At 53.2% G+C, this 53,387-nt stretch overlaps 2 protein-coding genes across 2 annotated transcripts in view; both read left to right on the top strand.

The window, feature by feature from the left end:
• The window catches only part of DUSP2 (dual specificity phosphatase 2), a 2,237-nt gene extending 280 nt beyond the window's left edge, over window positions 1-1,957 (top strand). The window contains exons 2-5 of the mRNA XM_004686000.2: window positions 2-184; window positions 278-402; window positions 807-1,026; window positions 1,143-1,957. Coding sequence (XP_004686057.1) covers window positions 2-184; window positions 278-402; window positions 807-1,026; window positions 1,143-1,357 — 743 coding nt within the window. The 3' untranslated portion in view covers window positions 1,358-1,957. The remainder of the gene's footprint in view (window position 1; window positions 185-277; window positions 403-806; window positions 1,027-1,142) is intronic.
• Window positions 1,958-21,377: 19,420 nt separating this feature from the next.
• On the top strand, window positions 21,378-23,703 carry ADRA2B (adrenoceptor alpha 2B). Its single transcript, XM_004686125.2, has one exon. The coding sequence runs from the start codon at window positions 21,378-21,380 to the stop codon at window positions 22,731-22,733; it is 1,356 nt and encodes a 451-aa protein (XP_004686182.1). The 3' UTR covers window positions 22,734-23,703.
• The last annotated feature ends 29,684 nt before the right edge of the window (window positions 23,704-53,387 follow it).

Genomic DNA, 53,387 nt, shown 5'->3' with positions numbered 1-53,387 from the left:
TGCTTGCTGCCCGACCGCGCGCTGCGGGCGCGCCTGGCTCGCGGGGAATTGGCGCGGGCAGTAGTGATGGACGAGGACAGCGCCTCGGTGGCCGAGCTGCCGCCCGACGGCCCCGCTCTGGTGCTGCTGGCGGCGCTGCTGCACGAGACGTGCGCTGGGCCCACCGCCGTGTGCTTCCTCCGAGGTGAGCGCCAGCCCACGCCCGCCCCAGCCGCTGCCCGCGCCCTCCCGACCCGGCCCGCCCTCCCATTCACCCGTGTCCTTGCCCCACCTGCAGGAGGCTTCGAAACCTTCCAGACCTGCTGTCCGGATCTGTGCTCTGAGTCCCCCACCCCGGTGATGCCTCCCGCTGGGGTTGAAAACAGCTGCCCCGCGGACTCCAGGGCTCCCTTCTATGACCAGGTGAGTTGAGATCCGAGATCCTTGTCACTGTTCCCCACTCTCCCCTCTCCTAGGCAGGATAGACACTTTGGGGTACCGATTTGCCATTTCTAGATGCCAGGGTTCCACCCTGTGTGTTTGGGGGTGGGGAGGGAGAGGGTGATGAATAGGGGCACACATCTGTGAGTGTGCCTGGCTGCCTGCTTGTATGAGACTCCCGGGTCTGTGTGTGTATCTACAGCATAGTTTGGGGCTTCAGGTGTGTATCTATGACTAGACCTGCTTGTCCTTGGGGGTCCTCCTGGCATTTCTGAATCTGACCACCTCCTGCAGGGGGCCAGACAGCCACATCTCTGTCCCTGCTGGAGCGCAGCCCTCCAGCCCTGAGCTGAAGACCTCATGACCCCTTTCCCCTGCCCCTCCAGGGTGGCCCTGTGGAGATCTTGCCCTACCTGTACCTGGGCAGCTACAGCCACTCCTCAGACCTGCAAGGGCTGCAGGCTTGCGGCATCACTGCGGTCCTCAACGTCTCCGCCAGCTGCCCTAACCACTTTGAGGGCCTTTTCCGCTACAAGAGCATCCCCGTGGAGGACAGCCAGATGGTGGAGATTAGTGCCTGGTTCCAGGAGGCCATAGGCTTCATTGGTAAGAGAGAGCCCGAGCCCCGCCCGGGATTGGGGAAGGCCCCAGGAGCGGGCGCTGGCGCCTGTCCCTCCCCTGCCTACTTTCCCATCTGACTGCCCCCTCCCCCCCCCTTGCAGACTCAGTGAAGAACAGCGGAGGCCGGGTGCTGGTCCACTGCCAGGCAGGCATCTCACGCTCCGCCACCATCTGCCTGGCATACCTGATCCAGAGCCACCGGGTGCGGCTGGATGAGGCCTTTGACTTTGTTAAGCAACGTCGGGGCGTCATCTCCCCCAACTTCAGTTTCATGGGGCAGCTACTGCAATTTGAGACTCAGGTGTTGTGTCACTAAGGCAGAGTGGCACCAGGCTGACACCCCCCCAATGGCCGAGAGAGGCCGCTTATTCCTGGGGACCACTGGGCTCCTCGCGGGTCTGTCTCCTGTCAGAATTTGAAAAGCTCCTAGTGTCCCACGGGGGCACTAGAAATGCAGGGGTGCTAGATTTTCTTCTCTGGTGCTCGTCTGCTAGGGGTTTGAGGGCCGGCCCTCAAACTGGGGGAGAATGAAGGGCACGTCTACTTCCCTCCTGCCCCACCCACTGGCAGAAATGAACTAGACTCTATATCCGTGGTGCCACCACCATGTCGAAGCCCTTGGCAGCCTGAGGGCACCAAGGAACAAGCTGTGACAGCCAGGAGCCCTGTCTGGGGTGGTCCGCCCTGGGGCCTGGAGCCTGAGCCTTGTGCGGGGGAGCTGGAGCTCAGGAAGTGACTGGAACGTCATGCTGCGGACTGTTTGCTTGCGTGTGTATGTACGTGAGCGTCTCACGCTTGTGTTGGCGCTGGAAAGTTATTTGTGTTCAACTGACATTTAACACTCCCTCCCCCTACTTCCTCCCAGCCCTGTGGGCAGGGGTTGGAAACTTAGCACTTTATATTTATACAGAACATTGAGGATGTGTCAATAAAATATTGTTTTAACAAACAACCTCTCAAGCTTCTGGTCTCACGTTAATGTCTAGGAAAACGCTCAGAAGGTTTTCTTAATCAGACTTCACCTTTTCCTTGCCACAGGGCCTGGGGGAAGGAGGGAGGCTCACCCACCCACACCTGCCTCCCACTCCCAGGCCAGGCTTTACTCTCTGGGCCGTGGCATTCTCTCATGTCTCTCAGATGCACAATGTCCTCTGTGGCGCCTCCCGGCGCAGGTGTGCCCACTTACAGCCACACCGTACTGGTGCCCACCATCAGGCAGGTGTGCCCTGTGCCCACGCGCCCCAGCACCTCCTGCATTCAAGGCCGCAGATGCTAGCCACAGAGGCCACTGGTGCCAAAGTCTGAGCAATTATTTACCCTACAGTCTGGCCCTCGAGGCTTTTTGCCATACAATCTACACGTTTCCCTTGGCGAATGTGCAGCCATAACCCACAAAAGTGAACAACTCGATTGAACGGCAGGCTCCAGCTAAGCCCAGGAGGAGTGAAAAGAGACAAGATGGCCACGGGCACCAGCAGATGATCCCTCAATTCTGCCGCTGAAGCACTGCTCATTCATGGGGAACCACTCTTCACTCAGAGTCTGCTGTCACACGCCAGGAGCCAGTGGCCTCTTGCTGTGGTCAGCCACAAGCCAGGTCCTGCATCCCCCAGGATGCACTCACTCAGACTGGCGACCCATGCTGTGCCCTTTTGGGGGAGATCACGAAATCCCCAGGGGTACTCTGCCTTCACTCCCCACTCGGCCTTCATAGCCACCACGGCGACACTTTGCACATGTGCTTGCCTGGGGACCTCTGGATCGTCAACTCCACGTGCGACCTCTCTGGTCCCCTCTCCGGCTGTGGTCCCCACCACAAGCCACGTTCCCCACCCCTCCCCAACAACAGGTCCCTCAGCACCTCACACTAATTCGGAAGTGAACGGGGCGTCACCAACAGGTGGTTTCAAGAGGCTCGTCTGCCTTCTTTAACGTCCTTTAATGTCCGTTCAGGGCCCCCGACCTTGGCTCCAGCTGTTTCCCTCATCTAAGTTGGCTTTTGGATGCATCCGCCTGGCTGCAGAGGACCACGCGGGGGTCTCCTCCCTCCGTGGGCCCGGGCTGCTCTTCTGCCTGCCCCTTCCTCTACTCTGGGTGCTGCCTGTGGCTCTGGGGGTGCTGGGCAGTGCACAGGCTGCATTAGGCCACCAAGGACTGCTGGCTACCCCCGACTTTTCATCTCCTGGAGTGCACAAATGACCCCTTCCATCCCCAGGGTCCCGTGTCCCAGCGTTCCCCAGTCTTCTGGCGGGATTGCTAGTCCAATCACGTCAGCACTGGGCGAGCTCTGAATGATGACTCGTGGTCCTCTTTCTTTCCCGGTGAGCCTGCCGCCTCAGGAGTAGTGGGCTGGCCCCCCAGGCCATCTTCTCCTCCTTGTCCTGCAGCTCCCGGGCCTTGCCCACCTCCTGTGCTCCTGCAGCATCTTTGGCTCTTCTCGCAGCTCCTGGACTTTGACGCCCCTAGCTGCCATGGCGCCTCCGGCGCTGTGCTCAAGCGTTACAGAGCTGTGAGGGCCCCTCTCCCAGACCTGCCTCCGTGCTGGCCCCGGTCCACCCAGTGCCTTCCCTTCCCACTGTGTGCAGAGTCCTCTGTTCACTGGCACTGGGGTCTCGCCCACGTAGGCCACTGACGGGGAGGTGCCCCCACAGAGGCCGTTCTCAGTGCCTCCCCAGGTCTTCAGAGGGCTCCACACCTGTCTGGGTCCCATCATTCTGCTGACTCATGCCAGATGTCCAGGCAGGAAGACACAGAACAGGTTCTCCACGGTCTGGGCAGACGGGTAAAGGACAGTCCTGGGGCCCTCAGTGGCTCTTTCAGGCTTTTAATGATCTGTCTATTGTAGTGCAGTCACCAGGCGCAGGGCAGGTGGGGGGCGCGGAGGCTGGCAGACCTCCCAGCCCCCAGAGAACCTTTACCCTCTCTCTGCCACTCTCTGCTGCTCGTTGTCCTCGGACATCCATATGTGCTCAGTGTCCGGTCTCAGGTGCGCCCACTTATGCATACCCACACGATACTTCTGGTGCTCACCATCAGGCATGCGTTCCTCCCCATGTTTTCAAGCGTCTCCTGCATTCTAGGCCACAGGTGGTAGCCACAGAGACCAATGGTGCAAAGCCTGAGCCATCTTGGCTTACAATCGACAACCATCCAAGCTATTTTTAAGCATTTGGTTCAATAATGTCAAGTACATTTATGTCAAATGCAATGACACTCCAGAACTCCATCCTGCAAAACTGAAACTCTGGGCCCTTTAAACAGCCCATCACTGCCCCTTGCCCAAACCCTGGCACCATTCCATTCTACTTTCTTTGTCTATGATTTTGACTATTCATATAAGTGGAATCACACAGTAACACACTACTATCTTGTTGTGACTGGCTTATCTCATTTAGCGGAATATCGTCAAGACAGGTGCTTTTCTTTCTTTTTTTAAAAATAGGTTTTATTTTTGTGTAGAAGAGCTGGGGTATAGGCCAGGGGTGGGGTAGTGAAAGGATTTACCAGTGACAGAATGGGGAGCAGAGTAGGTGGATTTACTGAAATACACTGCTGAGGGGAGCAATGGGGGAGACTGGCGAGGTCTGCAGTGCCATGTGGGTCAGCTCTCTGGCCGGGGATCCAACTCAGGCCACTGCAGTGATAGGCTAGAGCATTGAGAGTTAACCCCTAGGCCACCAGGGAGGCCCCAAATGCTTCTCTTAATGAACTGTCATACCCATGTTTCTCTTCCTAATACTGATTACTGTTATATTTTCTGAGCACTCATCTGAAGGGTCAGTTGGGTGCAGACTGCTTATGCTATGTTACTACATCCTGAGCAGCAGGGCATCAACCTTTACCACACTCTCCCCGTCATTCTCTTTGGAAGAGTGCTGGATTCCAGGCCTGGCAGAGGCTGAGGGGCTCTTGTGGCCCTAACCAGTGACCTTGGCTCTTAGTGGGCATTACTGGTGGTGGTGATGGCCCCAAATATTCCACCTTCAGGATTTAAAACCAGGGGACTCTTGGTAGTGAAGCTCTGAAGACATGCCCTCTTGAGAGGTGGACAGGTACAGAGGATGAAGAACAAGGGTGAGCAGCTTCAATTTCTGAAACTGAAGGGACTGATTTTGCGGGATATTTGTCAGGGGTGGTGTCCCTGAGAAGGTGCAGGAATCCCAGAGCTCCTTTCTGCACATGGCAGGCTGCTCTGGGCTGCTGGCTACATGGGGCCTTTGGTTTGTGAACTTCTACTGATATGTCTACTTTTTGGTATATAAGCTAAACGAAACTAAAATATTTATAATAAAGAAACAAAAGCTTATAAAAATGCAGTGACCTGTTCCTTACCATAGGTAGACTGGGGCCTTTGCAGCAGCTCAGCAGGGTTAGGGGCAGGAAAGGGGTCGCCCCAGGTTGGAGGATGTGGTCCCTCCCAGCATGTTGCCTCAGCTCCTTTCTGCAATGTTTCTCTGCCCCCTGGTGGTGGAGGGGGCCTCAGAAGAGGTACATGCCCAAGTGGGATCCCCACAAGGTGCCTTGTGCCTGGCCCTTTGCACCCTCTTGCCCACTCTGGCCACCGCAAGAAGGATCCCAAAAGTACCCAGAGGTTCAGGCCCAGATTTTGTGGAAGGCAGGGAAAGGTAGGTAGGGCTGTTGGGTGGTGGCCTCAGGTACAATTGGTTGACCCAGGGCTCAGGTGGTGCCGGAGGAAGCTGCTAATTAAGGGGAGGGGGTGGTGCTAAGTCTACAATTGGGCTACCTAGTTCTGCTAAGGCTTAGTGGTTGTGCAGGGCCTCACCACAGACAGCACGGACATGGGAGGCCTCTGGTCTTGGGTGCTGGGTCTGCCCTTTTCCAGGTAAGGGAGCTGCCCTGCCCTCTTGCAGCCTTTAGAGTGCTGGGGAGACGCTGGAGCCTGCAGGGATATGAATTGACCAGAAGCTCAGAGAATGAGCATTCTTCAGGGGTGTTTTTAGAAGTTAGCTCCTGGAGGCCCATGGGAAGGCCTCCTGAACACCCTCAGAGCAGGGTCTGGCCAGGCAGGATACGGCACAGGTCTACTCCGGATGTCCTTGTTCTGGCAGGGGCAGGAAACTGTAACTACTCTGACCTGGTCCTGCCAGTTTTCTCCAGGCTGAGCCCACTTTCCCCAATTCTGGATTAAGAAAGGGGGCCCTGGGGCTGGGCCTGAGGCTCGTCTGCACCCTGCCATCAGCACTGGACCCTGAGGTCTGGCCTCCCAATTCCTCTTCATGCTCCCTCTCTTTCCTCATAGACCTCCCCAGATGCTCAGAGCACTGCGCTGCCTTCCGGAGCCCAGCGTTAGTCCTGCCAAGGGAGCTTCTTCCTCTAGTGTTAGACTGTCTAGGACTTGACACCAGCTGGAACTGCAGGGCGAGGCCAGGCGCTCTCAGGACTCCATGTTGGAGACCTTTGTGGAGAGCCTGGGTCTTGTGGTCTGACACCACCCTCCCCTTCTTCCTATCATCTTGAATCACCAGTGGGGGCCCTTTGGGTATCGTGTGTACCCCTGTCTGGGGTGGTTGCTCCTAGCAGTGCCATTAGCCTCCAGGTGCATCTTGGGACAGTGACATCCCTGCAATTAACCAAGGTGAGGGCACTCTGTCTTCTCTTTGGGGCGCAGGACTACGAAATTGTAGTGGTTTTCACCAGAACCTCCCTGAACACTCAGAGAGGCATAAATCGGGAGATACACCCGCTTAGCAGGCTCTAGGTGAATAGTTCTGTGGGCAACTTCTTCAGCCTTTCCCCTAGTCTTCTCTCCTAAGTTCCTTTATAAGAAGTGTGTGCGTGGTGGGGGAGGGAATATAGGTTTTAAAAATTGGGCTGATGATGAATATAGGTTTTTAAAATATGGGTCTCTGCTGCTCCCTTAGTCATTAGTGGATTTGGAAAACGCTTCAGCCGCCTCGTGCAGGAAGTCCCGCAGGTGTGAGGGTCTGGGGTACAGGAGCAAAGAAGCATGAAGCCCCAGGTCTCATCTGCTGATCTCAGTTGAAGAATGAGCACATAGCTAGACACCCTGGGGCTAAGCTAGTGGTTGGAGCCATCACATGCTGAAGTGTTGGGGGCGAACAGCAGGGACCTTGCCCTGAGGGTGATGGGAATTTGTTGGTGGAGTGTGTGTGTGTGTGTGTGTGTGTGTGTGTGTGTGTGTGTGTGGACACAGGTGCCTACACCTCTGGCTGATTCCCTCTCTTTCTGAGCCAAGACGTGGGGCTGCTGAGCTTGAGCAGAGCGGTATGCCGCCTCTTGGTCACTGTGACTGGCCCGGAGGAAGCCAGACCAGCCAGCTTGCCTGGCGCTAATGGCCCTATGTCAGGGATGGCACTCAGCTGGGGTCGCTAGTGGCCGCCAACCTCTGCAGCCCACCGTAGCACTGTTAATACCTGCCCAGGTGCTTCCGCTAGGGAGTGCGTGCTTTCCTGGCTGCTGGGAGTGTTGCCGACCAAGGCCTCACAGCTGAGGCCCCTGGCTGTAAAGGAGCTGCAGTGCAGAGGGCCGGGGCCTTTCCCCCTGCCTGGCTTGGCCTGCAGTGTCTCATACGGGGTCTGGGGCTCCCAGCGTTGAGGTAGGACAGGTCTGAGGTGCCATCTGGGGGTCCAGAGCTCGGAGGGCTGAGGCAGCATATGGGTTGAGCTCCAGTTCTTCTCTAATGTTCTCCTCTAGAAGTTACTGGCCGGTGACTCCTGGTTGGGGCCCTGCTTCTAGGACCCTCCAGGTGCCAGGGCTCTAAGGTTCCCCAGGGGCCTGATATCTTAGTAAAGAGGCTGTGGAGAAGGGCTGCAGCTGTGAGAGAAACAGATGGGAAGGGGAACAGGGTGAGAGGTGGTCAGTGGGGAGAAGGTGCACAGGAGCCATTACGCAGCCTCCTCCTATGGCGCTTGGGCTGGAATAGGTCACCTGCCACTGAAGGGTCCTGAATGGAACTCAGGTGGGTGACAGCAGGTTGGGGAGTGAGGTGGGATGGGAGAGTCCAGGGAATGTTCTGGGGCAGGGGGCGGATGACTTGGGCTGGCGTGGAGGTTAACGGAGACAGCTGGAGAAAAGGCCGCTTCTTGCCAACAGGGCTTGGAAGAGTTGGAACAGGATTGTCTGGGCTGTGGGAGCCATGGACTGGGCTGGAGCAGGGGAAGGTGGGGATCAGGCCAAGAGCATCACACACATTTGTAGACTGGACAAAGGTGTGAGTGGTTCACCTGAGGCTACACAGCCTGAGTTGGGAGAGACTCTGCTCTAGAGTAAGGGCTCTGAGACGACCCCGGTGGGTTGGCCTGACAGCCAGGCCTGGCTGATCCACGAGGCTGTGCTCTGGGGGTAAACACATCCTCCTTGCTCAACAGGGCTCATCCCAGAGGAAGCCCCAGACAACAGCTGCCTCCTTGAGGGTGACATCTTGGGACTGGTGAGTGGGCTGTGCACACATGTGGCTGCAAGTAACCTTGCAGTGTTAGAGAACTGCAGGGGTGGGGCATGCGAGGGGTCCCTCTATTGCTCATAGTTCAATGAGACCTCTTCTCCCACTGTCAGAGAGAATTCTGTTAGGATGAAGTTAGCCTGAATACTAAGGGAGGGCACCATCTGGACTGGCACAGCAGTAATCGGGGAAGGCATCCTGAAGGGAGGGGGGCTCAGGAGGGTCTCTCTCCTCAGAGCCCCTCCCAGCTATTCTCTACTTCCAAAAGATGGCCCAAGAATGGTGGCATTGTAGAGGTCCCCTTCCTGCTGTCCAGCAAGTACAGTGAATGAGCATGCGTCCCAGCCCGGGGGCCTTGGGGCTTCCTCCTGCCCAGCCCTATTCCTCACTGGGCCTGGGCTCCTCTCTGCACCACACCCCCTCCAGCCCCTCCAAGCCCCCCTCCACCACCACCACTCTGAGAGGCTTCCACCTTTTCTTCCTGAAGGCCCCTTCAACAGAGTTCAAATCCTGGAAACACTGATGGGGAAGACATAGGGAAGGGCTGGCTGATCTACTTTGAGACCAAACTGTCCAGAGGGTAGTGGTCTTTCCAGAGCACAGCTTCTTCCCCAGCACTGTCACACTACACTGTCTTGACATTTTAGGAGAGTGACCTGAAGCTCCTTATTGCCCAGACAGACTTCCAAGGGGCATGAGGACTCTGGGGACTTGGTTGGGGGTTCAACCTGGGTGTTTCCTCCCGATGAGCTTAACCTCAAGGTGATCCTAGAGGCCTCTGCTGAGTGTGAAGGCCTCAGTTGCATCAGGTTTACCCCCTATCAGGGCCAGACAGACTCCCTTCCATCGTCCCCATGTCAACGTAAGTGTTCCTGCATGCATGCGTGAGTATACATGTGTGTGTGTGCCTGTCTGCATGTTTGCATGCATGCTTAAGCCTGCACATGCGGGTTGAGTTCCTCTGCTTTCTTCGGCATCAGCCTGGAATTAACCTAGCCATAGACTGAAATCTACTTCCGGGCCTGCCCACCTGGGTCCGGGGTCCTTCACCCACCTTGAATGGTTTGCCCCATGGGCCTATCAATATTTGGGGCAGAAGGTATAGGAGGTATGGAAGAGGAAGGGATTAAGTGCTCAGTGCTCTTTTATGAAGCCCTCATCCCTGGGAGACTGCTGGGGAGGGAGTGAAGGTTTCATGAGACAGCCCTGGCCTCAGGTCCAGGATCCACAGGGCAGGAGCTGCATGGCTCCAGGCAAGTCGCTTAACTTCGGAGCCCCTTTCTCTCTGAGATGGGGCAATGCCTATTCCTAGCTTGTTAGGGTCTACAGAGGTCAAGCGTATGTAGAGGTCATGCTGGGGTTCCCAGCCTTCATGGCCCATCCCCAGCCACACCTGAGCTAGGGTGTCACCATTTGCTTTGCGTCTCACCTCTGACACTGACAGTTCCCAAGGACAGGGTTAACGGTGTCTTGTGGCCCCTGCTCACTGTGTACCCAACTAGCAGGTGTGCTTAAGCTGTGGTGCCAGACACCACCGTGGGCTGAATTCCAGTGCCCAGTGCTGGACAGCGGGAGGCACAGAGGGTGGACCTGCAGTTCAGTGTGTGTGAAGTAGGCACTGAAGGGTGAGGGCAGAGGAAGCACAGGGAGGCCTCATCATAAAAGGCAGCAGGGAGAGGCCCAGGGTGGTCTGGGGTCCGGTCACTGCCCTGGATGCCAGTTAGCAGCAGCTGAATGTGGCTCATACGATGGGCATCTGGCCCCGGGAGTGGGGGGAGGTGTTTGAGACCAGCTCCAACTGTTGAGGTGTCTGGAGGCAAGACAGGCAGGACCCTAAGTTGGGAAGACATCGGTGAGCGGAGATTCTTAAAAAGGGGAGAAAAGGAGAAAAAGGGGAAAGGGGAGCGAGGAAGACACGGGAGCCGGAGTTGGGTGCAAATCTTCCTGCTCATCTTTTTGCAGGTCTTTATTTATACTGTGTGGCAAGATTTAGTTACAATAATTTATCAAGCAAGTTAATAAGAAATCGGCATAAAAGTTTTAAAGGAAGAGGGGAACAATGTATCCTCTTCCTGCTACTTTATGGCATACTATACTGTACATCGTTGTGATAACTTTCATGTATACAGATGTTTAACCATGACTTTAAAGGATCAGGGTCTGGGAAAGGATGAGCTGTTAGCAAAGGATTTAGGAGTCCTAGGGAAGGAATAAATTGTGTTAGCAGGGTCGTCAGTTATAGTCTAAAGAGAAGCTAATGGCTAACTTAAGGTTAGCAGAGAGTAGCTAGTGTTTGTTTTAGGAAGAGGTTAAATTAAGAAGTCACATAGTTGTGCATTAAGCAAAACCTGTGTTGATAGTGTTCAGAAATTGTCCATGGGTTCTTATGCCCTGAGAGTTATCTAAGAATGGCTTTTTGTCAAAAGACCAAGGAAGCTTTCCAGGAGTCTTGATGCTCTGGGGTCTTATCTCTCCAGGAGCTTGCCTTTTGTCTTCAGTCAAAGGAATTTCCTGCCCAGGAGCAGCTCAGCTTGTACTTTGCCCAGGCCAGGTAGCCAATTTAGAGCTAAGGCAATCCAGTTACAAACTGATGTTGCTACAATATTTTTTGATATTATGATTATACAAAAAAGGGAGGTCATCACATAAGTTAGCAATGGAAATTCTGATTTTTCAGAGCTTTTCCCGAGCTACCGGAATCTGTCAGACGATAGCCCTTACATAGCTTGTGTCAGGAGGTTTAAACCAGGAGTGGAGAGATGTAAAGACAGTTGCTTTGTGAGGGAGGGGAGCAGAGGAGGTAGATGGTTGGGGGTGTGGGAGGAGAAGGAGAGCAGACAGAGGGCTCCCTGCAAACATGGCTTCTGGCGAGGGCACCACTACACTGCTGCTGTGGCGGGAGGTGCCCGAGACGGAGCCCCATGACTGTGGTGCTCCCAGAGAAGGTGCTTTGGGGAGCATGGGGGGCAGCTGGGGACACAGATCGGACTGCAGTGAGGAGCTGTGAGCCGTGACCAGGCTCTGAAAATAGAGGCTATAACCCTTCCTGGTGCTCATGAAATACTTGTGAAAATTACCATAGAAGCTTCAAATTAAAAAAAGTAGTTAATGCAGATATTCTAGTCCTGTGAAGTAAACATTAGAAACTAATCATGAAAAACACCTTCCACTTGGACATTAAGCAAGTATTGTTTTTAGCTCTTAGATTAACTAAATTGCAGGAATTTTTATCTATCTATGCATACAGAACAGGGGTGCAGGTCAGAGGTGCAGGGGCGGTGAGAGGCTTCACCAGAGACAGAGTGGGGAGCAGAACAGGACGACTGATGAAGTACACTGCTGAGGGGAGCAGCGGGCGGGTCAGGAGAGGTCTGCCGCGCCATGTGGGTCACTCTGGGACTGGGAATTAAACTTACACTGAGGCAGCTGCTGCTAGCTTGCAGTGTTGTGTCCTAACCCATTGTGCCACAGGGAATGCCAAAAAATTGCAGGAATTCTAAAAATCAAGCATGTTAGAATAAGTGGTTCATAACTAAAGCAGTGCTAAAAATATGCAGACTTAGATCATGTCGATGAAAATAGAACAAACATTTGATCAAAGTTTTAAAAAAAGGAAATTACTGATAGAAAAAGCAGAAATTAATGAGTCACAAATAGCAATAGTAAATTCAAGTGCTGTTAACAAAAAGCCAGGTTAGAATGCTAACTATCCTCAGGAAAAAATTACTTAAGAACAAAGAAAGATGGGAATGTATTTATATTGAGTTACTACACACAGAACAAACTACTAGACTATCAGCAATAGTAATTAACGGTGGGGAGGTAGAGACTAGGGAAGAGGGAAGGGGTGAGTCTAGGCGGGTATTTGAAGAACTTATTGCCTGTTCAAAATTATAATCTATGTGCTTTTGAAGGGAAGAAATAAGCACTTGGGGGGATGGCATCTCAGGCAGGCGATGGGGTAAGGTGCCTGGAGTGTCATCTGGTCAGTGCTGGTGGCCATCGGGAGGGCATGGGGGTGCTGGTTAGATGATTGCAGGGGTGCAGTGGGGTATGAGGATGGCTATGAAGGTTACAAGAAAAGCTGGAGCATGGATCCTTGCCTCACCCATGCCTGAGGACCCAGGTGGCAGTGAGACGTGGGCTCTCTGGCCTTGGGGAGGTGTGGACTCCACATCCCCTCAAGGTGGGCTTGCTGCTGCAGAGGGTGGAAGAGGTAGTATTTAGATCTAGCTGGATGGAGGAGCAGGCACTTGAGCTCACCAGTAGGGGGTGCCCAAGACGCTCTGAGCAACACTTAACTTCTGGAAGCTGCAAATTATACAAAGATCAGTCTCATACAAAATGAGTGGGCGAGGTGCAGAGAACTTCTAGGAGGCAATGGCGGGCCGGTCACAAGGTCCCTCTGCTTCCATGTCACCTGGTGCAGATTTAGATCCCTCCCAGGCCAGGGTGGTCAGAGCAGGCAGTGAAGACCCTGAGAGATAGGAGACAGGGAACATGGACTAGGGCTTCCTGGGAGCACTGTGGGAGTCAGATGGGGTAGGGGGAGACTCTCCGCCCAGCTTAGGTAAATTCCCAGAAATCCCAAGTCCTGACACTACCACTGCCCTGCCCTGTGCCCCCTTTTTTCCTTTGCCCTCTTCCCCCACCTGCAATTATCTTTTCAGGCTTTGAAATAATAAACATAGTCAAATCTTGGACCAGCAACATGCAGGTCATCAGTGATGCACTAGGGGTGGTGATGACCCCCCCTTCCTTTATCTCCTTCCCTCAGCACTGCCCTGCCAGCCCCTGCTATGATCAGCACCCCAGTCCCTGCCCTGTGGGTTTGACATGCCTTCAGCCCCTGTGGGCTCCCCACATCTGTGCTGTGCTGGGCCCCCAGTGTCTACACTGGCCAGTGATGGAACCTGAGCAGCTTGGCTGTCACCCAGGTCCTTAGGCTTTATGACCGCATGAGTGGCCATGGCCCCGGGGGTGAAGAGGTAGAAGGTGAAGTTGCAAAGGCAAGCAGGTAGAGATCACAGGACATCACAGCTAAGAGGTTGGGAAGAAAGGCATGGACATTTAGGGGCGTGAGGGACTAACTGGAATGCAGGGGGGAAACCCATTAGAGCTGCTGGGCTGGGGTGGTGTCCAGGTGCAGTGTGATGTAGGGTGGTGAGGTGGACCCCCAGACCGGGGTTTGTGGTTCATGTATGTATTGGGGGGCAGGAAGATGGGATGAGGCTACTCAAGGATGTCTCCAAAGTAGGGGCTGCAGTTTGGCAAGGAGAATAGCTTAGAAGCAAAGAGGCTGGGAGCCAAGATGCTGGGGTTTGCAGGTTTGGGGGGGGCCAAGATGCTGGGGTTTGCAGGTTTGGGGGGGATACAGAGTTATCGTTCCTGAATGAGCTGTGAGTGGAGGAGGCTACTATCAGAGAATGGGCTGTTGAGAACTGAGGTTCCTGCAGCAGGAGTTCCAGGCGCAGCCCAGTCGAGGGGTGAGGGTGGGGTGGGGAGGAGTGGGCTGTGAGGTCAGTGAGAGGGAAGAGTCAGTGGAAGAAGCAATGTCAGCTCAGGTTTGGGAGATGGGGCTCATGGAGAAGCTTCAGCGTGTGGGCGGGAGTGACAGGGAAAAGTATGGGATTAGGGCAGGGACTGGGGCGGGCCCCAGGTAATTGTTTGGGCCTAAAATGAACAAGAGTTTTTAGAAGAATAGTGGGCTTCACATGCTAGGGAGTGGCAGTGAGCCAGGAGGGCCCATCACCCTGAGTTAGTGGGCCTGACAGTGCTCAGATGTGTCCACCTCAGGCCCTGGGTTGGGATGTGACTGCAAGCACAGAAGTTCTGGAAGAAGCGTCAAACACATGCAGGATGCAGGGTCGGCTATTGCTGAGCACAGAGCAGCCTCAGGTGGGGCTGGAGGTGAGCACTAAGCTGGCAGGTGGGCTGAGCATGGGAAGAGGCTGTGGGGTGATCCCTGCGGCCAGGCAGGGTAGAATGGGCTGGCTGTGCGCTCCTCTGTCTTAGTAGGAATTGGAAGCTGGGTTGTGAAGAAACTAAGCCATGGCTTAGCAGCTCTCTCATGAACAAAGCTGAAGCCAGACCTGGCTCTGTAGCTGGGTCATCACTTTCCTCCTGTCACTTCTGGGACATGACCTCTTGTCTTTTCTGCTCCAGGGTTCCCAGCCCCCAGCAACAGTGGGGGCCCACTCCTGCCTCTCAAACATATCTGCAGCAGCTTCTGGGGGTATCTGGAGGGGCTTAGATGCATATGTCCATTTCCAGAGGAGGAAGCAGACTTAGGAAAGCAAATGAATCTTTCTGAGGTGGGGTGTCACCGTAGGCTGAGGTTGGCCTTTACTGACCCCTGGACTCTGAGGGGACACTAGGGCATATTCCAGGGCTCTGGACCCTCCACTCTCTAGGGTTTCAGTCTTGAGTCAAGGATTTCTAAGACTGACAAGGGACTGTTTCAGGAATTAATAGGCAAGAATCATGGGGTCAGTGGGGTGTGTGGGGGGGCGGGACACTGTCCATCTTTTTGCTCTCAGACTTGGGAGGAAGGGTGTCTAAGTCTACAGGGGGTGAGCTGGGGCTCTGACAGTGTACCTCACAGATGAAAGCTCCCCTGGGAGACTCCAGAGCAGAGACTATGGGCCAACTCTTAGGCAGTGGTAGACACACTGCTTTTCGGAAGTGACTGTGGCTGCCTCAGTATCTATAGGTCTCTGAGTAACCAGCCCAGGCCTCTGGCACCCAACTAGGTGTGGAGTTTCTCAGCGGCTGTCAGAAACTGGGCCAGCCCTGTGAGACCTGCCAGTTCAGAGGCTGCTCTCTTAAGCCTCCATTAGGATGTGGCTTTTGGAATCAGAATATGGCTTCTTCAGAAAGCTAAGTGGGGAAGGCTGAGCTTGGTGGCTCAAGAGGCTTGAGGGTGATCCCCGTCATGTCCCTCCCCATGAAGCCACCAGTCACTACAGAGCCTGTCCCCAGGTTAGGTCTGGGCCCCATCCTGTTTCACAAGCCCAACCCCATACCAGATGAATAGCCCCTTGGGGGACAGGCTATGTGCTAAGTGTGGGCTCATAGGGTATAAGAAGAGTGAGCCATCCAGCCCATCTGAGGCCTGTTCCCACTCTCCAACCCCAGAGCTATGTGGGCTCACTCCTCAATTTGTTCAGTCATCCAACAGACTTTGTGGAATTAGGTGCCAGTTAGGCTCTGATACAGGCACTGGGAATAGCATGGTGAGCAAGGTATAGACTGAACAGGTAAGTACGGAAGTATCTGACATAAATTATGGGAGTGGGAGGAGAACTACGTTGGGTTGTTGGAATTTCAGCTGAGAGCTAAATGACGGAAGTACGCCACCCTGAGGAAATCTGGGAAAAGAGCCAGTGCAAAGGCCCTGAGGCTGGCGTGAGGAGGAGGTGTAGAGGGGAGGAGTGAGGCAGAGCCAGGCCTGAGGAAGAGAGGCTCTAGGAGGGGAGTGACAAGATCTAAGCTTTAAAAATCCTTCTGGATGTTCTCTGGAAAATGGATTGTAACCAGGGAGAACACTTGGAGGTTCCTGTAATTGTACAAGTACGACCATGCGGGGCAGTGGAAACTTGCAGAAGTGGGGGCTTTTGGAGTTTTGGAGGCTGAGGCAACCACACTTTCAACTGGGTGTGGGGCAGAGGGCACCCCTTAGGGCACTGAGAACTTGGGGAGAGGCAGGCTCTGGGATATGGTAAGTGTGGGCCGCCAGTGGGGAGTCAGGGAGCGTGCGGGTGGCGTGAGGCTGGTTGAGGGCAGGAGCTCTCTGGGGAAGTCATCAGCATCTGGGTGGCAGCTCAAGGTGGCCAGGAAGAGTTCGGAAGAAAAGGCATCCTGGCGAACCGGAGGGCTGCTGCACCAGTCAGGGAGGGAATCTCACCGCAGCATTATTAGCATTCTGTGCCTGACAGTTCTGTGTTGTGGGGACTGTTCTGTTCATTGTGAGAGGCTCAGCAGCAACTCTGGCCTCTGCCCACTAGATGCCAGTAGTACCCTCCTCCCTCCTGCTGTGAATGTCTCCAGACATTGCCAGAGGTTCCTGGGAGGGGCAGGGACAAAAGCCACTCAGTAAGACTCACTGCTTTAGAATTCAGAGGAGACAAGGAGGCCCAGAGGAGGGGGTGAAACCTCCAGGGCCCCAGCGGGGAGGCCCATTGTGAGAAACTGAGCAAGAGGACCCAGAAAAGAGTCTGGCCCTTGGTGGTGTCAGGAATGGTCCACCAGGTGTGGATTGGGAGGAGAAGGGGGTGGACTCCCCAGTGAGGGTTGGGGGGAGAACAGGAGGGATTAGAGACAGTTTGAGAAGATGGTGGCCACGGGTGGGGCTCAGAGAGCTTTCTAGGGATGGGACCAGATGAGCCCTGAGAGTGGGGGAGTGACTGTTGGAGAGGGGGTAACTGCTGGTGTGGATTGGGGGGGAATGCAGAGGACCTGTCCTTTGAGTGGAGTTGGAGCTCAAATGCAGGTGCTTGTGGGGTGAGATCCTGCCGGCTGCTTCCATTTCCCTCTAAACAGGAAGCAAAGTAACAGCTGGGTAGAGGGGTGGAGAATGAGAGGGCAATTGTGGTTCTGAAGGTGGGGGGCACACTAGAAGAGTTTGGGGGTTTGTGGCCATCGAGGCCAGTCGATGTAGTGAGAATTCTCCGGAAAAAGCAGCTGTGTGGTTAGAGGCGGGAGGGAGTGTAACAGGGTGGTCCCTAGGAAAAGGGGAAGTTCCAGGTTCCCTGCCCCACCCAGGAGGGTGGAGCTGAGCAGAGAAAAAGGAGAAAAGAGAAGAAGAGAAGGAAGCTGGATGGAGAGCCAGAAGGAGACCTGAGGAAGCCACATGGAAGCCACATGGAGCAGCGAGCATGTGATTGGGTGGGGCAGGGAACCTGGAACTTCCCCTTTTCCTAGGGATCAGGGGTAGTGGGTGATTTAGGTCTGAGCAGGTGGGGCTGTGTCAGGGTGTGGTGATGGAGGGAGAGGAAGCCGGCTCACACTTGAGAGGGCATGACTCGAGGGGGTCATCCATGGTGGCCTGGTGCTGAGTCCCAGGACCTTGGACAGGCGCTGGGGAAAGCCAGGCTGAAACTGGTTTCGGTCACAGGGGAGGGGCTGCCGGAGCCCTGGCCCAGGAGCCAGGGGTGTCTCTGCTTGCAGGCCTAGAGTAGAAGCGACTCCAGGACTTTCAGATACGCTGACACACCTCTTGCTGTGCTCTCACGGCCAGGGACAGGACAGATGTCGCCCCTTTCTTTGGAGGCGGTATTAAGTCACCTTTCCTGTGGCTTGTTCCTCTTCCCAAGGCCACCCTTCAGGGATACATTTAGTTGAGCACGATCTGGGCAAAAAAGGTTCCTATGTATGTTACACGCTGACATCTGCTGCTCCCATCCCTCACCATCAGCAACCTTGGCCAGGTACTGTGCACAGAGCAGGGATGTTTGCTTAGATCGAGGGGAATGACACAACAAAGCCATCAGACACCATCTCAACAATGACAGTGTGAGTGGCATCATGGAGCCTGGCCAACTGGGTACCTCCCTCTGTCTGAGAGGATGGTGACAAGTGGAGATAGCAGGAACATAGAAAAAGGGTGAGGAGGGTGTCTCTGGCCAAGCAAATAGACCCTAGAAAAGACTGGAAAGTGACAGCTCGAGGCTTGTCCAGAGTCAGCACCTGTCACTGCTGCCCCTCCCTGACAGTGGTGGGAAGGCTGGAGGCAGCTCGAGTGGCAGTTCTGGGGCTGCTCCCTGCCAGCCCAGGTGGAGAAGAATAACAGCAGAGGGGCAGGCCTAGCTTGAGAAGAGCTGAAGGCAGTGCTGCTCAGCCACACGTGGCAGCCACGCAGGGCCAGGTGGAGCAGCTGCTGTGTGTGTGGAGACGGAGAGGTGCAGAAGCCCAGCGTTATGTAGTTATGTAATAGTCCCTGCTGCCCCATGCTGTGCCTGACTTGGGGGTGACACAGAGCCTGTATGGGGCTGAGCTGTATGGTGCCTGTGGACTCTCCTTGGTGAGTGGCCAGCAGGGCCAGGAGCTAGGCTGACCTGGAGCTGCCCTTTCAGGGAAGGTTGGGTAAGAGTGGAGACTTGCAGGGTGGAGAGAAGTATGGGCAGCCCTGGTGCGGCTCTGCCTGGAGTCCTCGCCTTTTTTTTTTTTTTTGAAAGATTTATTTATTTGTGCATACAGAACTGGGGTACAGGCCAGAGGCTCAGGGGCGGCGAGAGGCTTCACCAGAGACAGAGTGGGGAGCAGAACAGGCAGATCAATGAAGTACACTGCTGAGGGGAGCAGCGGCGGGTCAGGAGAGGTCTGCCACGCCATGTGGTCACCTCTGGGGCAGGTGAACTCATGCGGAAGTGGTTTCAGCTTCTCAGTGCAGTGCTTTAACCCGCTGTGCCACCAGGGAGGGCCGGAGGCCTCGCCTTTTAAGGAGACTGAACCAGGAGATAAAAGGCTGGTCCTGTCTGCAACGTCTGGGGAGATGCCCATGGAAACCATGGTGAGAATATGGTTGGAAAAGTGAACAAGTGTCTCCCCGCTCCCAAATGACCATTTGGGACACCAGGATGCTCAAACTCTGAGGCATCTGGGAGCAAGGACAGGCAATGGCTGCATCCCACGCTCCAGTGGTCATACCTCTGTCTTCTGTCCTTCCTCAGGAAGGGGGCTCTGAGCCCTCTCCATGCGGGGCAACCCACAGTTGGGTCCTACCCAGGCCAGCCCAGCCCAGCTGAGTGGGAAAGATGCACCCATAAACTCGGCCTCTGGAGGGAGCAAGGGAGGTTGACTGTCTGCTCTTGACCTACCCCACCAAACACACCAGACAGTGGCACTCTCACCTAATAGAGGGACTGTGGAGGCTGGCAGGAGGCAGGGGCAGCCTGGGATGGGGTGGGGGGAAGCTACCCCTTCCTGCATGGCTTGGGGTGACTGGGGTGCAACCTCTCTGAGCCTGGGTAGGGGTGAGAGATTGCCTGTGGACACTGAGAGCTCACACTTCCCCCTCCTGTGGAGCCAGAGCAGGCAGGATCAAAGGTGCAGCCGCTATACTAGCTGAAGGCCAGTTCTCTGGCGATGGATTGATGCTCATTTACCCAGAGGCTGCCATGCAGAGCTGTGGACTATAAATACATAGCCTGACTCGGGGCTGGGCTTGCAGCATTAGGAGCTCTGGAAGCTGTGAAAACCTCCTTTGAGGCTGCCAGGTTGGTACTGGTGGCGGTGGGGGCAGGAAGAGAATGGGGGGTGAGGGTGGCTAAGGAAAGTTGATGTTTGCAGTTCTGAAGCCAGGATAGAGGTGGACAGGGAGCTAATCTGAACTTCATTTTACTCCTCTTTCCATGCCACTTTCCGTGCTGCATGTATGTGGGGAAGTCAGGACTGGAGCAAGCCAAGGGAGTTACTATACCGGACAGGGAAGATACTGACATTTCTAAGCTGCCCCTAAGACCTGTTTTTTTCCCTTTGAGCTGCGGCTGTCTGAAGACCAGACCTCTGACCAATTCCCACCCCCCACTAGGTTTCTTTGCTTTGCCCAAGGGGTATCATCTTCTAGAGGTAAAGAGGTTGCAATTCGACAGGTACCTCCCAAAACAACCTTGCCAGGGTCTTAGGTCTTAGTTGCGGCTGCTAAGAGGCCAGTTTTCTCTTGCCTCTTTGCCCTTAATGGGGGATTTGAAACAGCTACAGCAGAAACGTAAGCTGAAGTCAAAAGTCCCAGGTTCTGAGCACTCGCCCCCCCCCTCCCCCGCTCCCGTCTCCCAACCCGGCTGGGGAGCCTTTTCAGTGCCCCTTGGATGTGGCTGAAGACAGGACGCAGAGGAGACCGGGATCTCCGGAGCGAGCCGCCTGCATTCGGGCAGCGGCAGGGGGCACTTGCAACCCCAGCAAGCGCAAGCACCTCTGGCCCGACAGAGTCCAGTCTGGTTAGGTTTGGGTGAGAAAGCTTTAGGGGAAGGGGTTGGGCGATTTCCTCCCTCCGGCTTCCCCTCACTCCCCGCCACGCTGCTCCTCTGCTAGGCACCCACCCATCCTCTCCTTGGGGCTCTGGGCGGCAGAAAGATCAGTCCACGCCCACTGCCCAGCCCCGAAGTCCGCAGGGAGAGGTCCAGCCTCTGTGCCTGCAGCCGCACCTGCGCCTCGGTTCAGCTCCCTGGGCACTGCAAGTGTCCCTCCCGCTTCTGCAAGTGTCCTTTCCAGGCTCCCCAAGACCCCAGACGCCTGGCCCCTCTGAGCTCCCGCGGCACGGAGGGTGGGGCGACAGGGGTGGGCCGCAGAGCTGAGACCTAGGACGCGGGGAGGCTGGGCTCGCGCAGCTTCCACGAGGTGCACCTTCCACCCACCCTCAGGTCCGACCGCCCCGCCTCCCTCTCCCTCCTCCAGTTCCCGCCTCCCGCCTCCTTCTCCTCCCTCCTGCCGCCGGGCTCCGCGGCTCCGGCTCCGCACTCTCCTGTCACCGCCGACTGCCTGCGGGCGCGGCTGCCGACTCCGGCTAGCTGGCGGAGCTGGCGCTTCAGCCTGCTCCCAGAACCCGAGGGCGCCCCAGCCTTCCCGCGGGGCTCAGCGTCTCAGCTGGCGTCCCACAGCGGGGCAGCGGAGGCGGGAGGCGCAGCTTTCCCCCATCCAGGGCGGGGCAGGGACTGCGGCGGGACAAGTTGGAAAACTTCTCGGGGCGGACGGCGGGTACTCAGGGGGGCCGTGGAGAAGGATGTAGGAGGGGGTGGCGGACCCTCCACCTCCCAGGATCTCCAAGACCCTATTCGGGCGGCCTTTGAGGCACCAGCGCCTTCAGCGCCCCAGGGGCTCGAGCCTCTAGTCTAGCGGAGCTGGGTGGGACGGCTCTGTCGCCCGTCGCGCACGGACCGGGCGAGCAGCGCCCCCTCTGGCTGGGCCCTGACCCGTCATGGACCACCAGGAGCCCTACTCGGTGCAGGCCACTGCGGCCATCGCGGCGGTCATCATCTTCCTCATCCTCTTCACCATCTTCGGCAACGCGCTGGTTATCCTGGCTGTGTTGACAAGCCGCTCGCTGCGCGCCCCACAGAACCTCTTCCTGGTGTCGCTGGCCGCGGCTGACATCCTGGTGGCCACGCTGATTATTCCTTTCTCCCTAGCCAACGAACTGTTGGGCTACTGGTACTTCCGGCGCATGTGGTGCAAGGTGTACCTGGCGCTGGACGTGCTCTTCTGTACCTCCTCCATCGTACACCTGTGTGCCATCAGCCTGGACCGCCACTGGGCAGTGAGCCGAGCCCTGGAGTACAACTCCAAGCGCACTCCACGTCGCATCAAGTGCATCATCCTCACCGTGTGGCTCATCGCAGCTGTCATCTCGCTGCCATCTCTTGTCTACAAGGGTGACCAGGGTCCCCAGCCCCGTGGGCGCCCTCAGTGCAAGCTCAATCAAGAGACCTGGTATATCCTGGCCTCCAGCATTGGATCCTTCTTCGCACCCTGCCTCATCATGATCCTCGTCTACCTACGCATTTATCTGATTGCCAAACGCAGCCACTGCAGAGGTCCCAGGGCCAAGGAAGCCCCTGGGAAGGGTGAGTTTCAGCAGTCCCAGCAGGTCCCTGGGGGAACTTTAGCTTCAGCCAAGATGCCAAATCTGGCCTCTCGTCTGGTTGCTGTGAGAGAGACAAATGGATGCTCCGATCCCACTGGGGAGAAGGAAACGGGGGAGACCCCTGAAGATCCTGAAACCTCTGCCTTGCCACCCAGCTGGTCTGCTCTTCCCAACTCAGGCCAAGATCAAAAAGAAGGAATTTGTGAGGCATCTCTGGAGGAAGAAGCTGAAGAGGAGGAGGAGGGAGAGGAGAGGGAGAAAGAGTGTGGTCCTCAGGCCATGCCAGCATCTCCTGCCTCAGCTTGCAGCCCAACACTGCAGCAGCCACAGGGCTCCCAGGTGCTGGCTACCCTCCGTGGCCAGGTGCTCCTGGACAGGGCTGTGGGCACTGCAAGTGGCCAGTGGTGGCGTCGGCGGACACAACTGACCCGGGAGAAGCGCTTTACCTTCGTGCTGGCTGTCGTCATTGGGGTCTTTGTGCTCTGCTGGTTCCCTTTCTTCTTCAGCTACAGCCTGGGTGCCATCTGCCCACAGCAGTGCAAGGTGCCCCATGGCCTCTTCCAGTTCTTCTTCTGGATCGGCTACTGTAACAGCTCGCTGAACCCTGTCATCTATACTATTTTCAACCAGGACTTTCGCCGTGCCTTCCGAAAGATCCTTTGCCGCCAGTGGACCCAGACGGCCTGGTGAGCCCGCCTGCCCACTGCCCGTGTAGGGTTGGTGCCAGGTGGCACCAGGGCTATCCTGCTTCTTGCCCTCTTTTATGTGGCCACCTTCTGGGGGCTGTCTGGTCCCTTCCCAGGTCCTGAAGTTCTCATCTTGGAAGCCCCTAGGAGAGGCAAGCATGCGGTTCACAGGTGGTCCATGAGAAGTTTCGTCATGCTGACTTGGCTGTGGGGATGTGTGTTCCACTCCCTACCTGAACATGAGCAGGTAGATGAGGCTTAACCCTTCCTGAATGAAGCTGGGGCCACAGTAGGCTAGAACACTTCCTCCCAGAATGTGTCCTACTAGCCAATGAATGGGTTTCCCTTTCTTAATGACCCAGGTCACTTACTTGTGATGTTCTTGTGGCTTTCTCATCTTTCTCCCTGTGAAAAGCAGGGAGCCAAGACTTCCACTTTCCCCAGGTGGACCTGCTGCTTAGGAGGAGGCAGACACTGGGCCTGTGCATCCCCACTGGGTGCTGTGGTTCCCATCAGGCACTGGGATAGGGGTTATGGGCTTTTCTGGACTCTGTTTACCTCCCTTTCCCCAGCTTTTGGGTTTGTAGCTCTTTAAAGGCCAGAAGCATGGATCATTTTCCACGCTGGGCACCCCTCTGGGAGGTGGGTAGGCACGTGGATGTCTCAGTGGGGCAGTCTAGAGGTCTGATCTCTGCCGCCACGGGAGATTCCTGATCACTAGCATTCACCCCTTGCAGAAACTGGGGCCACAACAGCATGCCTGCCTACCTTCCACAGGGAGATGAAAGGCTTTGCAGAAAGCTTTGAGCTCCATGAGGAAAAACGCACTAGAGAACCAGAAAATGTGGTTATTCAGTGATATAAAAATCCCCTTTCTCTGTGTTTACCACCACCTGTCTTCCTGTAGACTTTTGTTCTGTGCCTGGGGTGGGTGAATTCCTACCCCAAACTGGAAGAGGGGAGTGGCAGACAGAACCACTGTTAAAGGATATTCTTGTGTGCCTGCAAAGATTTGAGTTATTATGCTGCATGAAAGCTTCTTGACATTTCACCTGCAACACCAAGAGGATTTTCAGCGGCTTGGGTCCCCACTAGGGATACGTCCTTTGTCATCAAGCAGGCAAATTGTTTCCCCAAGATAGCTAAAAATACCCATGCCATGAAAACAGTCTGAGAGCCTGTGGCGGGTGGCAGACAGGGTGCGCAGGAGCAGGTAAACCAGGGTGTGTGGACCCATGGCAGAAGCCTCCCCTATGCCCCAGGGAAGGACTCCAAGCCCCAAATTGGGGCCTGTGATGCACAATGGATCCCACCACCAGGGTTCCCGCCAATCAGACCTGGCCAAGTTGTCCCACCCTACCTGAGGGCTCCAGGGGGCCTCTCCCCACTATGCCCCTCCCCCCCAGCCTCTGAAACAGCTGGGAGCCCATGAAACGCACCCCAGGCTTCCCCATGGCGGTGCCTGGCTTCCCAGTCAAGCCGGTGGGAGGGTGGGGCTGAGGCCACAGGCCCTGTTTCTGCACTCCAGGGGTTCTGGAGAGAGCTTTCTGCAGTGGAGAGATAAAGAAAGCCTCTCCTGGGGCGGAGGCTCTCCTGTGTCTTCCTTAGATTCCAGGCCAGGGGAAGGGCACTGCCCTGGCTGGGGCAGGCAGAGCAGGCAGGAGGGGCTGATGTGCCCCTCGGCCTCTCGCTCTTGCTGCCTGGGGCACTCTCATTGTGATATGTAGGTCTTTTTTTTTTTTTAAGTCTGAGCTATTTTATCAATAAAGGATATTTTGTAATAAGCAAGCTGTGTCCTCATTGCTCAGAGGCTGCTGGGAGGAGTTAGCTATCCCTCAACTAGACTTGGCGTGTAGGTTCCCTCTCCTGTCCTCTTCTGGGGGTACCCACCTGCCTGCCTGCTTTGCCCGCTCAGCATCCTTTATTCATCATTACATGGAAGTGGGGTAAGATGGCCGGAGGAGCCAGAGACTGGATACCTGGGAAGGGAGGTGGGGGGTTTCCGGAGGAGCTGACGTTTAGGCTAAGCCTTGGAGGAAGAGCAGGAGTCCTTGAGGAGGTAAGGGGGGAGGTGTTTGCGGCGGGGACCAGCACGTGCAGAGGATGTTGTCTTGGGTGAGTTGGCGAGTTTTGAGAGTCAGCCTGAAGCTAGCCCTGTTGGCGGTCAGCAGCTGGGCACCGGCAGAGGTGGGAGGACCCTACACACATGGGGTGGAGCACGCAGTGCAGGACGGAAGGTCAGGATGGTTAAAGCTGCTGCCGTCCACGAGGAGCTGCGTGCAGCTGCCTTGCTCTAAACTCGCCACATTCACATCAGGGTTGGGGGTCTGCGGCTATCATTCCTCAGTCTCCTCATTCCCCAGTTGAGGAGTTTGAAGCCCCAAGTGCTTCTGTGAGGTGGGCGAGGAGCCGAGTCCACCAGACCTCCTGCCCTGCTTCAGAGACGGCAGCCGCTGAGCCCTGAGCCGGGTTGGCCTAGGTCTGAGTGCAGGGAGGCCAGACAGTGGGCTGGTTGCAAGGGCAGGTAACTGAGGCTGGAGGTAGGGGCAATGCCCATGGCAGAGCCCAGGGAGAGGTGCGCTTTGGGGGGGCAGAGGGAGGAGCACTGAGGCCCCCTCCTAGGGGCCCCTCCCTCCACCTCCAGGAGTCACAGTTCCCCGGGGCAACCAGAGGGGCCAGCTATGCATCTGCCACCAGTGGTGACTTAGGATGTGGAGCGTCACTGGGGAATCTCAGGAAAGTCACCCTCTGCTGAGGAACTCCCAGCACTTCTTACCAGCTTGGGTACCTACGGCTAAGACCCCAAGGCTTGATGAGGATAGACCAGGGCGCACGGCAATCTGCTGTATGCCAGGCCTCCCGCTAGGCTTGTCCCAGTTCTTAGATGAAAATCTGAAATGGGGTCTAGGGGCTTGTCCAGAGTCACCCAGGCGATATAGGTGGTATGGCTGGAGCGAGATCCCAGGACTCCTGGCACTCAACCTGGCTTCCCCCATTTCTGCTCTTCTGGTAGTAGCACCTGCTTCTGGTTTCACCCTGAGCAACCTGCACTAGTGAGTGAATGATATGGGCTCAGAGCAGCAGAAACATGGGAAGGGGGTGCCCACTACTCCCAGGAGGCATGGAAGTGAGGGTGGGGTCAGGAGGCAGGCGAGCAGGAGGGCTTGATGAACCATCTTGGTCAGGAGTGTCTGCTTTCTGGAGACCCCGGTCTTGGGATATCCCTGAATAAAGGGGGGTACCAGCAGGAAAGACAGTTAAAGGTGGGTGTTTGTGAGAGTGTGTATGCGTATGTGTGGGTGTGCACACACGTGTGGGAGGGTTAAGAAAACTCCTTCTTGCAACTACACATACTGCCTCAAAATCTGGGGACTTGGATCATGGAGGACAGACTTGCAAGACAATCAGATCCGGCTCCTGGCTCAGGTCATTGGCGAGATATTCTGGATGGGTGGGACTCGTGGGTCCCTCAGGCCCTTGCGCCTCCCATCTTCTACACAAGGTTATGAGGAGGTCGCTGGGGAGGGGTGTGAGACCTTGCTCCGGTACCCCTGTGAGTGGAGTGGGTACTGCCCGAGGAGGGCAACTTTCATTGCCCAGGGCTGCCGGCCGTGTGTTGTGCTCTGAGTCTGGTCTCTGGTGGCAGCAGGGCTGCATGGGATTTCCGTGCCAGAGCCACAGAGGGGAGACCGGGATGGTGCCCTGCTCCTGCACCCCTTTTCCAGCTCCCTCTGGGCAGGGGCTGTGTCCCTGCCCAGTCTTCAGCGCCCCTGTGTGCCCACCAGGGATTGCCCCTGTGGTCCTCAGGCTCCCCAGTTTGAGGCATTCTCTCTTCCAGGAATGTGCAGAGGTGGAGTCTGGCTTTGGGTGGGATGCTCCCCTCGCCGCTGCACCCCTGTGCTGAAGCAGACAGGCCTGGAGTGGAGGATCCACTCGGGGCCTCTGAGACAGGCGGTGTGAGAGGGACGGTGACAGCTCTGAGCAGGATCAGGGGCTGTCATGCATCAGCTGAGGCTGGAGCCATTACTGTCCCATTTTAGAGAGGAGGATGCAGGCCGAGGAAGGGTGAGGGACTTGCTTGAGGTCCCCAGAGCCAGGACATGAACCACCCCAATCTAATCTCAACTGTGTCCCTAACTGGCCTCAGAGATTGCCTCTGCCACAGGGGAACAGGCCCTGGGGCCCGCCCAGCCCAGCAAAGCCCTACCTTATGTGAGCTGGAGGGTCTCACCTGAAGCGATCCCATGATTTCGGGGTCAGCTCCCTGTCTGCTGGTACCTCATTAGAACAGGAGCCCAGGTAGGGGTGGGAAGTTTCCAGGCTCTGCTCACTGTTAGCAGGGGAGGCGGAGAGCACTCGGCTATAATTAGGTTCTGGGATCCTTTGAGCTCCCCACATCCGTCAGGGTCCGTCCTTTCTTCATCCGGCCTAGCGGCAGTTGTCAGAGGGCCAGAATGGAAGGAGCCCACACGTCAGCTGCACCCTCCCTGGGGCCTCCTGGCTCCGAGCTTCTCACACCCTCTCCTGGCCCGTGGCCAGAGGCACCTGCCCTTGGCTTGGCCTTGTGACCACATATTGATTGGCAGTGGTTTCACAGAGGGAGGTGCCCCATCTATGCCCACCAATCCCTGAGATTCTGGTCTCTTGCCTCTCCTGGTTCTTCCTACTTTCGGGTCCTCAGTGACTTGTTCCCCTTCTCTGAGCCTCCTCTCTGCCTCGTTCTGACCCCCTGACTTGTGCCTCCCCCTTGGGGATGCTCCTGGTTCTTCATGGGGCCGCCAAGCACCATGGACCACTGTGGTTCCAAGGGGACTGGAACAGACTGGAGAGCCAGAAAGAGCCGCCCTCCCTGGCAAGCTGGGGCTATTTCTGGCCCTGTTAGAGCCTTCTGGGGCCCCTGGCTTTCCGGCAGGCTGGGGAGGCCCTGGGCCTAGTGTGGGGTGCCAGGGTTCTGACCTTGGGTTCCCTGGGGAGGGGTCGGGCCTCTTCTAGAGCTGAGGTGTGAGCCCCTCCAGTCTCAGAGATGTGGGCTCAGATGGAAGCCATTACCTCTGACCCCACAGGGACCTGTGCTGCTTCAACAGGGAAAGGCCCTGGGTCCCAGCCACGGGGAGCCTGGTGTCCCTGCTTCCACTCCCAGCCCAGCTGCAGCTGTGAGGGGTGGAGCGTGAGAGGATGCTTGAGCCGACTGCTAGAATTCCTGTACACCAGGGCTAGGCAGGGGTTACAGCCGGCCTCCCCTCCAGTGCAGGAGGGCCTGGCTGGGGTGGTCACAGGTAGCAGGCCCACTAGTCCCTCTGTGCCTTTTGTCAGGTGCCTCTGACACAGCTGTTACAGCTGCAAATCTGGGCAGGCTGTGGCTTCTCTGCCCCCTGCTGGTCTGGCAGCTGGAGTTAGGGTGGGCACAGGGCTCGAATCTACTTGAAGGGTTTCCAAGTTGTCTCAGAGCACTGGCTCCGGGTCAGAGGTTCAGGTCAGTGGGGCCACGCAAGGCCTTAGTCAAAACTCCTCTCCCCTCAGGGCTTCAAATTTCTACTTGTCAGATGGCCTGAACAGGCGTCAAAGGATGCATTTGTTATCCTGGGGCCTGTCTCTGAGCCTACTAGGCGGCCCGAAAGGGGAGAGAACCAGGTCAGTGGTCTCCTCTGCATAGCCCGCCCCTGTCTTTCTCTGGTTCTCTATTTTTTGGAAGTATCTTTACCTCCTTGTCCACTAGGCTTCATCCTCCACAGTCATCTATGGTTTCTACCCCTCTCCCAATCAAGTAACACCTCTCAGCTACCTCCGTCCTGCCCATGATGCCTGTGTCCCAGGGAAATCCAAGTGGCACAGAACACAGAGTGTTGCCTTAAAAGACATCCCCCCGAAGTAGACTGGGGGCCAGGGCCAGGGAGTGGGTACATGATGGGGGGCCGGTGGCAGCAGCGAACCTGAGCTTGACCTTGTGTCTAAGATAAGGTTGGAAGGGGGAGCTGAGCTGTGGGGGCAGCAGAGGAGGAAGCAATTTGAGACCCTGTGGTTGGGGGCTCTGGGGAAACATGCTTGTGTGTGTGTGTGTGAGCTCATGGCTAGAGTGGCAGGCAGAGAAGTGGCTCCAGAAAATAAATCCTCTTTCACCCCAGCTGTGAAGCGAGTGCCCACAGTTTTGCCCTATGAGGGCGGGATTGTCTAATTTGCGGGTGCCCACGCCCCTTACCCTACAGTCCAACCTGACTTCTGAGCTGGGGTGCAGGAAAAATGATTAAACCACTGAGTTTTCTCAGAAAACCGGGGTAGCTTTGGCATCGTCACCTAAGGCTGGGGACCCAGCACTCCTGGAATGCGGCTCTGATTTGGTGTTTAATTTTTCTGTTTTGTTATGTTTTGTTTTTTTTCCATAGTTTCCTAGCGAAATTCTGTTGGAAGATTCCATCCCAGCCTTTTTGAGCTAAAGGCAGGAGAACTGTCCCTGCAGAGAGAGGGGAGCGGCAGGGCATCCGGGACTGTAATTTGGTTTATGCGGATCACCTCACTGATCCGCATAAACCCTGTTTACTATGAACTCCTCCAGAGAGGGAAAATGGTGGGCAGGGGGGTGGCAGGTTAGAGCCTCAGGTAGACTTGAACAACAGCAGGTGCTGGATGTTCACAGACCCATTTCTGGGGACCCAGGTGGTCTGAGTGCATACAGCATAGCTCTGGTGTGTCTGAGTGGAGTGTGCAAGTTTGGGGCCTGAAGGGAATTGCTGGGATTTTGGAGGTGGCCAGAGGGGGCCCCCAAGCAGTCACAGATGGACAGCTGGTGCAGGAGAAGCAGTTTGAAGGGCCCTGTGCTGACCTGCCTGGCCCCCTGGGCCTCTTCCGGCATGGCTTCTTCAGTGCTCTGGGTTCTGCTCTGGCTTGAAGGAGTGCAGGAGACGGCCATCACTACCATGTGCCTCAGAAGGTGTCCAGTGGGCTCAAGAGGCCTCCAACACAAGAGTTAGCAAGCACTGAGGGATGGAGTGCAGCAACAGGACGGGGAGAGCTGTAGGGACAGGAGTGGGAGAGGAGGCCTCCTGAGACAGCTCGGAGGGAGCTCAGCAGAGGACTGGTGGCTGGAGGCAGGGAAGAGTTGGGGGGGTGGGGGTGCACATTATCCATGCTTTGGCTTGGGTGTGGGCTTGTTCATATTCTGATGTGGCTTCTGGCCCCAGGCTGTCCCCCAGAGGCAAGGAACAAGGCGGGGTGAGGCCCAGGGCCAGCAGCACTGGGGCCAGAGGCAGCTGACTAAAAATAAATTGGGATGTCAGGGTCTCCTGTCTCCAGGAAGTGGGGAAGAGTGATGAGTGTCAGGAGGAGGCCAGGAGGAGGCAAAGGGAAGGAGACAAGTTGCAGCTGAAGGCAGCCAACAAGCTTGTTTGTTTATTTTCTTCCTTCTGGCCTGAAATGCCTCAGGCTGCTGCTCCCTAGGTCTGGGTGAGGGGCACTGGTCTCCAGGGACCTGTGGTGTCCCCAGACCCCTCACCACATGCCCAGTCTAAGGACTCCTTTGAAACTCCTCTTAGAGCCTGCAAAAGGGCCCAGGCTCCTAAGACCCTGCTTGGAGGAAGAAAACAAACCTGGGTTTGTCAAACTTCATTCCTGGTCCTTTCATTCTGCAGCTGCAGGAACCAGGCCAAGAGGTTAAGAATCGGTCCCAGAACTGATTCTGGCGATGCCTGCAGCCAGACCTGGGTGTCTTGACAGTTCTTGGAGGGTTCAGCTCAGAAATGGCACAGCCACAGTCCACAGGGTCCTTGAAAGAAGAGGCAGTTGAGAGCCTGCAGTGGGAACACCTTCCCTGCAGCCTGGAGGTATGGGTGCGAGGTGCTGATTGCACGAGTCCCACAAACCGTCAAGGTTTACATGACACCCACCTGCACCCATGAGCATCCACACAGCTCGGGCCTGGGTTCTTGGTGACATGCTCCCCTGCTGCCCTGCACTTCAGGGGCTGGGAGTGGATATGGAGGGGTAAGTATGGTGGTCCTGCGTCTTCTCCCCCTTGGCTATGAGGCAAGGCCAGTGAGGAGGTTGCCATCGTAGCTACAGAGCATGCGGGTGATAGGGACACAGCCCCTCCTGTCCTGACCCTGGGCATCCTGACCTCTGGGCTGGCCAGGGCTTGGATGCAAGTTGCTTTGTGTGCTTAGATCCTATCTCCCCTCAGCACCTGTCCAGCCTGGGGCTGTGGGCACCCCTTTTCCTCCCCCTTCCTTCACTTTCTCTCAGTGCTCACTGAGATCCTCTGTTGATGAACCCTGACCCCCAGGGGTCACGGGTTGCGGCTGCATTTGAACCCCAGTGCAGGGCGGGGCTGCTCCCGGGAACGCCTGTGGTGTGTGTCTCCACACTCTGATCACATGTGACGGGGCAGTGGGTCCTCAGGAGGGCGCTGGGCGCGGGCTCCATGCCACCTGCCGCAGCAGGGACAGACCTGCACCCGGGGCCATGAGAGGGAGTCCAGGCTGACAGGGCACCCCATGTGGGATCCACGCAGGGCTTCCATCTGTCTCTCTTGATTCCTCCTCTTCCTTCTCCCTTTGTTTTTATCAAGTCTGTTGATAAATCCTCTAGAAGGACCCCAAATCCTAAAGCCTGGCAGCTCCACCCCTTAGTAATCTCTCCTCTCTTCCTTTCCACATACCTCCCCACGCTTCCCCCCAGCAGTGTCAGGCAACCTAGAGCCTCTGAAAGTCCTAGCCCCTTGGGGCTCTTCCCTTCCAGATGGCTCATGCCTGCCCTGGCTCGCTTTCCAGCTTCTGATTTCAGGGAGGCACTGGTGGTCTGGATTTCTTCCTTGAGGCAGCTCTCTGGAGGGGGCTGAGGGAGTATTAAGAAGGCCCTTCTGTCACCCTGAGCTCTGGGCCAAAACTGTGGTGCCTGAAAGCCTGTGAAAGGCCAAAGCCCTGTCCTCCCAGAGCTTGGGGTCACTAGCAAACATGCCCTCCTGCTGAGGCCGAGTATCCTTCCTGCCAGCCCCCTCACTGCCCTACCAGGCCACGCCTACCCCGAGCTCTGGGTGCTCTGGAGCTGAGGTGTCCCATCAACCCCTCAGCCTGCTAACCTAAGGTGGGTGTCTATTTTCTGTCTGGGAGGCTCTAGAGAGATAAGACCAATACCCCAGAGCTTGGAGGCAGAAAGGGCAGCTCCGGGCACCACAGGCTCCATGGCAGGGGCTGTCCAGCCTCAGGGAGCTTTATGGAGTCTTGGCCTCTGAGGTCCAGAAGTCCCCAGACCCAGGACCCCAAAAACCGAGTTTAGGCCCTGTACGGACCCCGCAGGGAAGCAGTGTACATGAGTCTTTGGAAACAGCAGGAGCCATGGAGCTGCTTTGCCTGCCACTGGCTCACCCAGGCCTGGAGTGGGCCTGGAGCACATGGCTGCTCCTGAGCAGAGCACTGGAGAAAGCGTCTGCCTGGCCAGGTGGGGTCCTTGGGCTGTCACTGCCCGCTGAGCTGTTTGCTCATCCATTAAACAAAACAAATACAAAACAGGGTGCCTGTAGACTGCTAGCTGTGTTGAATAATTTTTACCCCTCCCAGCCTTCTTCTGACCCATTGTGCTCTGTCTGATCCTTCCCAGCAGGTGCTGGAGGGTGAGGTGTTCAGAGGCTGCCCACCTCTAGGCCTACCCAGGACAGGCCTCCATCTTGGAAGCGTCTGGGAGGGACTATGCTGGGTAGCTGAGCTGTGTTCAGATACTGCCTTATTTGCTGTGTAGCCCCAGAGATGTTACTCAACTTCCCTGACTCTTGCCTGCCATCTGTAAAATGAAGTCCCTGCTGTAACTCACGTGGAGGGCCATGGGGAGAGCTATTCTGACAAGATTCTCACAGAGAATGCCTGTGTTTACTGCCAGGACTAGGCAGGCAGGGAGGGATGCAGGGCCTGGGGACATGGATTAGCTGGGAGGTTGGCCAGGGTAGACTCTTGGGGGCACATGTCTTGGTTGGCCTGAGGCAGAGGTTAGGGTCTGCGCTGGGGTAGGACACAGGAGGCCTGGATCTTCCTCCAAGACCCCCACCCTTCCCCTGGTCTGCAGCACCAGTCAGGGTGCCACCTTGTCTCTGTTATTCACGTAATTACCCTAAACGGTTCATCGTTGTCATGACAACATATTACCCATCCTTAGGTAACAGCCCTGTTTGCAGGGGAAGCGGGGCTGTCTCCAGCTCCATCACTGTCCCCCCTTGGCTTCCTCACCCCAGGGCCTCCCCCCTTGCTGATTCCCTCTCCTTCCTCCTTCTCGCCTCCCATTTAGACCTGTTTCCTGAATTTCCTGGACTGTCTGTCCTCTCACTTGTGTTTTGCAGTGTTATTCTGTATCTCAGGGTGGCTCTCATTCCTTGTCCCAGCCCTGTCTCTCGCTCATCCTTTTCTTTTCTCTTGTATCCTCAGCCACTTTTTAGTTTCTCTTTATCCCTCTTTCCTTCCTTCTCTCTCTACTTTTGGGAGCAACGAGATGGTGTAAAGGTGGGTGGGGCAGGTAGGTCAGTGAGTTGGGATAGGTCTGCTGTGGGGGGGCAAGGTGGAACCAGGAGCACCCCAGAGAACATCAGGTCTGCATGGTGTGTGGTCAGGAAGGCCTCCAACTGCTCCTGAAGCCACACGGGTCAAAGGAACTGCCCTGACTCCTCCACCCTTGCCTGCCTTGGGCCTGACCCTCTCTGGGCTCCAGCCCCAATGTTCTCCCAAGTAGGGCCCTGCACGCTTATTGAGAGCTCACCCCACACTCAGCAGGATCCCAAGGGCATCCCATGAGAAACCTTGTAACCACTCGACGAAGTAAGTAGTGTTGTCCCATTTTATGGGCCAGGAAGTGAAAGATCAGAGGGGTCAAGCAACTTGCTCAAGGTCACACAGCTGGTCCATAGAAAAGGCAGGATTTGAAATTTCATTGCCAGAGTGCTTTCTCAAGGATACACAACAGTCAGGGGGCACCAGGGTTTGTATCCTGGTCTTTCTGCCTCCAGAGCCTGGACTCCTCAGGCAAGTCCTTTGCTAGGAGGAGGGGGACACAGAGAGGGGATACTGTATCTGAGGGACAAGGACATAGGCTGCACATGCACCCACCACCCTCCTTCTCCTCCCTAACTCCCTGTGAAGTTCCCTCCACTCCAAGCCAGGAATATTTTCGAGAATCAGAGGAGGAAGCTGTGTGGTGATAGGCCGGTACAGCTTTCACTTCTTTGCTAGGTTTCAAGTCACCAGGAGATACCCACATCCTACAGCTTATTGTGTACCTCTAAGGTAGCCACAGCACCCCATGAGTACCCCTAGACCTCTGGTCACTGGACCCAACCCCCAAGCATCTTGGTGGGCAGGAGGGTTGATGTGTGGTGGAGGCGCCTGGAATGAGTCACGGCCTGGCCCATGGTGCCCTGGCCTCTGGGTGTGCTCTCCTGGCCTGGGTCAGCCAGGAACATCCACAGCCCTTCTTGTCCTGTTACTCCAGTCCCCAGAGAGCAGCCTGGGCCTTGGAACACGCTGTCCCGGAGTGCGGCTGTCGGGATGATGGAAAGGCGGGTTATTTTTAACAGCCAAGACTCAGGGATAGAGCCTCTTCCAGGTCCAGGGAAGAGACATGATGGAGGGAGGCGACCAAAGCTCCAGACCCTCCCACCCTGTTCCTGTTACCCCTTCACCCCTCCCCATTGCTCGTAGGCCTCAACACCCCACAGGTTAATAGGATCTTTGAACAGAAAGTGGCTGCCACACAGCTGACCATGCTGAAGAAAAGTTGGTAGTGGTAGGAGCCTCAGATGTGAGTATCAGTTCTGTTTCATCCCTTTTCATTGCCAAATAGTATTCCATACTTATTTATTTATTCCCTTTTGATGGTCATGTGGATGATTTTCAGGTTTTGGTAAATATGAATAAAGCTGATACGAATGTCCATGTGATAGACACATGCATTGATTTATTTTGGGTAATTATCTAGGAGTGGAATTATTGGATCATAAGACAGGTAAATATTAGTTTCTAGTGGGTATTGTCAAACAGTTTTCCAATTACACCAATTATACTTCTATTAGCAACGTGTGAGAGTGCCTTTCTTCACAACCTCATCAGCACTTGAAGTTATGGATCTTTTTTCCTATTTAGCTAGTCTGACGTATATGTAGTGGTATCACCTTGTGGCTTTAATTTGCATTTTTCTACTGACTAGTGATCATGAGACTCTTTATGTGCTTATTGGAAATGTGAATATCTTTGTCTGTAGAGTACCTGTTTAAGTCATTTGCTTATTGCTAAAACGGGGTTGCTTTTCTTTTTCTTACTGATTTAGAGTTCACTGTCTATCCCAAATATATTGTCAGAAAATGGATTTTTATTAAGATAAAATTAAAAGGAACCATTTGAAAGTGTACAGTTTTAGCAGAATTTAGTATATTTACAATGTTATGGCACTATCACCTCTATCCTGTTCTATAACATTTTTATCACACTCATCGGAAACCTGGTTCTCAGTGAGCCGTTATTGCCTCTGCCCGTCCCTGGGAACTGCTAACCTACTCTCTCTCTGTGACTGTACCTATTTTGGATATTTCCCACCGATGAGCGCCAATAGTGTGTGATCCTTTGTGTTTGGCTTCTTCACTTAACATAAATTTCCCCACAATGTAGCAGATATCAGTACTTCATTCTTTTCAGTGGCTGCTAACTCTTACTCCACTGTATGGCTGTTCCTTCAATAGGTGATGGACCTTTGAGTTGAATTTCCATCTTTTGACTAGTAGTTTTATATACATTTATTACCTGTTTTCAGTTCTTCTGAATATTTACTTGGGAATAGAATTGCCTGATCATATAGTAGTTCTCAGTTTAGATTTTTGAGAAATTATCAAAAATTCTAGGGCTGCACCACTTTATGTTCTTGCCAGCAATGGATGAGGGTTCCAAGTTCTCTAATCCTCAGTTTCACTGTTATTGTTTGTTCCTAAGTTTCTGGCTCTTCTAGTGGGTGTGAACTGTATTTTGATCTGCATTTCCCTAATGACTAGAGACATAGAACATCTTTTTGTGCACTTTTTGACCATTTATTTTTGGCTCATTCTTTGGAGACATGCCTGTTCAAATGCTTTGCCCAGTTGGGTAATAGTTGGGCTATTTATTCTATTATTATTGAATTGCAGGATTCTTTCTATGCAGATAGTCCCCAACCTGTGATGGCTGCACTTACAATTTTTTGACTTTTTTTAGTTCACTAGCACCTGTCCTTTGATTTCTGAGTTTTGATTTGTTTTCACACTAGTGAGGTGCAGTATAATCAGCTCCCTTGTGACGCTGGGCTGCAGCTCCCAGTAAGCCTCATGACCATGAGGGTAAATTACCTGCTTCCAAATTTTCACAAGCCTCATCAAGAGGGAGAAATTGATGATCCTGTCACTAGCATCCCCACCACCCAGCAGTTAATTTTGGTTTAATATGTCAAAATCCTTCAGGCCCAGGGCACTTTTTGGCTGTGCACATTAACGGTGAGAATCCAGACAACCACTCTGATTTTTCACTTTCAACATAGTAGCACATGGCAGGGCTATTCAACTCTATTAGAAATAGGCTGTGATGGCTGATTTTGCTCAACTGTAGGCTAGTGGAAGTGTCCTGAGCACATTTTAGGTAGGCTAGTCTATGATGTTCAGTAGTAAGTGTGTATTAAAGGCATTTTCAAGTTACATTATTTTCAGCTTAGTTGTGTTTATCTAGACTCTTAACTGATTTGATTTGCAAATACTTTCCCTTATTTTGTGAGTATTCTTTTCACTTTTTCCTGTTGTTCTTCGATGCTCGTAAGTTTTTAAAATTGTATGAAGTTCAAAAAAAATTGCATGAAGTTCAGTTTATCTATTTTTTTTTGGCATATACTTCTGTTGTCCTATATAAGAACCTATTGCCAAGCCCAAGGTCATAAAGATAGACTCCTAAATTTTCTTCCAAGAGTTTTACAGTTTCAGCCCTTACTTTGATACATTTGGTCCAATTGGAGTTAGTTCTTACACGTGGTATGAGGTAGGGGACCATCTTCATTCTTTGGCATGTGGATAGCCACCTGCCCCAGTTCTAGCTGTCAAAAAGACTATCCTTTTCTCATTGAATGGTCTTGACACCGTTGTTGAAATTACCTGTAGATGTTCTTGTAGATGTAGGGGTTTATTTCTGGACTCTCATTTCTATCCCATTAATCTGTCGGTTTATCCTGATGCCAGTACCATACTGTTTGGATTGTCAGAAGTATTTTTGTCTCCAAATGAGCAGGGATTTTCTTCTTTGCACTTGGCTGTTCCTTTGCCTGGAATGTTCTTCCTTTCAGTTTCACATGGCTCCTTTTTATCATCTTCTGGAAATCTGTCCTTACAAAGGCCTCTCCTTGCTACTTTCCACCACATACTCTGTTTTATGTTCACAGTACCTATTATGTTTGAATTTGTAAACTCCATGAGAGCAGAGAATTCTGTGCTAGTTATTGGCATAGGCGCTATCACATAATAGGCATTTAAAATATTATTGAATGGAGCCACTGTTCCCAGCCTGGGGGTGCCTGTCCCATCTTTTGCACTGATGTAAATGTTCCGTGTCTTTTACCCACCCAGGTGTTTTCCTTCTGTCTTTTTTTTTTTATTAAAAAGTTTATTTTTACATCATTTTGCACATTTTTTTTTCATCTCAATTGTAATCCCCACGGGTTTCCCATCACCAAATCACCCCTGTGCCACCACCATAGTCCCGTGCATTTCCCTCCCTTCCCCCCCCCCGTTTTTGGTCCCATTCCCCACTCCACCCCCACAGAATGTCTCTGGTCCATGGTTGTTCATTATTTTTGTTATTTTCTCACCTGGTCCATTATACTCCTGCTATGAGTGAAACCATCCGGTATTTTTCTTTCTCTTCCTGGCTTATCTCACTAAGCATGATCTTTTCCAGCTCCATCCAAGTTGCTGCAAAAGACATGTGTTTCTCTTTTTTGGTTGCTGAGTAATATTCCATTGTATATATGTACCACATCTTTCTAATCCAGTCATCTACTTTTGGGCATCTGGGCTGCTTCCATGTTTTTCCAATTGTAAATAAAGCAGCAATAAACATGGGGGTACAAGTATCTTTTCAATCAGTGTTTTTGTGTCTTTTGGGTAGATACCTAGGAGTGGGATTGCTGGGTCATAGGGAAGCTCCATGTTTAGCAGTTTGAGGAACCTCCAAACAGTTTTCCATAGTGGTTGTACTAGTTTGCATTCCCACCAGCAATGCTCTTCCTGCAGTCTTTTAATTGGTCTTTATCATCAGAGCTGTGGGCTCCTGTTCCTTGTCAGGGGAGGGTTGGTCAAGTTGGCCTGCCTTTCACTGGGAACTCCCTGAGGGCAGAGACCCTGCCTTTGTCCTCCCCTATGCTCCATAACTCCTACAGATCAGGGCCCTTGCTATGGACAGGCTCTGGTCCTGACCCTGATCTGAGTTCAGGAGACTGGGGTGAAGGCAAATTTGGGTGAGGGATGAACTCAAACTTGGTGACCATTGAATAGAAGGATATAAATTAAGAGACGAAGTCAAAGATAATTTAAAGCTTTTTGCTTTAGCATCTGGGATGATCATTGTAAGAAAATGTGGAGGCCAAGTGGGGACCTGATGTCAAGGCCGGCAGTGAGTTATCTTCTACAGAGGGCATGGGTGAGTGGACAGGCAGAAGTGGACAGAGGCAGCCAGGATCCTGGGCAACCAGTCATCTCCTGGGGGCTGCCCGCCCAGGCGTGGTCTGTGCTGTCAGCACAGGCTCCTCACAGCCCTGCATGTCAGGCTATGCCAGCCGATTTACAGGCCAGGAAATGGAGCTCAGAGGGGTGAAGCCACTAGCCCATGGGCACACAGTTCCTAAAATAGCGGTCCAGGATACACACCCTGGCCTCTCCCCTGGACCTGAGCTAAAGGAAGGAGTGGCGAGGCTCAAATGGAGTTGGTGAAGCCATGATTCAGTTGTCTGCAGAAGCTGTTGCTGGAGGAATTAGATTATCAGAATGTCCATTGAGGCACAGCTAGAGATGAAACCTTGATAGGATAAGTGGCTAGAGGGAGCTGAGATCCTAAACTAAGACTGCACCAGACCTCCCTTTGGACTTTCCACACCTCTTCTTCTTCCCTGTCCTCCCCGCCTTCAACTCCCACGCTCCTGGGGGCAGAGGGCCCCAAGAGCCACCTTGCAGGTGGCAGCCTTCCTGATTTCCACCAGAGAGCTTCCCTGACTGCTTCTGCCAGCAGAAGGCAGGCACCTGGTCTTCCAGTGCTCCTGAGGCCATGTGTGTGTCGGGGGCTGGGGTGTGAGTGTGTGTGAGTGTGAGTGTGTTGTTATCTCCACCCTCCAGCCTGCCACGTGAGGCTCCCTTAGATAGAGACTGATTTTCTTCAAGTTATTCCTCCCACTCCCTTTCCTCCTTGGGTCCACTGGGGTGGTGCCCTGAGGGTACCCATTGGCTGGTTTCTCTCCCCCCAGACTTGGGGGGCTGATTCCATCCACAGGCACTGCTGTACCCACCAGCGAGTCTCAGCTCTCCTCCTTGGGTGGCATGAAGATGGCTGGAGTAGGAGAGTGGTGGGAGGGAAGGATGGTGGGCTGAGGAGGGGGCAGGGACAGGAGGGGAAGCCGTGGCAGTTCTGGCTCTGACGCCTATTGCTGTGTGAGTGCAGGCAAGCTCCCTAGCTGCTCTGGGCACCATTCTCTCCTCTGGGCTGGGGAGGAAAGGTGCCCACAGTGTGGCTCATGAAGGTGAGCTGATGAGAACAGGCCCGTCTGGTGGCCAGCACTGGGAACAGCCTGGTTGTTTTGATGGCCACTGTGGTGAGCCAGGAGGCCTCTGGTAGGCAATGTGGACAAGGCAGGGGAAGAACCAGATGCTGTGGCCAGGGTTGGGGGCTGGGGGAAATCCTGCAGGGGGCCTTCTTATCTCCTGGTGCAGAGCCTGGAACCAACAGCAGAGAGGAGAGGGATGCAGGGATGCAGGAGGGTGGGTGCTGTCACAAGGCAGAGTAGAGACGGGAAGCAGAGGGAGGGGTTTGGAGCTGAGGCCATGGGCACCAGGTGGCCCACACACATCACATCTGGAAACACCTGTCCTCCCTTGTGGACAAGAGCTGAGACCCAGACCAGATGACCCACCTGCCCCATTGTGCTGCATCCCGGAATAGGCTCCCTCGCAGCTCCTCCCGCCCTACCCCTGTAAGGCCCTGCCCCAGTGAGGCTGCTGGGAGGTGGTTTGCCTGCAGGGCACGCTCGGCAGGGTTAATGGCTCCTTCTGGACCTGAGTGTTGTCCCTGTGCTTACAATGAACAAAATGAAGTTATGGGTCCTCTCTGTCCCTGCCAGCTTCCAGACCCTTGGCAATAGAATTACAGCCTGACGTCTGCCCTCCAGAGCCAGGGTGGCCTTTCCTCAGCTGTCCTCCAGGGTGGGATCCAAGTGTCTTGCCTTGGACCCTGTCAAGATGGGGGTTTGGTGATAGACTGGAGCAGGGGTCCAGAGAGTTAGCTCTGGAGCAGCCGGTGCCCTGGCCTGCTCACATGGCCTCTGGCCTGGTCTTGGCCGACCCACCCCCCTGTCTCCTCAGCAGGCAATCTTATCTCTTTGGAGCCCAGACTTGCCTACAGCACTTCCCTGCTTCAGGCCTATCAGTGGCTCCTCACTGTCCAAGGATAAAGTCCAGATGCCTTGGTGCTGGGGACTTTCACATTTGGCCTATAGCCTTTGGGGTGGTGGTGGGGGCTATTTCTCCCCACTCCCACTTTGAGCCATCCCAGTTACTGGCCTTGCTGCCAAGGTCCCCAGTTCCTCCACAGTGGGGGCAGAAAACTCCGGCTAAGGCAGGGCTCAGGGTCAATTGCTTAGGGATGAACTAGCAATACCCCACATTCTTGGTCTCCTTTACATCCTGAGCATTGAGACACATTTCTCAATCCTCTTGACCTAGAGTTGACCCAGGTCGGTGGGAAGGGGGTAGTAGAGACCCTTGTCACTTCCACTTGGCCCAGAAAGTCTCCCATGTGTAATCCCTTACTCCAGCAACCTTGGAGGCCATGGGCTAGGGTGGCGGCAGCGGCCCCCGAGGCCAAATGGAGCTTGGACCCCAGAGTCACTCCTCGGAGGAGAGCTGCCCGATTCACATGGGCCTGTTGTGAGCCAGGAATCATTTTGCGCTACGGTATGGAGACTTGGGGGCTCTTTGTTACAGCAAGTTAACCTACCCTGACATACAAAAATCTTAGGAGCTACTGGGCAAGTCATATAACATTAGACTTAAATTTCTTATCTAAACCTTAGATTTCTTATCTATTGTCTAAATGAGACAATAATAATACAAAAGTGTGGAAAGACAATAATAATACAAAAGTGGCGGCCAGCATATTAGTAAGCTCTCAGATTGAAGCTATTTGATATTACCACTTTGCACCTATTCTCCCCCCTCCAAAGAAAAGCCTACATATACTGAAATGTTTGTTCCCCCCAGCAACTAGAGATCATACATGTGTACATATATGTTTAAAAAAACAAGTTTGGGGAACTTTCAAAATTCTCTTACTTGGTATACTTGTATTAACTGTTTTATTGAAGCAGCACTGATTCATATCACCATAAGTTAACGTTCAGGTGTACAGCACTATAGTTGGACATCTGCATATACTACATTATGATCGCAGCCAACGGTCTAGTTCCCTCCTTCATCATTCAGCAAAGGAGGTCAACGGCCCTGTCTTCCCAGCCTTCTCTTGGCCTCCTTCCAGCTTCCCTGTTCTGGGGGCCTTTGTTGAGTCCCTGGCTTCCGGGCTTCCATGCCTGAGGACTAGCCCTGTGAGGGTGCTTCCTTTCTGCCCCAATCTCAATTGCCATCTGTCTGTCTCTTCCGGGACCGGGTACTGCCTAGGGGAGCCTGGCCCAGAACAGGACCCATAGACAGTCTTTTGTTTGTATGCACTGTTTTGCGACCACCTAAGGCCAGGTAGGTTTACCAGTGGTTTAGCCAGCTTAAAAGAGAACCTTGGATCCCTGGGCCTCATTCCCACAGGTTTTCTAGTAGTTCACAGGGGAAGCCAGCTAGTAGGAAGACAGCAGCCTGGGCCCTTGTGAATCTCTTTCCTCTGGGTGTTCTCTTGTGGTTTTGTCCTCTTGTGGCCCCCACCATAGGGGTTCTGCAGTAGCCATCATCATAGCCTCAGCTTCCAGGCTCAGGAGTGCCCCCTGACCCTTTACGCTGGTCTACACCATGCTCCAGGTGTCCACAACCAGGCCCGCGTGCCCTGTGCCCACGCTCCCAAGTGCCTTCTGCATTTAAGGCCGCAGATGAAAGCCACAGAGACCAATGATGTGAAGCCTGACAGTTTCACTTAGCCTGCACACACACTTTTCTGTCTCTCAGGTTAGGACTGGTGTTGTGAGGGGGATCGAGGCCCTGTGTGTGAAAGAGCTCTGGAAAATGGAAAAAATCCCTCTAGGATTCTCAGGGGTCTGCTCCTTGAACAAGCACAACTCTGCCCCTTGTTCTCACCTTGGCCCCAATTCCAGGAGCCATGTCCCCTGAGCTTCTTCAGCTGTGCCTGCTCTCTGCCTCTGAGGCCTCAGGACAGCAGTTACCAAGCCAACCGGCTCAAGCAGAACACAGGCGAGGCTGTGACCCGGATCAGTGACTGCTTTCTTAGCCCAGCCACGCTCCAGCCTTCTCAGTGCTGGCTAGAGTGGCTGAGGATGAACTGAGCTGATGAACAGAGGCCCTCAAAAGCACAAGGCTTTCTCACCAGAGCCGGGCACAAGCCAGCCTGGGTGCTCCTACTGACCCCACCGAGCTCAGCTCTCCCTCATTTCCTTCATCTCTTCCCTCCTCCTTCCCCATATGTAGGGAATCAGGAATTTGGGGCTTCCTTCTGCTCAGGTGAGAAGGGTGTGGCTAGTCTGTGTCTCTGTGAAATATGTGTGAGAGTGAGGGTCCTGAAGGTTTTCAGGGAGCCACCCACAGGAGACATGGGATTGGGGAAAGACAAGGGAGAAATTTGGCTGAGGTGAAGAGAACCTGTGTCCTCTGCACCCCAGTGTTGGTTCAGATGTGACTGGACCTATTAAAGGAAAAGAGGAGAGTTGTGCTGAGTGGGCACTGGGCAAAACCTGGCACACTAGCGGAGAGGTCCAGTCACTTCCCTGCCAACTGCTGCCCCAGCTGCAAGCTAAGTCCGCCCCCCCCCCCCTTGGGCAGTGGATGCCTGGGTTGGATCTTGCGTCTGTATTTTCTCACCTCTTTGTTCCTTCACTGATGCTTTGGATCATGGGTTTTTACCAGAGTAGAAGGACAAGGACAGAGAATGAATCACCACCATGATCTCTGTCTAGGAATGCTTCCCATTTGATATGGGGCAACAGGTCACCCCACATGGAGCCCCAGTTTCTCCTACGATAAATCCAACTGGGCAGGAGGCTCTGCAAGGTGCAGGCAGAATCCCCCACTGGTGCTCACTGTGGTTCATAGCAGCTGCCCCAGGGAGCTCTGCCCATCGGGGACCCATTGAGGCAGCTTGGGAAATGCCTACCAGCCTCCTGGCTTCTTTGCCCTCAAGCCCACCTGCCTCATGAGGCAGCTGCAGCCTGTAATAACCTGTTGCACAGATTGCACACAGAGGAACTGATTTCCAACTTGCAGGTCACAGAGAGAGACACCATATGGTGACACGGATGCGGCTCTAATGGGAAGAGGGAGACATGCTCAGTGTCACTGCCTACTCTGTTCCTGCCACCCCTGGTGGTGTTTATGTGGTCACGGCCCACTGTCCCCACTCAGCTTGGGGTCCAGCCTTTCCACCTATGTCAGGCAGGATCTCCTGTTGTCAGTGTCTGTAGGCCCTGTTTTAAGTGGCACAAGCACACTTTATATACCAGTTCTCTTGTTAGACAATTGGGCATTTTCTGCTCTTTCAATGTTACAGAAAGTTATGCATGAAACTCTTTTGAGTGCAGAGCTTTCGCTCCCCAGTAAGCTTTCCAGAATGAGGGCTGCTGATTCAAAGGACTTGCCAGTCTTAAGGGCTGTTGCATATTAAGGGCGAAAAGTTTCTCAGAAGTGACTGACTCTCCGGCCGTATAGGTGATGAGGTCCAGGGCGAGGAAGCCAGCAGGCGAGTGGGCATTTCCCAAGCTGCCTTAATGGGTCTCCGATGGGCAGAGCTCCATAGGCAGCAGCTGCTATGACCCACAGTGAGATGGTTCACAGTGAGGTGGCCAGGAGAGGTGACCAACAGACTTTTGGAAATGCTGGTCTGGAAATGCTGGATAGGTCCCTAAATTGATCTAGAGATCAACTAGATCTCCATCAAAATTCTAGTCGACTTCCTCAGAATGTGACAGGCTGATCCTGATATTCATATTGAAATCTAAGGGACACAGAATAGCAAAAATATTATTGAAAAAGAACAAAATTGGAGGATTTCTGATTTCAAAACTATACAAAACTACATCAAGACTGTGGTACTGCATAACATCACATTCCAATCAGTGGAATATAATTTAGAATCTGTAAATAAATTCACACATTTATAGTCAACTAATTTTTGACAAAGGTGCCAAGACAATTCAATAGAAGAAAGAACAGTTTTTTCACCAGATGGTGTTGGGACTACTGGATAACCACATGCAAAAGAACAAATTTGTATCGCTACCTCAAACGACATATTAATTCATAACAGGTCAAAGGGTTACATGTAAAAGCTAAAATTATAAAACTCTTACAAGAAAACATAGGCATAAATCTTATGACATTGGATTAGGCAATGGCTTTCAGATATGACATCAAGAGTACAAGTAGCCAAATTAAAAAAAAAATCAAACTTCTTCAATTAAAAAACTGCTTTAAAGGATACCATAAGGGAATTGAAAAGAAAACCTAAGATTCCATGGAGATGTGGACACGCAGAGCTCCTGTGACACTTTGCTCCCTTATGAGAAGGCTTTGGGGGTGGTTGTGGGAGGCCTGATTAGGGACCCCATTTACAATCCACTAGTTGAAAACAGGGCTGGACTCAGGAACAGCACAGGTAACCTTGGGGCAGAAGCCTGCTTTCCCAGGGGTGCTGGGGAGTGGCATGCTGCCACAAGGGAAACAACATTCCTGATGGTGCCCTCACCTGTCATATAGCATCTCTCATGGGTAAGGGGCACCTCTTTGTCCTTGGGACCTAGGTAAGATGACCATGAACACCAAATCCTAGGTGGACATAAGATACATACACAGGCCTGGAGGGGAGGGCGATCTAAGCCCTCGTGGGGGTTTCTGTACCTATTGGGTGAAACTCATAGACCACACACCCCAGTTCTTCCCAATGTGGCACCCACATTGGCTGGTCACATCACAGCTACCTCCCCTGCTCTCTAAGAATCCCTTTCACACAAAGCACCATGGGGCCAGTGGGCACATTCTGGTTTGCTGAGGAGATCTCACTAGACTCTCCAGAATAAACAACTTTAAAATGATGTTTTGGACAACCCCATGTTTGCCACTTGTCCTTCCCTTGTAACAGCTCGGCTTCTCTGTCCCCTCCCCCTTTTCCCAGTCCCGTCTTCTCTTCTTCATTTCCCACCTCCTTGGAAAACCACAGCCTCTCCTAGCTCCTGTAGCCTGCCTGCCTTCTTTTAGACCTCAGTTCCTGCCTCAGCAGATAGCAGAGCCTTTTCCAAACAGATCCCTTCTTTCCCTCTCATCCCACCAGCTCGTGGGAGCGCTGATCAACTCAGTCACTCAGGGCAGGGTGGGGGACACCCTAGTGTAGGAAGTGTGCACAGCTCCATGACCTGCCCTCCTGTGCTGGACATTTCTCCCAGAAAGCTCCAGCGAGGCCTGTACGAACCTTCATGAAGATGTTCCCTGCAGTGTTTTTTTTTAAATTTTTATCTTTTTTAAAGATTTATTTATTTGTGCATACAGAACTGGGGTACAGGCCAGAGGTCATGGGTGGCGAGAGGCTTCACCAGAGACAGAGTGGGGAGCAGAACAGATAGATCGACGAAGTACACTGCTGAGGGGAGTAGCGGGCGGGTCAGGAGAGGTCTGCCACACCATGTGGTCACCTCTGGGGCAGGCGGGAATCGAACTCATGTGGAAGCGGCTTTAGCTTCTCAGTGCTGTACTTTAACCCACTGCGCCACCAGGGAGGGCCAACCTGCAGTGTCATTTATGACAGGGAAGAAGCCATATCAGTGCTGCAGCATTGGGAGACCTGGTAGATGCGCACAAGCCACAACCTGGCGACCCAAGCTAGTCAAAGGGGTGCTGAGTAAAAAACCGAACCATAGACGTGGGCCTATGAAGCTGCCTGTGTGGTTTGACACAACCAACCACATGAGGTCATTGGTTGCAAACTCACTAAGGGGTGCGCTGACCACGGCGTTCGCTCGTCGCCTGAATGTAGGACACTCGGAGACGGAAAAACTGAAGCAGGAGCCTGGGGTCTGAAGTCTGAAGTCTCTTTATTAGGGCTGCCCATGGGTATATATAGGGTCTGTAGGTCCAGCGAAAAACAGGAAATGTGCCCAGGAAATGTGCCCGACTGCAAAGGCATGTTTGTACGGACCTGGGCTCCTTGTAGCTTCTACTTGATGCAAAGTAGTGGGCTGCAGCTATTTGCAGGACAGGTGCACTGTGCTCTGCTGGCTTGTTTGCTGGCCTTACTGGGGAGTGTGCTCACCCATGCACAACATTAGCCAGGGCGGACAGGTGCACTTGAGGTCCTGCAGAGTTAGCCACAGTCATTCTAAGGATATGTGGGCATTTAAGGACATCCATGGAGAGATAGAAGGAGGGAGGGGGCTGAAGGGAAAACGGAAGCAAACCCTACAGGTGAGCACTTATCGGCCTGCTGGAGAGGGTGGGCTGCGTGCGAAGCACAGCCCTTGCCTAACCAAGGCGCTCAGGAGGCACAGGGCGGAGTGGGGCGGGGTGCAGGACGGGAGAGATGGTGAGTGGGGTGTGCGGGCATTTGAGGTGACTCTGAGTTGGGATGGCAAGGACCAGGAGGCAGCAGCCTGGAGCGGTGAGATACGCCTTTCTAGGCCTGGGACTGTGCACGCCCAGGCAGGGCAGGGGTGGGAGAGCTTGGAAGACTTGACCTTCTGCGTGCTTCTCTGCTGAGGTCAGGAGTGAGGCTGAGCTAGTCGGAATTCTTGGGCCACCTCTTGCTGAGTGCAGAGGGCGGTCATCCCCAGTGGCGGGGCGAGGGCCTGGCCCCTGGGTGCGAGCCAAGGGATGTGGATGCTCAGAAATGTGCAGACGTGAGCAGCTCTGCAGTCCCAGCCTCTGGCTGGCCAGCCTGGAGCCAGGCCTGGCTTCCTCCCCTTCTCCCCATGTCCCCTGCCCTGGGGGCCAATGGCTCTGTGTGCCCTGGGCTGGAGCAACAGGAGTCTGCAGGGCAGTGGGGAAGGAAGTCTCTGTGAAGGCCTTGGCATTTGACCGCATCTGCTCTTATTAGAGTGACACTGCACAGAGCACGGCCGAGTTCATCAGCCTTGCTCCAGGCATGGTGACTTCACCAGGGCTGTGGAAAAGGCAGGTGGGTTTCCCACTCACCTAGGGCAGCCCAAGAGCTAGTCCTTGAGATGGGTGGGCGGGAGGGCTACTGTGGCACCCTGGGCTCCAAGAGACAGGAGGCCTGGACCCCTGTCCATGTGTCCCATAGCAGTAGTGTGGCCTTACACAGCCGCTTCCTTCTTCTCTAAGGAAGCTATGCAGTCAGATACCCTCCTTTGTAAACTGTGAAGTGCTTTTCAGATGGAGGTGCAGCAGAGAGCTGGCCTTGTCGCCAATGAGCTCATGCTTTGGTCTGGCAAGCAGAGTGGTCCCTGGGGACAGGCTGGAGCCTTCTCTTTGCATTCCTTCCAGATTCGCACCTGGACTGGGAAAAGGGTGAGTCTAGGACTGAACCCCAGCCCAGACCAGGGCATCATCTTGGAGGCTGCAGAGTGCTCATGAGGAGGCTTACTACAATGGCAAGATGGCCTAGTTAGCCTTTGGGGAGCCAAGCAACATTGAGAGAGCCAAGAGTCTCTCTACTGGCAGCAGAGGGTGGCCTCACTAGATCTGTATGCTCAGTGGGGAGCCCTGGTGTGTGAGGGGACCACAGCAGACAGCTGACTGTTGCTTTCACCGTGTAGCCATGCAGATGCACTCAGAGGCTTGGAGAGACAGACCAAGTACTGAGTGACTCTCCTGTCTGCTAGTTCAGTGCGCCTCTCCTACAGCTGGTCCTTGCCTGAGCTCCTGGGGATGGTTAGTAACAATCCTAATCAGAATTCAAGGTCTCAGAGCCCTGGGAAGCTGTTCCAGGCAGACAGTGGGGTTAGGGTCTGAGTTTCTGCCCAAAAGGTATGCTTGTCTGGAGTCCTGGCTATGCAACAGTCTAGCTGGTAGCTTGAAAGGGCAGGCAATGGCAAGAGGAAACCCCACACTCCTCCCAGGGGCCCTGCCAAGGGTGCTCTGGAGGCAGCCACACCTGGCCTGATCTTGTCTTCCTAATGCAGGGCTTCTGTCCCTATGTCATATGTTCATCCAGCTCTGCTTACATCCTTCTGAGGGTGGGGAATGTGCTGTTTTGGAGGCAATGTGGCCTAGTATTTTCAGGTAGACAGACAAGTTGGACAGCAATAACATCTCCAAATGTTGAACATGGTGCTTAGCCCATGGAGGTGCCCAGGTAAGGTGTTCCTGGGTGACCAAAGCCAGAGACCTGAGCTACTGGAAATGTCCTCAGGCTGTACTCTGAAGCTGCGCAAGGCCAATTTCCTGCTGTGTTCTTGAAAGTGTCATGCCATCTCTCAGCCTACTCTCCCCTAAGTCCTCATCTTTCCCAGATCTTGCACCATCCTGATGGAGTTTTTGGGGTGGAAGGAATCATGCAGGTCACAGTGTGCTGTGCCTCTTCATCCAGGAGGACAGGCCATGCTGTTAGTTTCCTGTCAGCTTAGGGATGACCTCACCCATGACCTTGGCAGCACCAGTAGAAGCAGGTACAATGTTCTGGGCAACTCCTTACCCATCATGCCACCGCTTCCCAGAGGAGCCGTCCATAGTTTCTGGGTGGCAGGGATGGCATAGACCATTGTCATGAGTCCCTCCTTGAGGCTAGAGTTGTCGTAGATGACCATGGCGGGGAGGCCAAGCAGTTGGTGGTGCAGGAGGCACTGCTGGCAATCTTGAGAGGGTGGTTGTACCTCTTATGGTTCCTGCCCAACACAAACATGGGCCAGAAGGGGTAGAGGATGACTGTTGGCTCTAGCTTGCATGTCCCCATAATCAGCCTCATGTGAGCTGATGGGCCTGCCTGGGGGAGCCATCCTAGTATGCTCCAGGAAAGTGATAGAGCTGATGACTTGGTTCCGGATTAAGAATGGTCCATCTTGAGGCACCGGGTTATGAACGGAGTGTCTTAAGGCACCCTGCAGTTCCAAGTATGTGAGGGGAGGTGGAATTTGGGAAGGCATGACTGAAACTCGACAAAGGCTAATTTTGAGAATGTGATCTTGCACACACAGGACAGGATCATTAGTTGCACAGAGGCCCCTGGAGGTAGCAGGGCCAAGGGACTGAGACAGCAAGGAAGTCTGTTTGCTGGCATTTTGGGCACAGATGTGTGTAGAGTTTGGCCAACTTGCATATAAAGATGAAGAATTATATTGTTGCCCAGATTTGGCACAAAGCAGGCACTTAATGAAAGAAATGTTTAAGATCAAAATTGCACAAGACAGGACAGGGAATTTTCTGGGGTTTTGTGTTCTGTGGCTTTATTTTGCTTCCTTCTCTTTGGAAGGAAAGCTATGATGAGAACCCTGTCACCTGGGAGGTCCTTAGCCCAGCTAGGATCCCCATGTGGAATTAAGCTATTCTGTGTTAACTACGCTGTTTGCTCTGGAAAACTGGGCTGTAGGGGTTTAACTAAGTGGTTAAGGACAAAAAAAATGCAGGGTTACTTGGAGCCCTGATGGAATTGGGGACAAATTGTCCACCAGTCTTGATGGATGTGTCGGACAAAATACAAAGGGTGCCTTGCCCCGTGGCTTCCAGGGAGCTCACGTAGGTTCCTTCAGTTTGGGGTCACTCAGGTCTCACTGGGGCTGCTATAATATTCCCTCCAGTCTGAGTTAGAAGAAATGGCCACAAAGACCAATGACCCAGGCCATGCAGACATGAACCCTGTGAGTCTTGATAACCGTCTGGAGGCGGAGGACAAGGAGCCTGCCCACCATTAGAAGCCCCGAGCCGAGCCCTGTGGGGATGGACCCTTGACAGAGACACTGGGGTTGTGGTCCAGGCTTCATTATTTTCCGAGCATTTCCAGGTTCTTCTGGTCATTTGTGACCTCAACTGTGAAATGGGGACAGTGATGCCAATCGCTGACCTGACCAATTCAAGTTGCTAAGAGAAGGCTGAAAAGAAATAATAGATACAGCCCTGGTAGGATGTAGAGGCTGTGAACGACTATTGTTCTTGCCATAGCAACAAGGATCAGTGAACTCAAAGGCAGATGGAAATAAATTGTCCAAACTGAAAATCACAGCAGATAAAATCTTTTAAATGTTTTCTTTAAAGCTATAGAAAAGCTGAGTACATGAATATACACACACACACACACACACACCCCGAGTGAGCTAAATTCCACAAAGGATCAAGCCCTTCCCAGGAGAGAGGAGGCGGCAGCACTTTCCTGTTGCCTGGTGGCTGCCTGGAAAGGGTGGTTGCCAAAACTGGGGAGGGATTTTGCTGGGAAAGGAGAAAACATATGATCTTTCAACATTCAGGTGAATGTGTGTGGCTCAGAAAGAATGTGGAGCAGGAAAGGACAGGAGAGTGGGGGGAATAAGACAGGCAGACAGGCAGACTTAACAGCATTTAGCTCCTAAACCCTGCTGGAGGGAGGTGGCTGAACTATCTCTTGAAATATTGCAACCTCAGTGAGTTGATACCAGTTCAGCTCCAATCTAGCTCAACCCTTGATAAGGTCAGTGAGATAAACCCCTGAGGCTAGCAGTCTGATAGAAGGAAGGGTGTGGCGCTCCTGGTGGAATATAGCTACTTTGGTTTCTGTTCTTCTCTTAGCGATACTATCTGACATGCAATACAAAATTATGAGACATACAGAGAGGCAGGAAAATGTTAATTCATAATTAAGAGAAAAAGTAATCAGTAAAAACAGATCCATAAATGACCTAAATGTTGGAATTATTAGAAAAGAACATTAAGGTAGCAATTATAAGTGTAGTAAAGCATTTAGAAATTAGATGAGCAGAGGAATAGAAATGTTGAAAAATAAGCAGATGGAACTTCTCTTTTCCAATCTGGCATGTAAGCAGCTCAGAACGTGTCACTTATCAGAGTAACAAGCAAAAAAAAAAGCAAACTCAAAACATCAACAAATCTTATTAGATTGGGCAGAGAAGTAGGGCCACTCTCTCCCTGTCCCTCAAGTTAGAATGACAGCAGGCAAATATAATCACAACAATTGAGAGCATAAATCTCTGTAGGACCAGTACTGGGGGAGGAAAACATGAATTGTAGTGAATTGCTGGAGGTTCATTGTGGACAAGTCAGAGGGAACCCAGTCTTAGGGGGTGCCCATACTTTTGTGAGTTTTACCTCTAAGAACTGAACTAGGTTCTCACAAAATATCTGAGGCAAAAATCTCCTCTTGCTTCTCACAGATGGAGGGGGGGGAAAGAACCATTTCAAAATAGGCCAGAGCATTTTGTTCTTAACATAGTCTGCCCTCTAGAGAAATGATTCTACTATACATATGTGGTGTATGGCAAATATACATGTGATTATGTATGCATATGCTCAAATGAAATGAATGACAGCAATGACTCATGGATAAGGAGGAGGAAATAGGATTATTTTGATATCTAAAGGCCCTGCCCATGAAATGGTATAGTAGTATGGAAAGTGTGATATCACAAAAAACCAAGGGATGCCCAGGGACTCAACTGTTAAGAGAAAAACCCATGTAGCCCATGGCTTCACACCCACCCATGGTCATAAAAGCAAACAAACTTTAGTGTGCTAAAATATTTATTTATTTATTTTTAAATAAATTTATTTATGAATTTGTTTATGAATACTGAACTGGGGTACAGACCAGAGGTACAGGGGCGGTGAGAGGATTCACCAGAAACAGCGGGGAGCAGAACAGGCAGATTGACAAAGTACACTGCTGAGGGGAGCAGCGGGCAAGACAGGAGAGGTCTGCCGCACCTTGTGGGTCACCTCCCAGGCCAGGGATTGAACTCATGCTGCAGTGGCTGTGGCTAGATTCGCAGTTATTTGCTTTAACACATAGTGCCACCAGGCAACTGGTGAAAAAGATTTTTAATTGGTGAAGAGATTTTTAATTGGTGAAAGTTTCAAAGGGGTTAGAGAGAGGGGAAAGAGGAGTAGAGGAGAGAAGCTTTTCAAATATTGATTCCTGATCAAACTCCAAAATCATCCAGTCCCTCGTGGCCAACTGTTCAAACAGGCAGTACTGAGAGTGGAATGGGCAAAACCCAAGAGTAAGCCACCAGGATGGTGTCTTACTATCCTGACCGTGTCCAAGGCAGTGTCCCTGTGGCACAGGACCCAGCGGACTGGGAAAGAAGGAGAGAATCAAAGTTCAAAATGTGCTCTTCAAGTTGAGTCTATCCGGTTGATAGTGGCTGCTATAATTTTTTAAGCGAGTTCTTCCTAACTTGATCTGTAGATTCAACACAACCCCAACCAAAATCCCCAGCAAGTTATTTTGTGGATATTGCCAAACTGATGCTAAAATTTATACAGAGAGCCAAAAGACCCAGAATAGCCAAAACAATACTGAAGAACAAAGAGCTCAGAGAGATAGCACTTGACATCAAGACTCGCTATAAAGCTACAACAATCAAAGGCAGTGGGGTACTGGCAAAATAAGACACAAATAAATCAATGGAATAGAGTGGAGAGCCCGAAATAGACACATACAAATATAATCCACTGATCTTGGACAAAAACAAAGGCAATATGACAGGGAAAAGCAGGTATTTTCAACAAATGGTGGTGAAACAACCTGACAGACACATGCAAAAACAATCAAACAAAAAGCCAAGACTACAGCCCCTCCCCCCATGAACCTTATATTCTTCATAAAAATAAACATAAATGAACCAGGCACTTAATTGTAAAATAGAAAATGATAAAACCCCTAGAAGATAATATAGGAGAAAATCTAGGTGACCTTGGCTATAGTATAGCCAAAGGTATAGCAGACATAGTACCAAAGGTATAATTCATGGAAGAAATATTTTATAAGCTGAATTTCATTTTAATTTAATTTTATTAAAAACTGTGAAAGATAAGGCAAGTCACAGGCTGGGAGAAAATATTTGCAAATGATGTATGTGAGATAAAAGATTGTTATCCAAACCACATAAACTGAAAAACAGAGGTAAAGAGAAGATCTTAAATTCACCCAGAAAATATAGCCATTTTATAATGAGAGGAAAAGCAATAAAAATGATAGCTGACTTCTTAGAAACAAAGAAGACACTGGCTAGAAAGACAACTTTGAAGGACTTTGAGGGAAAAGTCTGTGAAGGCTTATAGGCTTATAGAAGACTCAATAATGTTCTTTTTTTTTTTTTTTTTTTTAAC

The sequence above is a fragment of the Condylura cristata genome, unplaced genomic scaffold (genome assembly GCF_000260355.1).
Source record: "Condylura cristata isolate star-nosed mole 26May11 unplaced genomic scaffold, ConCri1.0 scaffold00020, whole genome shotgun sequence".
Classification (NCBI taxonomy): Eukaryota; Metazoa; Chordata; class Mammalia; order Eulipotyphla; family Talpidae; genus Condylura; species Condylura cristata.
Note: the sequence above shows the minus strand (reverse complement) of the source record. Positions and strands in the feature narration are given on the sequence as shown.

Excerpts from the sequence above, each read along its gene's own strand:
- ADRA2B (XM_004686125.2), top strand. The coding sequence starts at position 21,378 with ATGGACCACCAGGAGCCCTACTCGGTGCAGGCCACTGCGGCCATCGCG.